At 43.4% G+C, this 72089-nt stretch overlaps 1 protein-coding gene and 1 non-coding gene across 2 annotated transcripts; one reads left to right on the top strand and one right to left on the bottom strand.

Annotated features, from left to right (window-relative positions):
• Positions 1-20523: 20523 nt before the first annotated feature.
• Positions 20524-61062, top strand: Tnfaip8l3 (TNF alpha induced protein 8 like 3). The gene is made up of 2 exons (XM_032911056.1): positions 20524-20716; positions 59727-61062. Exons 1-2 carry the CDS (start codon positions 20665-20667, stop codon positions 60287-60289), a joined length of 615 nt encoding a protein of 204 aa, XP_032766947.1. The 5' UTR covers positions 20524-20664; the 3' UTR covers positions 60290-61062.
• LOC116908389 lies at positions 46232-46372 on the bottom strand. Its single transcript, XR_004388934.1, has one exon. It is a non-coding gene; the product is annotated as a small nucleolar RNA SNORA48 (small nucleolar RNA).
• Positions 61063-72089: the final 11027 nt, after the last annotated feature.

Genomic DNA, 72089 nt, shown 5'->3' with positions numbered 1-72089 from the left:
GGCACCCAGTCTTTCTGTTGTGCTTTTTGTTTAAAATTTGCACAAATTATTGTTTCCATGATTTTCTCTCAGACTTTTCTCTTGGGTTATCGGCACTGAATTTACTCCCAGCATTTTTCTTCTGCAGTTTCAAAACAAGTCTTCATCAGCCTGTGCCCAGATTTGCCCAATAGCCCTTCCTCCTGTCTCTAGAGCCTGCATCTGTGTTCTGATATTTTCACCAAACCTCCTCACCCCACATTTTCCCCCATCGATTTTCACCAAGATGTTTGCTTTACTTTCTGCAAAGATTTTGCCCTCGCTCTTTTGCCCATGGTTTTACCCATGTTTAGACCTGGATATCCACACAGGCTTTTTACACAGCACTTAATTAACTCAGCATTTTGACTATAGTTTTTCATCAAGTTTTAGAGCCAGGAGTTTTCTTCTAGCCTTTGGTCACTTTTGTGCCTGTGTTTTTTACCTGGGTGTTTGTCCGGGTCCCCACTCAGCCTTTTCTGTCAGTATTTACCAGGGGGTTTCCCCTGCCTTTATGCTGGTCTTCAATGTAGATCAAGCTCCCAGGGATTTATTCATAGTTTTTGCCTGACCTTTTCTCCTAGATCATTGCCCCGCCCATTTTCCCATTTATTTTTACCCACTATTTTCACCAGGATTTTCCACACATACGCTGTGTGCTGTTATTTCTCCTAGGATTTGGGCCTGAAATTGAGGCTTGGATTTTTTTCTCTCTGAATTTTTCTTCTGACATTTTCATATACTTTTTATTCCACATTTCTACCAGGATTGTTCACTGTGTTTTGTTGCCTGACTTTTTGCCGAGATTGTGCTCCCCAGAGTTGGTACTTGTATTATTCTTTTCCCTGAGCTTTTATTCTAGATTGTTGACACACTCTTTTCTACCACACTTTTCACACAGAATTATTATTCTGGGTTTACACCTGTTTTTCTTTTTCTAGACTTTTTTCTAAGACTTTGCATACAGGTATTCTAAAGAGGCAGACAGACTCTGAGACAAGAATTGAAGTACAAGCAATTTCTCTGAGAGGTGACTCCTGGACAGTGTATAGGTATGGGGAGTGAGACAGGGAGAGGAAAGCAGAGACTAAAGGGTTTTCTGTCACGCAGAAGTCACTGGGCATGTGAGTTCAATTCTGCTATGGTGCTCCAAGAGATGGTAGAGCATACATCATAGAGTTGTCCTAACATGGGGGCTACTGATTTGAGGCTGTTGCTAGGAGTGACGACTCCCAGACATTTCCAGACTGTTCTCTGTATGTGATCTGAGGATGTTCTGAGCACCTAGCTGTGGGTGGCAGGTGCTTGCAGAGGGCAGCCTGCTGTTGTTACAGCGAGCACAGAGGAACAGGGTGCTAGCAGCTGTGCCACCCTTGTGAGTGTGTTCCTCTGCCTTTGCAACCCTTTCATTACTGATTCACTGTCCCAGAAATGGGAGGTAAAGCAAGGGCTGAAGCACAGCCATGGGTCCTAGTTATTCCTAGTCCACGTTTTTCACTCCTGTGAAGTAAAAACTCTTGCTTGATTTTATAAACATGGCTTTGTCCAATCCCCAAAGCCCAATGGATAGTGTCTATTTATTGGTCTCTTAACGATTCTAAGATTTTCAGAATATATTAGACCAAAACATCTAACGGAAACTTTGTTATCCCGAATTCCCATATAATCACCAAGCAAAACTTGTAGGCACCAAGGTTCTAAAGCTACTAAGAACTACGAGAATTTAAGAGAGTATGAAACAGAAGTCTGCAAGAGCTACACTTCATGTTCTTGTGCTTGCTTGTCTCTGGGAGGCTCTGGTGAATCAAGGTTCAGAACCTGCCAAGCTATGTTGCAGGATGTTTGATCACACTGTGAACCCTGAGATTGTCTTATTATTGGAAAAACCTGTTTCTATTTGTGGTATGGCTTAGCCCTAGCACATGCCTTTAATCCAAGAGCTTTCTGTGTATTGAAAACAGGATTTCACACAGTCAACCATAGGCCAAGAGGAGGAGCACGTAACCAGTTGACAGGGAGTGAATGAAATAACCATAGAGGGTAAGAGGAAGTCAGGAGGATGGACAGAGAGATACACAGGAAGTAAGAGAGGGACATTCTGTTTGAGGGTTTGTGGGGTGGAGTAGAGAAGGAGACAGCATAGAGAAGGAGAGCTTGCTTTTTGAGGGTGGGGTGGGGACATCAGCTGAGGAGGAAGGACAATTGGATCTTTCTCTGCCTCTCTGAGTTAGCAAGCTTTCACCCTAGCATCTGGCTCCTGGGTCTTTATTGATAATATTGAGTATTTGAGATTTGGTTTAAAAGCAGAATAGCTAGAGTGAAATTGCACAGGGCCCAGCCAGGTTGCAGATACTGTGAGGACTTACAAGTAGCCAGCCCCAATTCTCACCAGATTTCTGCTTTATTTTTATCCTATTGAGAGAATATTCCTATCAGAGCCTCTGTTTCCCTCTATTCTTGTTGAAGAAAATAATTCATCTGTGCTTGTTAAAATGGTAAGGGAGAGTTTATTCAGGGCTGTGATAGGAGATTCAGGGAGGGTTCAACTCTAAACACAGGGACTGGTGGCAATTTATAGCTAAAGAGCTGAGGTGGGGCCTGGTGGACATGGAAAATTACTAAGAGGAAACATCAGTGGTCAGTAGATTCTTGCTAAACCAACTCAACAGGAGTTTTGCTGAAGGTAGGCCTGGGTGATCAGTCATCAAGGATAAAGCAATCTTTCTAGACCGACTAAGCCTCTTTCTAGACTTGGTAAGGATAGACACAGACATGGAAGCCAGAGGCCCACACAATTAAAAGGAGGCTCAGAGGAACTCACGAGCAGTTTGGTCAAGGCGTCCTCGTCCCGTGGCACAATGGTCCAGTCAGCACTGATAAAGCCACACACTTGGCTTTATTACCCTTCCGTCGACAACTTCAGAGTAAGCCCACCGACTTGGGGCTAAGAAGAACTGAAAGAGACACAGATCTCACATGGTCCTTCTCCTAACTAGAACACCCTTCACATGCTTTCAGTCTCTTTGAGGCCTCTAAGAAGACACATTCACGATGGATACGCCAAGATGTGATTTGACAAAAAAAAAAAAAATTAAAAAAGCATTGTGATACAAAGGAAGAAGTGGGAGCGGACTCCTGCACTGGTTTCTATTTCTGTTATGCTCTGCTTTTGTTTAGTAATAAGGGGGAGGAGACCGGACCACAGCACTCGTGTGTAGCAAGAATTTCTAATTCCCAGGAACTAGAAAACAAAACAAGTTTAAATTCTTTTCAATTTTATTTCAGTTTTGCCCATGGACATCTGTGCTTTATGGGCTTGGAAACTACAATACATTGCTTGTTCTTTCCAATAATTTTCTTTTGAGAATTCCTCTGGTGGTGTGGAGGAAAGGGTCCGAAGCATGGTTTAAATCTCATATGATAACGCTTGCCCGAATCTGTGCGGCAAACGGCTACTTCTCTTTTTGTACTAAGATAACAGGAAGGAAAACCGCTCCGATCTATCAGAAGGAAAGGCAGCTGCCAAAGCTTTAAAGGGGCGTAGGTTGCCCTGGTTCTGCTACCGACTGACCAACTGTGCAACAGAGGCAGTGACTTAACCTCTGAGTTTCTTGTTCCATGTTGCTAAGTACAACGCTTTGGTTTCTTGATCTTCATGGTCCTTTTATTTATTTTTTATTGGATATTTTCTTTACTTACATTTCAAATGTTATCCCCTTCCCAATTTCTCCTCTGGAGTCCCCTATCCCTTCCCCCTCCCCCTGCATCTCTGAGAGTGTTCCCACCCACCCATCCGCTCCCTCTCATCTCCCCGCCTTGGCTTTCCCCTACATGGGGGCATTGAGCCTTCACAGGGCCAAGAGCCTCTCCTCTCATTAATGCCCGCTAAGGCCATCCTCTGCTACATAGGCAGCTGGAGCCATGGGTCCCTCCATGTGTACTCTTTAGTTTGGTGGTTTAGTCCCTGGGAGCTCTGGGGAATCTGGTTGGTTGATATTGTTGTTCTTCCTATGGGGTTGCAAACCCCTTCAGCTCCTTCAGTTCTTTCTCTAACTCCTTGATTAGGGACCCCGTTCTCAGTTCAGTGGTTGGCTGCGAGCACCTGCCTCTGTATTTGTCACTGGCAGAGCATGGTCCTTTTAAACCTTGAGTTTCCGGATCTGTCACAAAGTGGAGTCAGATGACTCTCATTATGTTAGCGCGCGCGCACACACACACACACACACACACACACACACACACACACACACACAGGCCCATCCATCCATCCATCCATCCATCCATCCATCCATCCATCCATCCATCCATCCATCCATTTATTAGATAAACTTCAGCAGCTTCATGGCAACCCCTCACGAATTTTTCTTCCAACACATTCCTTCTTTTGCCTTCTACATTTTCTTCACTACCTGAACTATGAAAAGAAAATAAACTCTTGGCTTTCCTCTGCCTGGCACTTCCGTTGCTCTGCACTGCTCCCTACCCTGTCTGTTGGGTTCCTCTTGGGACAGGGCCTCCTTCTTCCATTCCCAGGCCTCTTCCCCTGCTACTTTGTTTCCCTCCAACCAGACCCTTGACCTTCTCCTGAGTGCTCAAAACTCTATGTCCTTCCCAGTCCCTCCAGCTAAAACTCCCAGAGCAATGTCTGTCTTGCTGCCGCCACAGGCCCACTAAACCTTGAGATGCTCTGCCCCACATTATGTAGTATGGTGATTCTTAATCTTCCTAACCCTTTATTTCCCCATGTGACCCCACAACTATAAAATTATTTTCCTTGCAACCTTCTGACTGTAATCTTGCTACTGTTACGAGTCATAATGTGCTTTCTGACAGTCTTGGATGACCCCCGTGAAAGAGTTGTTTAAACCCCCTAAAGGGATCGGGACGCACAGGCTGAGAACTGCTGTTAGAGTATGTCCAACCATAGCTTTCTCTTTAGACTCCCTGAAGGCTCACCCTGAGTTTGCCATCTGCTGTGCTCACACCCTGTGCCCCGTCTACCGGGTCAGGCACCGATCTGGACTCCCCCATTCTCCTCTTTTCCAAACCCTCCCACTCCCAGGTAGCTGTGCTCTGGAATCCACTCTACGCTTCACTTCCTGTTCTCCTTTTTCAAGTTCGTCCCTAGATGATCTCACCTATCAGACTCCGCAGCTTCCTCCAAACCTCTAGGCTTCCTCTTTCAGCATGTCGGCCAACCTCTCCTGTCACACTTTCACTTCCCTGCACATTTGTAATCCTGAGCCTGAATTCCTCGGTTCTCTGTTTTGTGTTTCGCAATCCTAGGTATTAAACCCATGACCTCGCACATGTCAGCAAAGTGTTCTGCTACTGATTCCCCACCCCCCTTAAGTTCCCCACTATTTGGTCTTGCTATACGGAGATAACGAAGTAATAAATGAAAAAGTGCACGTTTGCTGAATTGCCTTTGCCCAGTCCAGGTCTTCACTCGCTTAGAGGGCCAGCGAGATCTTCCTTCTTGGTTGAATTGTTCAGCTTTTCAAAGCAGCCCTCAGACTGACACCAGAGTTTTCTCTTCCTGAAATGTAATTTGACAGTGTCACCTTCTGTCCCAAACCAACACCCACATTTCCCACAGGATGCTTCCTCCATTGGATTTTAATAGCTAATAGGGAAAAAAATAAAATTGAAAATTGATTTATCAAACACTGTGTTAAACAAAGTTCAGTGGGTTTCTTTACTGCAGATACCCAAGACAGGTTACCGACGTTTGAATGTCCACGGCATGTGAAGGTAGATTAGTTGCGATTCCATTAGAGCATTCGCACATTAGGAAAGATGCCAGACTGCCAGAGCTACCAACAGGAGCCCAGGTCCCCAAATCACATGCAGAAGGGCTCTCCAGTATATATGATGCTCCAGTAGAAACACACGGACCATTAGACATGTGAGAATAAATTGTTGTGTTCAGACTGTAAGACTCAAAGTTATTGGTTATATTATTTAGCCTATCTGTACAACCCAGAACGCATTCAGGTCAAGTTATGTGCCAAGAAATAAAAGATCATTTTCAGCCCAGCTCAGGGGTTTTAAGGATCATGATAGGTCACATGGATGGCTGTAGTGAGAATTCTGGAACTTTGTTTTGTTTAAGAACACAGAAATGAATTTGCTTTCATTTAAATCCCAGGTGAGAGGTATGGAGTGTTTCACATGATGATGATTTGCCTCGTCCTCAAGCAGGGGTGTGGTTTTGCCAGCTGCAGATAGTTTCTTCAGTTGTTTGATGTCTAGAATTCTGGAGACTTTTTAGAGGGCATATAAATCCTAGGACCCCAAGGCAGTGTGGGTTGTTGGTGGGTTATTTGTTGGTTGTTGTTAATCGTTGTCAGTTGTGGTTTGTTAAGTAGTTGTGTGCAAAAAAGAAACAAGGAGAAGAGGAAGGAGGAGGAGGAGGAGAAGGAGGAGGAAGAGGAGGAGGAAGAGAAGGAGGAAGAGGGGGAAGAGAAGGAGGAAGAGGAGGAGGAGAAGGAGAAGGAGAAGAGAAGGAGAAGGAGAAGAGGAGGAGAAGGAGGAGGAGGAGGAGGAGGAGGAGGAGGAGGAGCAGGAGGAGGAGAAGAAGAAGAAGAAGAAGAAGAAGAAGAAGAAGAAGAAGAAGAAGAAGAAGAAGAAGAAGAAGAAGAAGAAGAAGAAGAAGAAGAAGAAGAAGAATTAGATATCTGACAGCAAAGATCAAACTTGCCGCCAAGGAACGTGACAATGACACTCCTAATCAGCAGGAAGTAGTCTTAATAATTACTTTGCCCAATTTCTGACCCTTGACCTTATTCAGGGATCTTTCCCCCTTCCCCTCTATTCTTTCTTCTCTCCTATCTAGTGTTCGTGGATTGAAAGAGTGAGAGAAAGTGGGTGGAGAGGGGTAGAAGAAAGAAGAATGCACAAAGTACCTCTGTGATAAGCAGATGCTGTCTGATTTCATTCTCATGGCAAGTAGGGTGTTACCACCGTCCCATTTCACATGCAGAGAGAGTAAATCTTAGGAAGGCAAATAAGATACAGACAAGAGACTCAGAATTTGAATACAGGTCATTGGACTTCTGGGTCCTTGATATTAATCACATGAAGTTTCTATCTCCTACATCCAGGTAATATCATCAGAAAGGATGGGTTTCTGATACATGACTGGTTATTATGTTAATAACATCTAGACAATTTACTTCCAGTGTTTTTATTTTGATAATTTTGGTTGTCAAAACTGGGAGGTAACTCTGGAATCTAGTAGTTGGCGACCAAATAGCCTATAGAACACTGGGTAACACCACAAGAAATAGCTATCTGTTCACGATGCTATCATGCTGAGGTTGAAATGCTTTGACTAAACATTTCATATATTTATGAGCTCCAATTATTAGTTAAAAAAAACCACACTCTTGTTTAGAATAATAAGCATGCTTACTCATTTTATACTTTTTTAAATTTTAGTGCTTTATTTATACCTTTTACCCTGCTTTATACCTTAGTACCACCACCCCCACCCCCACCACCAAACAGGACAAAAAACGCTAACCAGTGGCTTTGGTGATCAGAAGTGTCAAACCTTGGCCACTTCGGGAGGGAAACCAGCTCACAAGCATGGGCCACGGACAAAGAGCTTGGTTTGGCAGGACTTCAGAAACAGTATATGGTAGCAAAATAAATTCCCTTTAAATGCATGCCAGGGCTTTCTGGTTTCCTAGTAACATGATTTCCCTGAGATTTCTCCCATATTTGAATATTTAGCATCCTGACACGTATTTGACAGCAAAGCAACAAAAGAAATTTTTGGAAAAGACGTTAGAAGAGTTCTGTGGGGGGAGGAAAAGAAACCTAGAGAACATCTGATCTGACATCTGCCCAGCCCTTCTGGTGTAGGACGCCCATATTCCAACATCATATGATGCAGAGATCCCACCCTCTCGAGAGTCCAGAACATTTCCCAAAATACCATTCTGTTCATCTCGTATTGACCTAGGACTCCTGGGCACGGAGGCTGCTCTGAAATGTGGTTAACATACCTAGTGAGGCTTCATTGGAGAAAATTAATTTTTCTTTGCCAACAAGTGTCATCTACAAAGATCTTGGTTATTGGTGGGGCTTCCTCTTCTCAGTGCTGGGAAGCTTCGGGCCTTGCCCATGCTGGCACAGTCTCTCATGTGCACATGTGCATTGGTTCTGCTGTGTCTGAAAGACGGTTTCCTTCGAGTCATCATCCACCACCTCTGGCTCTTAAATCTTCCCACCTCCTCTTCCACACGGAGCCCTGAGCCCTGAGGGTGGGTAGGATAAATATATCCCGTTTAGGATAGGCCGCTCCAAAGTCTCTCACTCTGCCCACTGTGGCTCTCTGCTTGAGTTCTCATCCATTGCAAGACAAACTTTGACGCTGGTTGAGTGTGGCACTGACCTGTGGGTATGGCAGGATGTCATTAGGAATCATTTCATTGCTGTGTTTCTTTAGTAAAACAATACCACTTAGTTTTCTGTGAGGCCCATGGCTTGACCAACCTACCAGTGTAGGGCATGGGTTCCATCTCATGGAGTGGACCTTAAATCTAATAAGAGAGTGACTTGTTACTCTTGGGCACATTGGTGCCACTTATTGCAATAGCAATCTCTCAGACAGGTCACAGTTGTAGGTCAGTAGGGACAAAGGCTGTAGTTAGGCACCAGCTCAACTTCTCCGTGTTCTGTCTTCAGCACTTTACCACCAGTTCACGGAGAATAACCGATAGTTTTAGCAGTAGCCTGAGATGTTTGAGTGTTTCTGTGGAACTGCCTTGGTCAACAATTCAACAAGATATAATCCCTTCCTGTTAATGGAGGTTAAGCTTGGTGGGGTAAGATGTGCAGATGGAACATTGTCTCCCATTACCTTGTAATTCCATTTAGATTCTTCCTATATGTATATATGTGAGGAGTCTTCTACAGTAGCAGGCTTCCATATGTCCCCTGAATAGCTCTTGATGTTAGTTATCTATCTTCATATTCTCTTCCTCTATCTCCTTCCCCATTTAGTCCTCTTCTCCAGTTTTCTGCTCTCACCTCTTCATAAAAATATATTCTGTTTTCCCTTGACGGACCCTCTCCTACCCTTTAGTCCCTGGCTAGGTACCTAACTTCTATTGTTATAAGGATTGTAGCGTGCACATTGAAGGCTTAAAAACTGGCATGTACCTATAAAAGAAAACGTGCAATATTTGTCTTTTGAGGTCTGGATTATCTTATTCGACTTGACATTTTTTTGTTCTAGCGCCATCCATTTTCCTGTGAATTTCATAGTTCCATTCTTCTGAACACAGCTCAATAATATTCCACTGTGTAAATGTACTGTATTTTCATTATCCAGTTATATGTTGATAGACTTCTAGGCTGTTTCCAATTTCTGACTATTATGAGTAGTGCAACAATAAACATGGATGAACAAATGTCTCTGTAGCACAGAGTCTTTTGGGTTTGTGCCCAAGAGTGGTATAGCTTTGATCTGGGGGTAGATCTATTCCCAGTTTCCTGAGGAACTGACAGAATGATTTCCATACTGACTTTACAACTTTGCACTCCCACCGGCAATGGGTGTCCCTTTTCCCCACATCCTCACCAGCATGTGCTGTCAATTGTTTTATTGATCACCAGCCTGACAGGTGTAAAATGAAATTTTAAAATAGTTCTGCTCAGTTATTTTCTTATGGATGACCTGTGGGATATTGAAGCCACCAACAATCACTCTGTAAGGGTCAATAGGTGATTTTAACTCTAGTAATGTTTATTTTATGAACTTGGGTGCCCTTGTGTTTGATACACAGATATTAAGAACTGCAATATTCTCTTGGTAGATTCCCTCCTGCTTTGGTAAATATGCAGTGTCCTTCCCTATCTCTTCTGATTAGTTTTGATTTGAAGTCTATTTTGTCAGGTATTAAAATGGCGTCGCCTGCTTGTTTCTTGGGTCCATTTATTTGGGGTATCTTTCTCCATTTTTTTTTATCTTTAGGTGAGGGTTATCCTTGGTGGTAAGGTGTGTTTCCTGAGGAGTAGTGGAAGGTTAGATACTGTTTTCTAAAGTTCAATGGGTAGCAGAGAAGAATGGAAATAGTCTAGGAGAAAAGGCTGGTTCTTGGCTATAGTTCAATTTTTTTTTGCAAGGAAACTAATAGTCTAATAATATTGAGAGTCACTCCAAAAGGGCCATATCAAAATAGCACAGACTAAGTGTCATAAACACCAAAACTTATTTTCTGGATGCCAGATTTCAAAATTAGAGAGCCAGAAGTCAGTTTGCTATTCAAGCACTCCTTCTTTTAGAATGGGTGTGGAAGGGGAGGCAGATATTGTTTGTCTCATTTATAAGTGCATTAATCCAGTCACAAGAGGTCCATTCTCACCAGGTATCATGGTGGGAATCAGCCACATGGGAAGTCAAGGTAGGAGAGTCACTTGAGTCTGGGAGTTTAGACCAACCTGGGCCACATAGAAAGATATTCCTTCACGAACACTGCTCCCAAAATTAACAAATGAAAACAATACCAGAATAAACTATTCTATTACACAGGAGCTAGAACTTCACATATACCTTGTTAGGGGAATATATAAATAATTAACCATAACACTGTGGCCATAGAGATGTCAGCCTTCAGTGGGAAATGGTGTCAATCCCCAATGTTTCCAAAATATCTGGAGTCTTTAATCAAATAGACAAATCACCCATACATGTGATTTTCTCACTTTCTTTCCATCTTAATCTCGCGGCTAAAATTCTAGGCAGAGATTATGAAGTAGATATAAATAGACTGAGAGCATCATTATATGTAATTTGGAAAGTGTTTTGCTGGCACACATCTGCAAGCACTCCAGGAACACTTTCAAGCTGTGTTTACATGATATTAAACATCTGGATGAAAATTGAAAAAAATAATCAATTTGGATTGAAAACAAAACAGAAGTACAGATTTCAGTGTCCTGGCCCCTCGGATTGTGCATGCAGAGCAGATCTTCAAAGCCCAGTACTGAGATAATGGTGCCTAAGAAGGGCCACTGAAGTGGCCAAGGGGCAAAGGGGGCTTCCGAGGGGAAGCAGACTTTAAAAAGAGAACTCTATTGTGCAGGCAAAGAAGGGATACAAGTGAAAGCTAATATGACGAACATGAGTCATAAAAATCCAAACTTCTGTTTAAATCTTGAAGACAGTGACTTCAATTGAACTGAAAATCCAGTAAATCCACAGTTTATTTTCACCCTTGCACGTAGAAAGCTTTTCTTAAAAAAAAAAAGATTTATTATATAAAAGTACACTATAGCTGTCCTCAGACACATCAGAAGAGGGCCTCAGATCTCATTACAGATGGTTGTGAGCCACCATGTGGTTCCCTGGGATTTGAACTCAGGACCTCTGGAAGAGCAGTCAGTTCTCTTAATAACTGAGCCATCTCTCCAGCCCCTAGAAAGCTTTTCAAAACATGGAACTTTCTTTAAGTCCTCTTCTCTGGAGTAAATTTTACCTGGGTTGCTACTTTAGTTCAGTATGTCTCATACACTTGAGACTCAGTCGGCCCCTCCAATGAACTCAGACTATTAATACACTTCTGTTACTACCTCTACTTGTCAAGGGCTCTCTTTTCCCTTTCTCCCATTCCTGGCTTTGTTCTTGTAACTTGTATTAGGATAGGCTCTGTTAGAAATAGGCAGTGAAATAAAGACCTGATAAGATGTTTCCTTCAGAGTTAATCCCAGTAGGTCCCAGTATGTTCTAGTATATTCCAGTATGCTCCAGTATGTCCCAGTACATTCCAGAATGCCCCAGTATGTCCCAGTACATCAGAGTATGCCCCAGTGTACCCAGTATGTCAGAGTGTGACCCAGTATGTCCCAATACATTCCAGTGCAGGCTGCCATGGGCCAGGAAAGGGGAGGGCAGTAACCTTTCATGCACTAACAGAAGCCTTGTACTTTGAGGACATCTAGAGCTTGTTGCCCTAGACTTTTATAAGACTCTGTAGAGTTGGACCTCACTGAGAGAGGACTCAAGTTTATTCCCCATCTTGTCCACTGTTCTTTAAGAGGTCTTTCACTTCTACTTCCAGAGGCTGAGGCTCCCTTCAGTAAGAAGAAAACCACCAAGGTTGCAGGAAGATGAGTGATAGGCCATGTAGGTGTGGGAAGGATTATTATACCCAGCTCTGGTACCCATCTACTCCCTTCTGTTCTCATGCCTAACAGTTTGGGAATAACGAAAGAAAACTAGACAATAAATGTGAGCTTAAGAGACTTACCAATGACATTTTTAAGGAGCTTAGGACCTTTTCTTCCTGATTTTCCTCTGGTTCTTGGCTATAGTTGCAATACATTTTGCAAGGAAACCATTAGTCCAAAAATATTGGGAGCCCCTCCAAAAAAGCCAATCAAAATAATTTTTTAAACAAAGTAAAAGGACACAAAATGGTACCTCATGTTAGGCAAGTTGTCCAGAAATTTGTATTGACTCCTTTCCGTTATTTCAGGTCATTGGAAATGGCCAAATACTCAAAGTATCAGAGTATAGGTAGGTCTAAGTTTCCAAGAAAGACACACAAATGAAAGTGGCAAAACTGACTCATTGTCTTATGCTGGGACATGGCTCTCTGCTTGCAGAGCCAAACCGTGATCAGAGGATATATAAGGACCCAGGGTACAAAACACTCTGGGTTACAAACAAGATTATATCCTCCCTCAATGTCTAGTGGAAGGGCATTTGATCAGAACTGACCCAGGATCATGTAGAGAATGTGGTCCTTAGAACTTTCATCTGAAGAAGTCTTGGACAGATAGGCAGCCTTTGAATTACATCCAATTCATGAAAAGTTAGAAGAAGCCTAGGCTTTAGTTGGATGTCATGGGCTGGAATGAGACTGGTGGCAGTGATATTGGTGAAAAGAGGGATATTACAACTTGGCAATGTTTGTGCCTGTGGTCCCTGTCACTCAGAGGCCAAGATGTGAGAACCATTTGAATCCAGTTAGGGTATCATGCAAGAATCCATCTTTTTAAAGTCAGGGTCAAGAGCTGTGAGGGGTTAGATAGAGGAAAGAAAAAGTAAACTTTAGAGACTCATGAAAGACTTAAAGTTAGAATTCGATAGATTGATATTAACAGCCAAAGGAGCAAATATAGGAATAATACAAACATAAGTGAACAAAACTTATGGCCACACGTGTGGGAACTCAGAGCCTTCGGTCTCAATGAGGATTTTAAAAAGGCAGATTGCTCAGACTGCAAGCCTGCAGCCTGCATCACACTGACCCTGCCCTCCACACGAGGGAAAAGGAAGACAACCGATTGTGCTCTTGGGTTTCCAGAACTATCCTTTTTCTCTGCCTGTAATCCCCTTTCTTGGTAACTCTTGCTGACACACCACTGTATGAAGGGAGAAAGTGGGTGTCCTGTACACTTGTTTTCTGAGCAGACCCTTAATATTTGATCACTATATTAAATCAAATTTATCAAGAGGAATTGAAGTATGAATTACAGGAATGTGGAAGATGAACTGAGTTCCCAACTTCTCAACAATTATGTGCCTGAGACAAAATCCACACTAAGGAAAAGAACACAATTTGGAAGGCAAGAAGAACACGAGCCAACTGGAACTGTGGTGTCAAGCTTTGCTCTGGGGGAGGGCTAGTGCACTTGAACACGGTCACGGTGACTCAGATGTTATATTATACAATGCTATCCTGAAAAAGCCTTAATAAATCCAACCACTCATAAGTGTCTACATAACACAAATTTGGCAATGATCTAAAACCCAGCTAAGATTGATACTAACAGCCAAAGAAGCAAATTGCAGAAGCACCAAAAACCTGTATTCCATGGTTGATACATATTTTGAAAAAGCCTTTTCTCTCTCTCTCTCTCTGTGTGTGTGTGTGTGTGTGTGTGTGTGTGTGTGTGAGAGAGAGAGAGAGAGAGAGAGAGAGAGAGAGAGAGAGGCTGTAGGTGCCTGTACAGGACAGAGAAAGGCATTGGTTCCCTTTGGTTCCCTTGGAGCTGAAGTTACAGGAGGTTGTGAGTCACCAGATAATGAATGCTGGGAACCAAATTCAGACGTTCTGCAGTACATGCACTTAACTCCTAACTCATCTCTCCAGTCCCAGATAGTGTTCTGTAATGAAAATAAATGTGATATTCTTGGCTAAAGAAGGATTTTCCACGTTTGCTGTAGTGTTTGAGGCATGAAGATGTTCACATCGGCACCCAAGAAGCCAGGCAGTGTAGGGAGATTCTCAAGGGTCCTGCTCAAAGGTTATGATGTTAGCACGTGCCCTTTCTCAGAGTGATCAAAGGTTTATGGCAACCAGACATCGGACCCAGGTCTTAGACGATTCCTCCAGTAGGAGTATTCATGGGTTCGACCAGACACTTTGGCTTTGAATCAAAAGGGAGGGATCAAGGAAAGGATAATGGCAAAGGGAGACTTGGAAGGAAAGTGAAGACAAGAATCGACAGTTCAAAAACCTGGGAAAAAGAGAGGAGGGAGGCAAGGAAGAGACAGGAGATTGAAAAGAGGTTTTGGCTAACTCCTGCTTTTGGTGACAGGCTAACAGCTGAGGTGAACCGAGGGTAAAGATCAGTATTAGAGAAAGAGTTTGTGACATCAGCTGAAAGTTCATAGTAATGCAAACAGGTAGAAGGACCACTAAGAAGAATATTATGGTGTGCCTTAAACCAGGTCAGGGACCTGGGTTCTAGTACCACCTGCCCCTAACTCTGGGCAAGGTCCTCTATACTTTCAGACATGATGGGGTTGGACTGAGTGGCCTCGAGCACCCTCTTTTCCTTTCTCCACCCCTATATCCAGCATAGACATTATGAAATGGGAGACTTACATAAATGAAGCCTTCCAGATTGGAACACGTATTTAGCTTTCCTAAGGATAAAATTTTTTCTTTTTGAAGAGAAGAATAAAAGGTTCCACTCAACACTTGGCAAGCAACATTTGTTCTGTATAATAATTAGCAAGTAAGCATTATTTGTCATATAATTATAATAAAATTAAAAGGGAAATTTAGGGCACTCAGTTTTCCTTTCCATAGATCAGAGGGATGATTAACATAAACCACGGAGAACGGGTGCTGAAGGCGGATCCAGGGAGGGGATGCCAATTTCAGAAGAAGAGTTCTGCTCTAGAAAGCCTCAGGAATCCTGAGTTCCGATCTCACCTGCCCCTCCAAGCACTTAGACATCCCGTTTCTCCTCTGCTTCAACTGGTATGAGTGCAGGGGACCAAATTCAGATCCCTTGTCAGAGCAATACATGTTTCCGGCCCCAGATGATGTGTCTTCATGAAAATAAACGCGACATTCTTGGCTAGAAGAGGATGTTTCCACTTCTGTATTAGTGTTTGAAGTATGAATCCTACAGTAATTGCAGAAGAATCCTAAAGGTCTGGAACTGCCTCCCACAGTATCCCTGCCTGTGACTATCCAGGAACCATTATTCTTATGCCTAGGTCCTAGTGAAGCCAAACCAGGAAACAATTTTATCTTCTTTAAAAGAAGGTAAAGGAATTCACAGAGCTGGTTACACAGGTAACGGAAGAGCGGAGAGGTCGTACAGAATTAGTGGGGCAACCTGAATGCTAGTTGCAGCAAGCAGTCGTTGCCACGCCGAGCTGGAAGGACATAAAACAGGGGATGCTCTGACAGCAGCCTAGGTGCTGAGGTCACTCAATAGAGATGGGGGTTGGGGGGCTCACAGACAAGACATGGCTGCCATCAGTAAGCTGAGACTCAGGGATAGAGGGCTGGGAAGAGTGCCCTTGATACTCACTGCCCTGCCCCCACTCACCCCAAGTCTTCAACCAGCTAAAGCAAAACAAAACAAACAAAAATGAGAACCCACGAAAGCAGAATTCTGTATGGACAACAAAGGGAAAATTTTAAAAGACACGCCTTCTAGTTTGCTTTTGGTTACTGTGAGAAACACCACAGTTGAAAGCAGCGTGGGAGGAAAGGGTTACCTCATCTTATAGTCATGGCAGGAACTTCGGCAGGGCAGACACCTGAGGCAGAAACCATGGAAGAATCTGTGATTTCTGTCAGGCTCAAATCCAGCTACCAATCATGCACAGCCCTTGTCCCCTTACCCACCTGCCCAGCGATGGTACAACCCAGAGTGGACAAGTTAGCAGTCAAGAACATCCTCCACAGACATGCCCACAGGCCGATCTGTTGGAGGCAAATCTTCAATGGAAGCTTCTTTTTCTCATCTGCATAAAGATACCAGCTAAGATCAGCATCACAGTGAACCAACTAGTAGACTTATTGATGGGTTTTTAAATCTTCCTCCTTTGTACTTATATTTTCCCATTTTTCTATCATCAGAGTGCACCTCGTTTGAAAAAAAAAGAGGTAGGAACCATAAAATCTTATTTTTTTGCTAGAAAGAAAGAAATGTGAAAAGCCCCTCCCTTCTTTCAAGGCCGTTTCCCAGCCCCTTGTCCTGGTCGTTCAACGCTGAGCTACCTTTAAGCAGCCGCTCCTCTGGAGTCATGATGGTTCTGAATGTCAGAAGCTGCCTTTCTGCCTACCTTGAAGTAAGTTATTAGTAATGAGGCTGTCGTGAACAGCCCCTCGTCTTCTGGGTCAAAGCCACCTCAGCCCAGAGGAGAGCACACTTGAATCTGCAGTCAGAGCATTGCACACCACCTTCCTCAAAGCCTGCCTCCCTTCTGCTGTCAAGAGGTTTGCAGACACTCCCTTTCCACCCCACAAGAGGAGACAGGCAAATGAATCATAGCTCTGGCTCAGACCAAAGGAGTATTATTTCCTTAGCAGAAATGAATCAATTTTATTTTCTGTTTCTTGACGCCTCACAGATAGATATACTTTGCCCAACAGATACACAATTTCTATAAAAACTTAAGAATGTTGTTTGTTGAAGTTAAAAAAAAAAAGGCCAATGGAAGTTAGACATTCTCCTGTCCTAAGAGCCGCCAGCCTCCAGCGATGTAGTGGAAACAGTGAGAAGGTGGTTTGTGAAGTTCTGACTCTAGACTCAAGTCTGCAGAGTAATGCTATTCTTCTCGAAATACACAAAGGCTCTGCTGGAACCCATTTTTCCTTTCAGTTCCCAAACATTTTTTTAAAAAGAAAAAAAAGTGCCAGGATGGATTTGTAAAGAGAGGACTCACCTTGGATTTCATTGTCTTCATGGGGTGATGGTCATGAGATATTGTTTTAAGGGCTTCCTTCTCTAACACTGGGTTTCCCATCTGGAGGCACAGATAATGTGTATTCTATTAACATTTCTCTTTAGACGCCTATGCCTGCAATCAGTTCCCTTTGTCTTGTCCCGTGACAACAGATTGCATTCCATAGGAAGCTAGAATGGAGAGGTTATTTAGTTTGGATCTCTCTCTTCCATTGTTTAACTGCACATACACTATTTCACTCTACATCTGTCTCATTATGCAGAAACAGGAGCCTGGGAACAGCTAACTGAATGGAGATTGCTACTTAAAGCAATCTTGGGGACTTTTCAAGAAACTTTGATCGGTTCTTCCTTCTCTGCCCCCATGAACACTTACCTCTGAGCTCAAATAAGTGGTATTCAGAAGAGGTCTGGTGATAGATGGACATGTGTGTGTTTGGAATATGTGTCCTCAGGACTGTTGATCTCAGCACAAGAAGGTTCCTGGTTAATTTTGTTGCTGTTAGACATTGATTGTATCAGCATAACGCTCATAAAGCACCAGTCCTTGAAACTTAGACAAACAGAAACAAAAACACCAAGTACAAGAAAACAAAGTCTAAGGCACAGAAAACAACGTACATTCCTGTTGTTGAATTTAGATTAGGTATTTAGAGATGCAAGGGTTGTGTGTGAGAGGGGGTGGGGTGGGGGAAGAGAATGAGACAAAGGGGGAGGGGAGCTCTGTGATGCTAGAGACTGACAGCATCTTAAACATGCTGGGCAGACAGTCTATTACTAAGCCACATGCTCCCCATCCTCAACGCCTTCCAGCCTAATGCACTCTGTCATGTGACATCATCATTGCCATTTTCCTCTGTGATGTGGTTATAGTATAGCAAACTTTAAGAAATTATTTTCCTTTTTTTTTTTTTTTTTTTTTTTTTTTTTGAGGCAGGATCTCACCTTGCAGCAGTCTGACCTGGAACTCACTATGCAGCCCAGGCTGACCTTGAACTTGTGGCCAGCAGACCTGTCTCAGCCTCCCCATGCTGGACTTGTGGGCATGAGCTTTCAGCTCTAACGCAGCAAACATTTTAAATGACACGGTTGTTTCTTTCCTGAACATTAACTTGCACCCAATTTTGCATTCTCTTTTCCTTTTTATTTTTTTAAATAGGGTTTTATTTTTATCCATTTGTTTCTAGATGAGATCTACTAGACCAAATGATTCATGTTTTTTTTCTTTTTCTTTTAAAGATTTATTTATTTTATTTATATGAATACACTGTAGCTGTCTTCAGACACTCCAGAAGAGGGCATCAGATCCTATTACAGATGGTTGTGAACCGCCATGTAGTTGGGTTGTTGGGATTTGAACTCAGGACCTCTGGAAGAGCAGTCAGTGCTCTTACCACTGAGCCATCTCTCCAGTCCTTTTTGAAAAAAAAAATCAAACATTAACAATGTGCCTACATTGGGCACATTGCTTCCACACTCACTACTTTTATTCTTTCACAGGGGACTGTGAGGGAGATGCTAACACAGGAGGAGAGAGAGGTTGGGCCATTTGCCCAAGAACACACATTTTATATAGGGTTTTGTTGTTGTTGTTGTTGTTGTTGTTTGTTTTTTGTTTGCTTGCTTTTTAGCATTTCTTCAAATAAAACTTTTATCGCCAAAGCCAATGAGTTTGGTCTTCCAGAAAGCTTTCTCCTAGAATATAAAGAAAAGCTTTAATAATGTTCTGTGAGGTCTACATCTCACGGAACAAGGTAGCCACGAGCCAGATGAGGAGCCACAGCACATCTGTAACACTGGACTAGAGCAGTTGTCCACTCTAGGCAGCCTCGATGTCTGTCCTCCCTCATGAACTTACTGACCTGAGCTCCAGATTCTGGCCTTGTGCAATGGGGTTAACCTTAGGCTGAATCTATACAGTAGCCACAGCTCAGCTATGTTTCCAACCTTCAAGACGCAGTTTCAAATGGTTCAACCTAATTCATCTCTGGGTCTTAGTTCAGACAAAATGAGTGCTCAGAGGATACACTGGGAATCTCACACCTTTAAGTGGGCGTTCTCTTCCTGATTTATTTTCTCTCAAGTCAATAGTTTGCGATTGCTGTGGGAAGTTTATAGTCATGAGAAGCAGGCTTGCGGCTACATGAATTTTAAAGCTTCTAATAGAGGAATACAGTGAAAGTCCATGCATACTCAGAAATCAACAGCGACCGCTTTCCCGCTGGGTGCTTCTCCTTCCTGGATTGGCCCCTTGATTAGTTAATAAATTACTTTTGTAAAAAAGAAAATGAAAGGGGATGTTGAGAACCTTTAGTGCTTTGCATTTAGTCTCATCAGCAAAAAACGGTTCCTCTCCAGCTCCCAGGCCAGAGGAGGACATCAGATGTCCAGCATCCCTTACTCCCTTCTGATAGGACCTCTCATTGAACCTGGAGCTAGGCTGACAGCCAGCAGGTCCCAGAAATCCTCCTGTGGCTGCTCTGCACGGGGTTTGCAGGCACCTGTGGGGACCATGCAGGGCTTTTTAATTCAATTCCCCCATGCTGGAACACCAAGCGTTCTTACCCACTAAGCCATCTCCCCAGAAAAGAAAACGTTTTCAGAATCAATTCTTGCCTCTCGAGCTGGAGGCAAAACTTGGCTCGGCAGCTTGATTGGCAGGGCGGGTCCAGCCTTCCAGTCCAAATCAGGCTGGGCGCTCACCCAGCTCTCAGAACCAGCTCCACAAGCCACGCCCACACGGAGAAGAGTCGGAACTGCGGGAGTTAACACTACCTGACTAGTTGTTTACTTCCTCACCAGGCGACAGGCCTGGTGCTTGTTCCCTCACAAGCGAACCGGCGTTATACTTCCCACAAAATTCCTGCAAGACTATTCGCTCCCCTCCCTACGCGAGGCAACAGACACAGATTTCTCTCAAGGCATCTAAGTGGTGAAGTTGAACTAAAACTTGTACAGCCTCACAACCTTAAACCTAACAGTACACCTTGTTTGTCTTTTCCCAGTGGGCAGAGAGGTGCACTTTCACTTAGGCAATCCTGCAAACTTTGCCACACCCAAAAAAGGGGCGTCCTGGCTTCCAAGACCCGCACCACCACACCAGGCTCCCCAGTCCAGGGCTCTGGGTATAGAGGAACCCAGGCTACTTATCCCCAGCCAGGAGCACTGGACACTCCTCCTCTCCCTCCCTCACACCCTACCCGCCACCAGCCCCAGCCCCCCCTCCGCTCCCCCCCCACCCGGGCTCTACCCTCGCGTGCAAGCACTGGCGGGCGGCGGGCGGGCCACTGGAGCGGGCTTGGCCTCTTCGGAGCCGCCCCCTGGCCCTAGTGTCTGGCCACACACTGCCCACTCTGCACCGCCCGGGCTCCAGACTCTTTGCAGCCCATACCGTGTGTGCCGCGTCCACCCGAGTCGGGAGCGCCCGGCAGGCGGGCGGTGGTGGATGCGCGGGCGGCAGCCCACAGTATGGATTCAGATTCTGGAGAGCAGAGCGAGGGCGAGCCCGGGACTGCTGCAGGTAGCGAGGGGGTAACCCTGCCGGGAGGGCTGGGGTTGGAGGGGAGGGGAGGCCAGCGCAGAGTATTTCTCAGAGCTGTGGGGCAGAAGGCCGGTCCCCAGATGCCCGAACCCTTCCACACCGAGACTGGGGACTGGTTTGGGGACGTCCTCCCACACCACTGCACTTAGGTGCGTCGGAGAGACAGGAGGGACATGGATCGCACAGTGGCAGGGTCTCCAGCGGAGGCCTTGGGACGCACTGCAAGGTGGGGGTAGGGGAGAGGAGAGCTTGAGAGATCTGCGTCTTGTAATTTTCAGTGGAAAACGAACTGAAGTAACTTCCCATGTGTTGCCTAGTCTGCCATCCTGACAAACGCTTCAGAGTCGGTGGGAAGAAGACTCGTGGGTAGATCAGGGCTCCTGACTGGGCTCATGTCTGTGGTTCCCGGAAAGTGCTCGGCAAGGCAAGCCTGAGCAGAAGTGCTAACCCATCCCTGTGGTGTGGCTAGCGGAGGAGGGGTCCCAAAGTGACACGCAGAACTGGCCTTCCCCTTTAAGAGGTGCTACCGGCTTTCCATAATCAATAGTAATGGAAGCGATAGGATAAGAGGATGCTTATTTAGAGAAATGAATGTCCTTCTCTGCCTCTCCCCGTACTGAGCAACAGGAGGAAGCTGCCACAACCACAACCCTAGGTCTACTTTCCTTCATGCTCAGCCCACCTCCACCAGCGCGCTTCGCCCCTCAGGCCCCTCCCTGTGATCCAGGTTCCAGGACCACTCACTTTCTATCTGCAATCATAGTTCTGTGCACCCAGCACAGCCCTCAAAGTTTGCTTGCTATACAGACCGTGACTGTCTGCTAGGAGTCTCCTATCACAAACCGGTACACAGTCAGGTCTTCACATTTCCGAAGGGCACACCCGAGTGCCAACAGTGGGGACCAATTGATGATGGAAGATCTATTAGACTAGGTGCTGGTGTAGGGAACTCATGTTCAAGAATCGGGGGAGGATATCATCTACCCAAATGGGTTTTGTTGCTGTTTGTTTTTACTTTACTTAAAAAAAAATCTCCATTTTGCAGAGGTCCAGACTCCCTGGGACTTAGCTCTCCCAGCTGCAGGTGGCTGTGGTCCTCACTTTGAGTGGGTAGGCTTCCTGGGGTAAGGTAGGCAGCAAGGGAGGTCCCTGTATGTGAGGACCTGTATGCGTGGCTCCTGCTTGGTGTACTGTGTGGGTGCAGATGCTCTTCATAAGCACGGTCCTTTTGCATGCCTATGTGTTTCTGTGACTGAAAGGCACCAAGATTTCACTTCATGGGTGGCTTTCGGATCTTCTTTAACCGTGTAATCCAATAGACGTCTCCAGTAGGTATCGGCGTGTATCCAAGTCTATCTCCAGAGCTTGGGGTAGATGGACACCAGACACATTGTCACTGACACTTTAGAAATCTCAGTTACATTGCCACGGACTCACGGGCTTATTCTGTAGGTGAAGTCGAGGAAATTGAGGGGAAAGGGGAGGAAGGTAATGAGACTCCCTAAAGGGAGGTGGGAGCAGGAGAAATTCCGGGGTCCTCAGTACTTAGAGGCAAGAGGACAGAAGGAATATGTATACATATATCCAAGTGTGCCCCCCCCAGCCTGCTTCAGCTCTGAATGTCACTGCCTGTCCAAGTGACTGACAGTCCGTGTGAGCCGCACAGCTCACAGCACACATTGTCACTCAGGTCAGGTGCGCCTGGAAGAGCAGGGCAGCCAGCGCTCACAAGCTGTCGCGTTTGTTTGCACCTTACTGTTGTCTGCAGTCATCCCTTCTTTCCTGTGTGCTCAAGTCTCACGACTTGAACATTTATTTTAATGTCATGAGCCATTATGCTAAGTGGCATTTAGTCTCACTCATTATTTTCAGTCTGAAAGTGTTCCCCTTAGTGACGGAGCTTCAGAATTAGCGCCTGTCTCTCCATCTTGCTCGACTTGCATCCTGTCAAACGGAAGCTGTTGTTGCGGATGCAGAGACAATTTAAAAGGCAGACGGTTATCCATAGAGGCTGTCCTTTGTCCTTACAAGGAACTCTCATTCTTCTGCAGACCTGTACCTCCTCCAGGTGAGCGAGTCTGCCACAGAGAAAGGCAGCGGGGTAAACACTCTGGGGCAGGCACACTTGCTTGCTCTGTAAGGCCTGTACGTAGGATGGGCCTTCATAAGGCTAGGAAAATAAACTCTAGGATGAGGAAGACCTTCGTGTCTCATTCAGGGGCAGGTAACTTCACTTTCCAACCATAGCACTACCAAGACCAAGTAGATAACACCTGGAACGTGTTCTCGGTCATCTCGGTAAATGGAAGCTGTTACTCACCACCTGAAATCTCTAGAAATATAACCTGGGTTTTCTTTAGGAATCCTAGGAAATAATGGGTCCTAGTGCTTTGTAGAGTAAAAATTGCAAGGCATAAGGTGTTAGAAGTCAATATATATGTCATGATTACACTGAGTAGCAGGTGATGTCATGATTACACTGATTAGCTGGTGAGATTTTTCAATTGTCTCCCTTTCTGCTTACCTGGGAATGCCCGGAGTGAGTCTTAGTGTACATCGCTTCTCAACTTTGTTGACCTTTGACCTCATCAAGATGGGGGCATCACAGCCTCCTGCTTCCTCCATCCTCTCCAAGGCTCTAGGGGAATTATGAAAGACACTGGACCCCTCAGCCAGTCCTCCTGCCAGTGTGGTAATGGGAGCTCCCATGTGGAGTGCTACTCCAAGTGGAAAAGAAGTGGCAGTCTCCTCCCAGTGCTGCTCCCAATCCTAAACTTCTTCCCACCATCCAGGAGGTGGGAGATGCTCCTGTCCCTTTTGTACTTGCCCATCACGGTCACCTGTTGGCAAGGAGTGGGGCAGTTCCCATGATTTTTCCTGTTTTGTGAGACTCTGCCAATGGTCTTCCATTTTATCTGGATCTCTCATTGAGCAACGAGCACCCTGGGCAGGGGAGGGCTGTGGAGGAGAGGCTTGGGATGATATTTGTAGAAATCTTCTTGCTTTTCCTCCCGGGAGGCATGAGCTGATGCTTCTCTGTCATTCTGCTATCAGTATCTCACCTCCCTTTCTGTCATTTTATGGCTCCTTCTGTGGTTAGGAAGGCAGCAGAGTTTATGGAACACTGGATTCACTCCAGAGACCCAACTTGGCAGACTTCCACTTGGCAAATCTATCGTCCACCTCTTGGAAATCCTGGGGCTTGATATATTAATTCTAAAGTGAATGAGAAACGTTCCTAAGAAGCAACAGGGGATTAGCATTAGTTAGATCACTTTTTTTTTCCTTTCTGGCTTGCAAGACCAAAAGAGTCTGTCTACTCAGCTGAAGGCAAAAGATCTCCTTGAACCAACAGCTCTCTGGTCCAGGAAAGACAGGCTGATTGTAGCTGTGGAGGTGCTGCAGAAAAGCTCTTCTGGGTGATGGAGTCTGTGCATGAGGGAGTTGCTTCTAGAGAAAAGAAATGGTAGCCCTGACTGCCATTCCTGTTTCCTTGTATCCTAAGCTTGGTCCATCAAATAACTGATACCAGGAGGAGACAGACATTCCAGAAGCTAGAGAGTTTGAGCAGAGGGACAGGTAAACTGGGGTGGGGGGCAAGCTGGAAGGCTGAGAGTTCTCAGGAAATAAAAAGAGTCAATGTGGGGCAGGCTAACTATAAGAAGGTCTTGAAGACTTGGGAAAGGGGTATCCCATGATTGTTGGACAGCAACGGAAAACCATCACCAGAAACCACATCCTGCAGAGACAAAGAAATGCAGAGATCACTGAGACTCAGAGCCCCTGCTTTCAGGGTGTGACCACAGCACTGAGGAGGCGGTGCACGAGTGCAGAGGAAGGGTGCACATGGCATTTCAGAGACAGAGGCAGAAGCTAGTCACAGATCGCGCCAAAGCCATGGAAGAAGAAGGAAGGAAGACAGCAGAGAGTGTGGGGCCAGAACGCGAGCAGCACAGCTGAGTGGAGCTGTCCAGGAGGCAGGGATGTGCTGGGGACTGATCCCGGACCACACTCACGGTCTCAGAACTGTGTCCCTTCAGGCGCCTGGCAGTGATGTTTTCTTTAATTATCTTTTCTTCTCTGGCTCTGACGGAAACATTTAGACTTCGCAGGTTTGTTTTGTGAGTTTTCGGGGTCTGCTGAGTCCCGTCGTTAGGTTAATAGCGGAGGCCATTAAATCCTCCTTGCTGATGGATTGATGATGCTGACCTGGCTGACTGAGGGTAGGAGTGGTCCGGGCAAGCCATACCATTTGGCTATTAGTCAGGTTCCTTTCCTTCTTCCTGTTTTGAAGCTTGAACTGGCTACTGTCCTGCCCACGCCATGAGCTGTAGCTGTTTGAGGATCAGGAACTTGTCTTCTGGTTCTTCATCTTCTCGGACTCCGTGGATGTAGCTTTAAATATAGACGTCCGAGCATCTGGAGGATCTCCCTGGGAACTTGACACTGATGGCCAGGTCAGGGGCCGAAGCCCACCTATAAAGCAGAACTGGCAGGTGTGCTGTCTTCTGCTCTGTTTGCCATGTCTGACAATTTCTGCGCTGTCCTGGACTCGGTTAGAGATTATGAGGAGTTGTGAAGAGAGATAACAGAGCCTGTTCTGTCCTCTAGGATTTGGCATTACACAGGGGACAGGTGAGAGACAGTGCTAGCTATGGTGCACCAGGATGCGAGACCTCCCTTCTTGGGATGACATCCCTGTCTCTTTTGTATTCTTCCTTAGCACTGGACACGATAGTCCGTATTTCATGATGGTTCTTATCCTGGGCTATTGCATTTGTGAGCTTCCTAAAGCTCATGTATATCGTCCACCCCCACACCACCTATGTGCCTTACGCCCAGTGGCAGGTTGCTGGATGAGTGGGTAGGTGGAGGTGTGTATGTAGGGTAGGTGGAGGTGTGTATGTAGGGTAGGTGGAGGTGTGTATGTAGGGTAGATGGAGGTGTGTATGTAGGGTAGGTGGAGGTGTGTACATAGGGTAGATGGAGGTGTGTATGTAGGGTAGATGGAGGTGTGTATGTAGGGTAGGTGGAGGTGTGTATGTAGGGTAGGTGGAGGTGTGTATGCGTGCATGGGCGGATAGGATGGTTCTCCAGGAAGCAGACTCTGAGGTAGAACTTGGCAGGAGGAGGATCTCTCTGCTTTTGTTTTTGTGTTTGAACTTCTCTCAGGATCAATATCTGTAGAAGAAGAGGCACGGGGAAGGGCAGGAAGCAGCTGTTTGCAGTCATGTCAGGTAGAGGAAACACTTGCTGCAAACTGAATCTGAAACTGGGCAACCTCAGCAGTATGTAGTGTGGGATTTGGAACGTGGGACAACACTGTTGGCTCTCGTGGGAAGGTTCTGAAACAGTGTCTATGACCATGCACATATAACATTTCCTGCATTATTGTTCTCTTTAAGAAAATATAGTACTTGGGCTGGAGAGATGGGTCAGTGGTTAAGAGCACTGACTGCTCTTCCAGAGGACCTGAGTTCAATTCCCAGCAACCACATGGTGGCTTATAACCATCTGTAATGGGATCCAATGCCCTCTTCTGGTGTGTCTGAAGACAGCGACAGTGTACTTATATATAATAAATAAATAAATCTAAAACAAAAATTATTAAAGAAAAAGAAAATATAGTACCTGGTTTTATCATTTACCAGTCAAATGTAATTATTGTCACTTTCTCCATTAGTGCTGTCTCTAATGGGTTCATTCTCTGACACACAGCTACCACTAACTTCCACTTTAATCCACATTTAAATACCTCTCTCTCTCTCTCTCTCTCTCTGTCTGTCTGTGTGTGTGTGTGTGTGTGTGTGTGTGTGTGTGTGTTTGGAGACAGGGTTTCTTTGTGTGTCCTTGGCTGTTTAGATCTCTAGAAAGATACTCTATAAATAATTTTGTTTAGTTTTTCAGTTACTTGGCCTCTAATTTATATAAAATGTCTGTGTAGGTGGGTGTTTGCAGTGTATTCTGTGTAAGTATATAGAAAAAATATAGGGTTGAGGGTGTATCGCGGTGGTAGAGTACTTTCCTAGCATGGATAAATACCTGAGTTTGATTCCCAACAGCATAAAGAAGAAAGAAGAGAAAGGGAGGTAGAGAAGGAAAAGAAAAAGGAGAGAATTTAAAGAATAAACTTCACATAACAACCCCTCCCTGGACAAAAAAAAAATATAAGATGAACCCTTCCCCTCCCATTTATGTTGAGGCATAAAAATATGCTACTTTCATTTTACATCAGAAATGTTCTTTTTGGTTAAATGCTTACTGGGTTTCTTAGACATCATTGCTTGGAAATAAATTTGAGCGTGTTCATGGAAAATCTACCCATGTGCAGACTGTAAAACTGGAAGGTTTGGCAGCACAGAGAGTGCTGGACACACCCTAATAGAAACCAGGACTTTGTAATTCAGTTCTCTGGGAAGAAAAAGAGACACTTTGGTGGTGTCCAATATTGCTTAAACTAGAGAAACCACAGAGGCAGCCACTGGCTGCTAGATTCTGTTTCAACAGTAAAATACGTTTTCTGTGAACCATTCTAGCCCTCAAAGAAGAATTTTAGTAATGATACACAGCTTTGGGGAGACCTCCAGCTTATTTTTTTTCATGTGATAGAGACATCCGCTTTATGTGTGAGACAGAAAGTGCTTTTCATGGCGGGTTCATGCGCGTGTTCTGTGCTCCCTAACTTGGGGCCTACAGTTCAACTGGAAATAGGGCGTAGAGGAAGGGAAGGTGGTGACGGACTGTTTCTGCACCAGTTCTTTGCTGATATCTTTGGATCTTGCTTCCTTGGTTTCTAGTGGATAAAATTAAGAAAGGCAGTGAGTAAAGACTGGGATTAGAGACTCTATGTTAAGAGAAACAAGGGCCTTAAGTGGTAAAGCAAAAGGGGAGATGGTTAGAAGGTTGTTTTGGTCACCCAAAGTTCAGTCCTAAGAATGGTACTTCATTTTTAAAATTTTACATTAAGTCCTTATAATGTCTCAACGTTAGTTATTCCCATGGCATTGAATGTTTTATTAACCATGCTTCTGGGTTAAATGCTGAAAATAGCCTAATTTTCTAGGCAAGGAAATAGAGACACAGAATGTAAGTAACTTCCTCAAGATAGTGCATCTTGTGAGTGGGCGGAAATGGAGTCAGCCTAAGTCTAAAACCTGTTCTCTTGTACAGGTAAACCATGCGTTAGGTTGATGGGTGTCACTAGGCTGCTTTGCATATCCCACTCGATTCCCTTGGTTCTCAGAACCCTGACAACTAGACTTCCCCTGTCAGTTAGGGCACCGTTTGTGTGTGCTTGTAATCTCCAGACGATTTCACCTTAACGGCGTTGCTGTCAGATTAGTGACAGATCGTTTTTAAGCCTAGCTAACCGGCACTGATTGTCACAGTAAAGCAAAGGTTCCACTTCAGTGGTGCTGGCCTCCTGTTAGTCACATCTGATTCTTCAGTCTCCGCTGACAAGAAACCACAGATTTTCAATTCACAGTTATCCTAGGAACAGCCCTGGTAGTCTTTGCTTTCCTCTCAGACATCACAGCCCAGGCCTCCATTGTCCGCTGCTCTGCTCTCTGCATTCTCCTCCAAGTTCCCACAGCAAGTCACCAAGCTCTGAGAATTCCCAGCCCAAAGTTCCAAGTACTTAAAGAGCATCTTAGTCAGGTCTTTCATGACAATACCCTACACTCCGGATAGCAACACCTACTCTAGTTTGCTCTCTGACCCTGTGATCAACACCATAATTAAGAGAAACTTATGGAAGAGAGGTTTGGTTGTAGCTTATAGGTTAGTGTCCGTCCTTGAGGGAAGCCAAGACAGGAGCTGGAGGCAGGAGCTTGAAGAGAAACCACCGAGGAATGCTGCTTACTGGTTTGCTTCCAAGCTCATTTTGGTTACCTTTCTTATACTCTGGCCCATGCCCACATGCCCAGAGATAGTACCACTCAGTAGGAAGGGCCCTCCCACATCAATTAGCAATCAAGAAAATTCTCCATAGTCTTGCCTGCAGGCCGGTCTGATGAGAATTCTTCAAGGGTGATTCTTGAAAAACTAACCCCGCCCCTTCCCTTTCCTCTATTGGGTTTTCTATTCCAGGCATATCTGCAGAAGACTGACAGCCCTAGCCCACACCTACACTCTGTTGAGCATCTTCCTCCTCTGAGTCAGGCTCATTCCCCCTTCTCACTTAGGGGCACCCTACATGTAACCCTTGGATTATTACGTTTTTATTTCTTGAGGAGTATTATCATCCAGTGACATGGTTGTCACAAAGGTTAATTAGCTTTGAGCTTTAATAGCTGTCAGCTTCAAGAGAAAACAATTTAGCATCCCCTAGTTCTCCAGTTATGTCTTCCCTTTCTTGAGATTGATTTTTTTTTAAAGAATTAAATTTGTTGTAAGGAAACTGGGAAATGAGTTCTCTTATGTTAGAGGTCTCTATCTTTAGGATTTAGCTTCATAATTTACTGAATCAAGCCCATCAAGAAGGTAGGGAGAGTTACTTTACTTTATACAAGGCCAACTTTTAGAGAGCCCAGAGTGGTATGTGGTAGAAATTAAACCTCAAGCGCCTTAGGTCTCTGACTAAATCTTCTGTGATCCAGATCCTCCTGCACCCTTCCTTAATTGTTAGCATTGTTTTCCTTTTGATACCCCTTTCCTGCCCATGTCCCCCAGGGCACAGCTGTTGCTTCACTCTTCTGACAAAACCCTTCCCTTTAGGAAGTCCCACTCAGTCATATAGCTACAACTGTGTTGTTTACAGTCAACAGACGCTATCAGGATGGTTACAGTATCCAGAGCACAAATTGTGCAGCATAATCAGATGACCCCAAAGAAAGAACATGGGAGTCAAAACTCAAATAGCCAACCAAAACAAACAACTTCAACATTCAGTCCAACGATTACTGAATTTTTGAGTACACGGTGAGTACACAGGAACCACACAACAGCTACACATCAAACACTTGATGATTACACATGGTGCAACACTATTCAGCTCTCTTTTTCCTGACAGCTTAATTCTTTTTTATTAATTAGCTTATTCATACATTATTCAGCTCTCAAGAAAAATTAGTCTGAAGAATATTTAATGATATAGAGAAGAATCTACATTATTGTACTTCTCGAAGAAAGTTGAATAATCTACGACCTCAGTTTTGCTGTGTTCATAGCACGTGTGAACATACAGGCATAGGCACACATCTATAGACGTAGCCATTCGTGAGATGAGTGAGATACAGAGCATCCCACTCACATACACTTAAACAGCTTTTTAAACACAAAAACAAACAAACCATTATATGCCATTACATTTATCATAAATCTTTCTTTTAGGTACACTTCCTGTGGATTTTCCCTCGCTAAATCCATGTAACTTTCCACAGGAGTTGTTCTTGAAAAGCAACAACTGGGAGCTGGTGGTGACGAAGCTCAGAACAGCACTTCTGCTTAGCGTGTGTAAGGCCCTGGGTTTGCTCTCAGGGACCATAACTTAAGGGCAAAATCCAAATGTGACCCACCATCCCCTTACGTGGCTCTTCCTTCTCACTTTCCCTCAATCTTGTACTGTTCTCTCCTGCTTCTTCCCTGGACTCTGACGTCTTCCTGTTTCTTCCCTCTCAGTATTTCTCGGTGATCACTGGTTGGAGTGAACCCACCCCTGCCCTCAGTCCTCTTCCTCCCACAGTTTCCCAGCTTGGCTCTGGACCTTGATAGGACCTGCTGGGACCACACTCACTTGGCTTTCTTGAAGCACAACCTTGCAGTATTTTGCTGGCCAGCAGTGTAGACATCTGGCATCTCTGACTCCCATCCCCCCCTTACTCTTTCTGTATATTTGACTTCTATCCTAATTATGATTGACTTTTATCTTTAATCTTTCGGTTTACATGTTTTGCTTTTGTATTTTATTACTTTTAAAAGGAGGGGAGAAAAAAGAACGCTTAAAATTCAGTATTGCAAGATCACATTAGCTTCTCGGCTTGTCACCCCCACCATTCATCTATCGTTCTAATAACAAATTCAGCATGGAGGTGTTGGGTGGCAGTGAGTATAGAAATAGTATCTGTTTCTGAAGCAGTTAGATGGAAATCTGATTGAGGGGTTTCTTGTGCCTCTTGAAGCTTGAGAAGAAGAGGCCTCATGGTAGGCCCGCATTCTTTATTCCTTCTGTCTCCTCACCTGACTGCAGCCTACCAAACCTATCAGGCAGCTGATAGGAAAAAGCAATACTCACACTTCCCAGCATCGTTAAAACAGCTTCAAATTTCTCTCAATCCCTGTTAAGGATTAGTATTCATTATTTGCCAAGATCTTTGGCTATACTTCATTTGTTGGTTTATGTTACAAAAATGGCTTATTCTGTACATATTCAAGTACAAAATTATAATGGACTGCATAGAGAACTGTCTTCTCCACACAGAGAAACTCATTTAGTTTGCAAGTGGAAAGCCAAGACATTCCATTACTTAGTTCCCTGCTTAATAAGAAGCTGACTTGGGACTGGGATGTAGCCCATGAATAAGAATACTTGCTTAGTATTGATTGGTTAGCCCTGGGTAGAATCCCCAGCTGTTATTTGAGAAGATGTTTCCTGAGGAGACTCAACACACATTCCTACTAACCCCAAATAGGGAGCCATGATTGATAATACCAAAGTTCAACTTGGTAAACCTATGATCTTTATTGGGGTTACTTACAGGATATGGATGAGGGGTAACTTGCAGGGGCAGAAATGACTTAAAGACAGCTGCTTTAAGTCACCAGAGCCCACCCCAGCACAGGTGACAGGTCATAAAAGCTGGGACCTTGGAGCACACTGCACAGCCTGAAGGCAGCTCAGCAGATTGGAGACTGTCCTTTCCAGGTGCATCAGTTGGTCTGAGCTTCTTCTAGGCACTTTAGCTGATCTTTTTCAGAATGCTTGCCTAGTCTCAGAAGCTTTGCACTGTGAATTGCCTGAGAGTGACTTACAACAGCTATTTTATTCCCGGAAGGGAGGGGGCCTAGTGAGCCTAGTCAGTTTTAGGGACTTCCTGAGCTATTTTGAGTTGTTTAATTTCTGGCTTAAGGAGCTTCCCTTCAGGTTGAAATGTTTGGATCCTGAAGGAAACTGCTTCACAACCCCAGTGTCTGCATACATACAACAACATCAGTAATAACAATAACAATAACAATAATAATCAGGAGTAATTATTTTGCTATTTGTAAGTGACTATAACCAACATGACTTTTTAAAGCAAGAGATCAGAAAATATAAGGGAAAGAATGACTGAGATGAATGAACTCCTACAGAAGAAGTTGTCATGCTGAGAATAACACACAGCTCCTCCTGAGAGCAGCAGCATGTAAATTCACAGCTGTTCCTGAACACTTCCACTTCAGGCTTTCTTCTCTTTCCCCAGTTGCAGGATAGGCTAAGGTTCGCAGGTGGGCATAGAGATTTGTGTCCAATCATTCTTGGTGTTTTGTTTTGCTATTAAGAAGAAACTCTCTGGGCTGAGGATAGAGCTTACATGTAGAGAATTACCTACTATCCATGAAGTCCATGATTAAAAAGAAAAACAGAGAGGGGGGGAAGGAGGAGGGAGGGAAGGAAGGATGGAAAACTCTAATAATGATCTCTGGGGATGAGTTTTTAGCTAAACCACTGAAAACAAGCAACTGTGAGTGTTCATCTATGGGTAGGACAGCTATAGCAGCCTCTCCCCAAGATTCAGGGAACACTGAGGAAGAGCAGACAGAGACTGTAAAAGCTAGACGATAGGAGGAGTGCCGGGAACTGCTGTCCCCTGGATATGACAGGGATGATGCACACATGAACTCACAGCAGTGGGCATCTTGTGTTAGAACAAGCGAGGTAAAGATTCCAGCATGGTCAGAGGAAACCTCCTGATGCCCCACCCTTACCTGAAAAGATGCTGACAGTTGATGACTGCTGGGGGTGGAAGAGTCACTTTTCTTTAGGAATATGGCCACTGGCAGGTTCCTATGTCGCAGTGGAGAACTTCATCACTGACTCAGAGAGGTTTTTATTTTTAAAGGACATACTGTTGAGAGGATGTTATGGGGTGTGTGTGCTAGCACTTAGGAGGCTGTAACAGGAGAATATCTTGAGTCCAGGAGTTTAAAATCAACCTGGACAATACAGTAAGAAACTATCTAAATAAGAAGGATTCTTAAGGGATTGAGGATATGGCTGTTAGAAGATTTGCTTAGTGTGTGTAAACCTCCTCTGTCTGTGCCTCTCATATACTCATAGCTGTCAGTTCATCATAATCTGGTGAGAATGGTGGAAATGTGGGTAAAATCAAGGCTGGAAAAAGACTAAGAGTATGTGCTTCTGTAGTTGTGAAGTTGGGGGGTATGTGGTAGCGGATAGAGGGTTCCTACAGAGCTCATTCTCCTTAGGGTCACTTGGCCTACAGCCTGTGTGCTAGTTGCTGACAGTTTCTTAGCTCCTTTCACTTAATGGGTATCTATTTACCAAGTCTAAAACTTGCTGAAAAGTTTCCACTCACTTATATCTCCCTGGTCCCAGTCTTCTGTTTCTGCTCCATCTCATCTCTCTCTCTCTCTCTCTCTCTCTCTCTCTCTCTCTCTCTCTCTTTTTCTGTGTGTGTGTCCCTTCCTCTATTTTCTTCTGCTTCTTTTCCTTCTCTTCCTCCTCCTTCTCCTTCTTCTCTTCCTCCTCCTTTTCCTTCTTCTCTTCTCCCCTCCTACCTTCCTTTCTTTCCTCTCACTTTGTCTTTTTCGCATTTAGTGTGTGTGTATGTGTGTGTGTGTGTGTGTGTGTGTGTGTGTGTGTGTGTGGGTGTGTGTGTGCTTGTACATGCTATGACACACATATGGAAGTCAGAGGACAACTTCACAGAAGTTGGTTCTTTCCTTCCATCATGTGAGTTCCAGTAGTTGAACTCAGGTAATCAGGCTTGACAACAAATGCTGTTACCAAATGAACCATCTGGTCACCCCTCCGCACTTCATCACCTACCCCCCCACCCCCATCCCCCCCTCCCTCTCTCTCTCTCTCTCTCTCTCACACACACACACACACACACACACACACACACACACACACACTTCCTTTTCTCTTTCTTATTTGGACTGCTTCTCCATTTCTCTTCAGAAAAAGGGGGGCTTCCCATGGCTATCAACCAGCCCTGGCATATCAAGTTGCATCAAGACTAGGCACATGCTCTCCTACTGAGGCTAGCCTAGGCAGCCAAGTAGGAGGAAAGGGTCCCAAAGGCAGGCAACAGAGTCAGAGACAGCCCTGGCTCCCACTGTTAGAATTCTCACTTGAAGACCAAGCTGCACATCCATAACACATGTGCAGAGGGCCTAGGTCATGCAGGCTCCCTGGTTGGTGGTTCAGTCTCTATGAGCACCTAAGGGCCCAGGTTAGTTGATTCTATAAGTTTTCTTGTGGTGTTCTTGACTCCTCTGGTTCATACACTCCTTCTACAGGATTTCCCCAAGCTCTGCCTAATGTTTGCTGTGGGTCTCTGCATCTGTTTCCATCAGTTGCTTGGTGAAGCCTCTCTGATGATAATTACAGTAGGCTCCTATCTGCAAGTATAGCAGAATGCCATTAGCATGTGTGGGGTGGGCTCCTTCTCTTGGTATGGGTCTCAAACTGGACCAATTATTTTTGGCCACTCCCTCAGTTTCTGCTCTCTTTCTTTGCCCCTGCACATCTTGTAGGCAGGAGAAATTGCAGGTTGAAGGTTTTGTGTCTAGGTTTTATGGCTGGGTTGATGTCCTTCGTGGTGAAGAGAATCTCGTTATGTCTTCTAGGCTGGCTGGCTTTCAAGTTGTGATCCTTTACACACTTGAGATAGCTGAATTTGATAGAGTTCTGGACCCAGTTAAATCATTCATCCAATGTGAAGAGGGAATAAAGTCATTGTGTGACGTGATAGATCTCAGAAACAAAGGAATTTTCCATGGTAGCTTCATGTGGAGCTACCAGATCTTACGGATCAACCAACTGGGTCCATAGGCCCCTAAAATTTCTACCTCTTTTGTGTTTTTAAACTTAAATGGTTACAGTTTAAATGCTTGTTTAAAAACATGCTCATATTTCATATCCTGCCTTTTGATGCTTTATTCTATGGCATTTGACAGTGTTTGTTAATGTCTATCCTGAACTAAGTGCCTATTGTGCTTTGAAAGCAATACAACTCCCACAGGCTTGTGGACTGAATGTTTGGTCCGGAGCTGGTAGCCCTATTTTGGGGGATTCTGGAGATGTTAGGAGGTGAGACACACCATCAAGGTTGGGTCCTTGGGTTTATCTTGTTTTGTCCCTTTCTTTCCTCTTCATTTCCTCTCTGCACTTAGATGAACAGCCTGTTTCTTTACCCTGTGCACACTTCCTGCTGCCATGATATTCTTCCCACGTTCATGGGGTTAAGCAACTGTGGACTAATCCTCTGAGCATCCTTGGGTTTTCTCTGTGACAGGCGTTTTGTCACAGATGAAAAAAAGTAACAAATGCAGCACTCTACTGGATCAGGAAGTAAATTAAAAAAGAGAAGCCATGAATCCAAGAACTAAGGCACAGAGTCAAAAAGAGGTGAAGGAGGAGGGAGACATCAGGTATGAAGGAAAGTGTGCTCAGAACTTAGCAGTAGAGGGATATTCGAGAGAATAGTAGAAGTGGTCAAGTAGTTGATTTACATAACCTACTGAGAAAGAGTTTGTATCTCTTAGGAACTGGGGGAGTGTTTTAGCTCTAGCTAGATAAGGAATTAAACAAAAATAGACAAGCTATCTTAACTCCTTGGGAAAACAGATGAGTAAGAAAGGAAATGCAGTCATAGAAATCATAGAGCATCCTGAACAAGCTATGAATGTTATCTATCATAATAACACAGCTGCCAAAGTATGATTAACCAAATACTGACAGAGAACCAAACTAGAAGGTAGACAGAAAAACAAATGGGGAAGACAATGGAATTTCCACCCTCTGTACTAGGAGGTTAAAATCAAATAAAACCAAAAACTAAAAGTATAAGCATATGATTTAAATAGTGGAGGCCATTAGTCATGGAAACAGCAGAAACGGCTTGAACTGTTTTGTCTCTAAGGAGCCAGCATCAGATGCGTGAGAAGATATTTCATTTTTGTTATAAGTTTTATAGATAGGTTTGATTTTTGAAATGATGAACTTGCATTACTTTGAAATAAAAAAAAAAAAAACCCTAGCTTATTAGCCTAGGGAGTAGTGTGGCAGCCGCAACCCGAACATTGGATAAGGGGCACAAAGCAGGGACTTTAGACCTCTGGAGGAGGAAGTAGATTTTAGTATCTCAAGTGTATGCTAGCTCCAGGTTATCATTGGCATTCTTAGCATGAATTCTAATACATTTCAGAATTGAGAGACACTCATTCATCTAACGGTAGTTTTCTGTATTTCAAGTCCAGGCTGTGGCTGTTGGGTCTCAAGATTTCTGGTCTCAAGGAGTTTAGATTGGTAGGAGTAAAAGTTGTTCATCCAGATGGCTGATTATTAATGATGATTAATGCCTAAAAGGTACCAAGAGTATGCTTAAAGGCAGAGAATTGGAAGAAAAGGTTTTCTCAGGAGTCTGAAGTCCTTCAAGCAGAGCCCTTGAGGTTGAAGAGGAATAGGTCTGAGAAGGGGGTAAGGTGTCCTAGCACAGGCGACAGATTGAGCAGAGTCATTGAGGGGGCTTTGGTATGAAAGATCATGGTATAGCTGAGACGGGTGTAATGTCAGCCCAAAATAACAAAACATTGGCAAGAATGTGGGAAATTATGAATTCTCATATACTAACGATGGGGACGTAAATTACTATAGACACTACGGAAAAGTTTATGGGCATTCCTTTAAAAATAAAAAAAGAAAGGAGCTGGAGAAATGGCTTATGGGTTAAGAACATTGACTTCTCTTCCAGAAGACCAGGGTGCATTTCTAGCACCCACAGGGTGGCTCAAAACTGTCTATAATTCCAGCTCCAGGGAATCCCAACACTGTATACTTTATGCATAGGCATACACCCAGGCAAGACACCCAAACATAAAAAATAGTCTAAAAACAGATCCATCACCTGATCCAGCTGTCTAACTTCTACATATAGATCCAAAGGAAATGAAGTCAGCAACCCCAAAATACCTGGATGCTCATGGTTTTTACAACAGCGAGATAAGAGTCAGCATAGGTGTCCATCCTTCAACTGCTTAAAGAAGAAAATGCTCTCTCTCTTTCTCTCTGTCTCTCTGTCTCTCTGTCTCTGTCTCTCTGTCTCTGTCTCTCTGTCTCTGTCTCTCTTTCTTTCTCTCTGTCTCTCTGTCTCTCTGTCTCTGTCTCTGTCTCTCTCTCTCACACACACACATGTGTATGAATATGTATGTGTTATATGATGTATATGTAGTAATTTCCAGCCACAAAGAACACTAGAACCCCGTCACAAGCAGCAGAAGAGATGAAGCTGGAGCACATCATGTTAAGTGAAATAAGCTACAAAAGGCGAGGCCACCTGCTGTGTCTCACACGTGGATATCGGTTCTGCCCGAATGTAGAATGTTGATTGCTAGAAGCTGTGAGGCAGAGTGTGGATGAAACAAGTTTGAATTTGATCAGCACATGCTGTACACATGTACTAAACCACCACCCTGACTACCATCAAATGCACAATTAATAAAAAAAAAAAAAAAGAAAAGAAAAACAGAAAACTGGCTATAGCAATTGCACTGTATTTGACAATTTTATTTTTAAAAGGCCATTAGTAGCACTGGTTAGAGCAATTACTATTGAATTTGGATTGAAAGTGAGGAAATACAAGACCACTCCTCTGTGGGTGTCTTCCTGTGCTGGTCCAGCCACTATGTAATTTTTGAGGTTTAAGTTTATTAAATGTTTTCCCTGTGTCAAGGATACCCCTCTTGAAACTGCCCAGGAACAAACAAAGGCCAGTGGGAATTCTCTGACTAGGCCTTGTGCAGAGTAATTTGTTCAGGGGAGTGTGCAAGAGGGCACTCTGGGGAGTGTGCAAGAGGGTACCCGGACTTGGGCAGACCTGTGAGGAGATGCACAGTGTGGTTGTGATGAGTCTGGAGAAAACAGGAATTTACATTTAGGGAAGATAGGTAGCATCATCTGATGGGGCAGCAGGAGGAACTGGAGCTGGAGTTTCTACAGAGCCCTGTGGACAGCCTGGCACAGTGGCAGTCTGTGGATGAGGCTGCGGGGACTGAGGCTGACACAGGAAGGGGCTTTCGGGCAGATCCTGCCAACTTCTTCTTCTTCTTCTTCTTCTGTGGTTGGCATACACAGAGGTCTGCTGGGGAAGTCAAGAGCCTCAGAAAATAAACAGAAGAAGGCCTTCTGTAGGGACGCCAGAGAAGAGACACGGCTCTCAGAGAAGGAGGCTCTGAGAAAAATCTCCCGGGGTTTTTTAAGGAGGGGCCACATCCCATTTCTAAAGACAGCAGGAAAAGGGAGAATCTGGACAGCGTTGAGTGGGGATGACTGTGACCCACTCCACAGGTGACACTCATCCTTAGTGTGTGTCCACTGGTGGGTTTTGTGGATGACATTTTCAATTTCTGCTTCTAAAGGGGATCTCTATTAAACTGAGAACACCAATCACAACTCTGCTCCCTTGTTTAACCGACTAAGAAACCATGGAGGTGAGGAGATTGTCACCCAGGAGAATTCGGGGGACTTGACAGAAGGACAGGAAGCCAGCTCTCCTTTCTTTCCTGATACTGCTCCTGAGTTAGATCAAGTCTCTGTTTTCCCCATGTTTGAGGAGTGACACTCCCGGCATTGTGACCCACAGGACAGTTGATCTGTGTCCTGGAAAGATGACCTCGTAATTCAGTTTGCATTCCTTCCAGTGGTCCAACTTTGTGTTTCTTTAAAGTATGCATATTATATTCTGGACCATTTACCGTCCTAGATACAAATGGAGGGAGGGTTTGGATTAGAGAGGCAGCCTCAAAGGAGGGATACTTCTGATGAACTTCCAGGAAGACAGGCCTCTACCAGCACAGAAGTATGAGTGGGCGAGCCCTTGTTCAAGTATACAAAGCCCAGATCATAGCCTCGGACCCCGCAGTGTCCACTGTGAACTGTGCTCCCCACGCCCCTGTGCTGTTAATCCACAAGCCCGATGTCGACTGTGGTGATCCTGAATATTCCAATGTGGCTTGACTCCCGGTTCCAATTTTATTACATCATATTCATGAGGGTCTCATAAGCAATATGTCACCAGTGTCCCTTTCCTACTCCATAGTCAGTTTTTGGTGGAAACGAAATTCTTAAAAAACAAGCAAACAAACAAAAACAAAACAAAACAAAACTAGATAGAACATTAAGAAAGATGCATTGCTCTCTGCCAAATGGTCTCCCTTCTGGCTTTTCCTTCGGGTGCCTCAACTTCTCTAGCTCATTTTACAGGTGTGTGTGTGTGTGTGTGTGTGTGTGTGTGTGTGTGTGTGTGTGTGTGTAACTGTGGTTTTACATGTTGCTGAATTAATCAGATTACAGCGCCTTTCAGGATCTTCAATTCTATAAACCTAAATTCCCACCACTTCAGGCTATAGCTTACTTTCTCTGGAGTTTGTTCCAGAAAAATGTCAAATACTAAGTTACTAACAAAATTCGTAAGCATATTGTGAATTTACTGGTAATACTCATAAGCATGAGAGCGGGTAAGGCTTCTCATGGGAATGCAAATATATTTATGTTTAAAACTGCTGTGATTGTTGTGTGTATTATGAGACCAACAGACACGCAGAAAGTGCTTGCTGAAAGTGGGTGCGCAATTTTACTTAAAAAGCACAAAACCTTGGAAATAAGGAGCAGAATGAAGATTCTTTTTCCTGGTGTTGTCTATCAGACACCCAACGAGGGGAACATGGAATTGGGGAGTAACCCAGAGCCATCTATGGTCACTCAAAATGACTCCAGAATAAACTCAAGTTCCCTTTAAAACAAGAGCTGTGTTCTGTGTGTCAATGATGTGGTGGCACACACGGGACTTGAGAATCACCCACTTTTCCCTGGAGGAACCAACTGAATGGAAGATGGGTGTCTGCATGGACCCGTTCACTCCAGACCACCCAGTGTCATTTCCTCAAGTGGACTGGTGATGAACTCCTTCCCGGGCTTAGAGAGTTCTTGGTTTGGGTGAAGTCCCATCGGTTTATTCCGAGCTGATTATCAAGGACTCTACTTTAACAAGTACCTTCTTGGTCTGTTTCTAACATATTTGGTTTATGAAATCTGATTTGTTTGCTTTTAAAGCATTTGGTATAGGCATTTGGTTTGGTTTGGTTTGATTGCTTGCTTTAAAAGCATTTTTATCTCTAAAAGCATTTTTATCAGTATTTTATTTGCTTTTGGAACTTTGAAGGCATTTTGATGTTTGCGTTGTTTGTCTTGGTTTTCATTGTCTTTCAAAAGTTTTGATGTATTATCCTTTAACCTTGTCTCCCTACATTCCTAATTCTGCTTTTTTTTTTTTTTTTTTTTTTTTGCTTCTCTTCTGACTTTGCTGAGCTTTTAGCCCAGGAGTTTTATGACACCTGATAATAAAGTCTCAAAAGAGAAGAGGCTCCTGTTCCTTCTACCCAAAGTGTTCCAATATCAGGGGTAGCACCCCATGATACACCACAGATTCCTAGGGAAACCCAACAAACATACCACATTCCTGAGTTTGAAGGAACTTTATAGCTTGCCCGGGAAGATACCTATGTCACCATTGTCTTGAACCTCTCATGTTTGTGTACCCAGAAGGACATTGGAACAGGAAGCCCGTTTCTTCTGAGGTGTTCACACAAGTGGCGATTCCTCAGTAGGAAATGGAGAAACAAGGGCCTTTTAGATCGTCACAGTCTTTGTCCAAATTATTAAATATGGTCTAAGCAACAATTGTTGTCTTGTGGAAAACCCTTGTATGCAAATCAGTCCTAAAAGGCCCTTCAGGCTTAAAGCCAAAAACCAGTTTGTTGTGCACTGAGGTCCCTACGGTTTAGGGAACTCCTCAGGCTGTTAAAGATAATGAAATGAATCTCTGTCTGTGTCACCTCAACAGTATTCATGGAGTTTTATCCTCAGTCCTACCTTTGGTGTGTTTCCCTCTGCTCATTGACTGGTGGGTCCTGCTACATGTGAGTTCTGTATCCCCTTGCTTCTGCTGTTCTACAAGAAAACCGCTTAACATCTGAGAGACACTGACACCACAGTTAGGTAAATCCTAGACCCCTCCATACTCTGCTCTTGGGTCATACATAGTAACCCGTGCTTTTTCTGAGGAGCAGCTTCATAAAGCCTGATTTCCACTCAGTCCACTTTTATAAGGAGCCCAAAGAGACCATTGTGTCTGCCAAACTATCAGACTGTTAAAAGAATGGGCCCTAAAGATTGGCGTGTTTCTCCAGAACTGCATTCTGGGAACAGGAAAGAGCGCAGCCAGAGGGATGACGTGTCTTTCTGAAGAAGATTCCAAACCATTCTAACATTCTAAGTTAGGAAGCTTAGTATTTGGTGGAAACAAAATTCTTAAAAAAAAAATAACAACAAACAAACAAAAAGCGAAACGAAACAAAACTAGGTAGAACATTAATGGCTCTCTGCCAAGTGGTGTCCTCCTGGCTTTTCCTTTGGGTGCCTCAACTTCTCCAGCTCATTTTACAGGTGTGTGTGTGTGTGTGTGTGTGTGTGTGTGTGTGTGTGTGTGTGTGTGTAACTGTGGTTTTACATGTTGCTGAATTAATCAGATTACAGTGCCTTTCAGGACCTTCAGTTCTATGAGCTTAAATTCCTGCCACCTAAGGCTATACCTTACTTGTTACAAGCCAAGCGGCTTGTTAGACCACCTCACTGGTGAGACTAAAATCCAGATATCGATGAGTCAATGATGGGTATAAATGTTTCTTGACAAGGAATGCTCGAACGGGCATATCCTCCGACCTCTGTTTAAACTTTTTCTTACTTCAGGGCCTTAAGGGTAGACTTGAGAAAGGTTTGCTGGATCGTTGTGACTCTTTCTCAATGTGATCATATTGAGTAAATCTTTTTCTCCTGCTACTATTAATTTTGCTCTTTTAATTGGCATTTAGTGGAAAAGTGGCCAGATCTGCTTGGCACAAGTTGTGATCTCCAAATTATCTGCTAGAAATCTGTTTATGGCACAATTAAAATAAAAAACTACTCCCCCTCCTAAGCTAGAGAAGGAGTTTACCTTAAGGCTATAGACAAACTTCACCTTTCAGTCTCCTCTGTTACTAAGCCCTTCTCACATCTTAAAAAAAAATAATAAGATAAACTTTCTGTTTCTTTTTCTAAAATGGGTGTATCTGATTCATGTAATTTTGTCATGTGTCTGTGATAATTGTTTTAGTATATTTTGGATTGTTTTAATATATTGTTTGCATCAAACAATTTTTCATTGAATATTTTTCTATTTACATTTCAAATGTTATTCCCTTTCCTGGTTTCCCATCCATAAACCCCTTATCCCATTCCCCCTCTCCCTTCTTCTCTGAGGGTGTTCCTCAACCCATCCATCCACCCCTTCCTGCCTCCCCACCCTGACATTCCCCTACACTGAGGGATCAAGCCTTGGTAGGACCAAGGGCTTCTCCTCCCACTGGTGCTCAACAAGGCCATCCTCTGCTACATATGCAGCTGGAGCCATGAGTCTGTCCATTGTATTCTTTGGATGGTGGTTTAGTCCCTAAGCGCTCTGGTTGGTTGATATTGTTGTTCTTATGGGGTTTCAAACCCCTTCAGATCCTTCATTTCTTTCTCTAACTCCTGATCCCATTCTCAGTTCAATAGTTGGCTGCGAGCATCCACCTCTGTATTTGTCATGCTCTGGCAGAGCCTCTCAGGAGACAGCTCTATCAGGCTCCTGTCATCAGCAATATCATCTGGGTTTGGTAGCTGTATATGGGCTGGATCCCCAGGTCATCTCTGAATGGCCTTTCCTTCAGTCTCTGCTCCAAACTTTGTCTCTGTGTTTCCTTCTATGAATATTTTTGTTCCCCTTTCTAAAAAGGACTGAAGCATTCACACTTTGGTCATCCTTCTTCTTGAGCTTCATATGGTCTATGGATTGTATCTCGGGTAATCTGAGCTTTTGGGCTAATATCCACTTATCAGTGAGTGCATACCACGTGTGTGGGGTTTTTTTTTTGTTTTTTTTTTTGAGATTGAGTTACCTCACTCAGGATGATATTTTCTAGTTTCATCCATTTGCCTATTAATTTCATGAAGTCATTCATTGTTTTTAATAGTTGAGTAGTACTCCATTGTGTAAATGTACCACATTTTCTGTATCCATTCCTCTGTTGAAGGACATCTGGGTTCTTTCCAGCTTCTGGCCATTATAAATAAGGCTGCTATGAACATAGTGGAGCATGTGTCCTTGTTATATGTTGGAGCAACTTTTGGGTATATACCCAGGAGTGGTATAGCTGGGTCTTCAGGTAGTTCAATGTCCAATTTTCTGAGGAACCTCCAGACTGATTTCCAGAGTGGTTGTACCAGCTGGCAATCCCACCAACAATAGAGGAGTGTTCCTCTTTCTCCACATCCTTGCCAGCACCTGTTGTCACCTGAGTTTTTGATCTTAGCCATTCCGACTGGTGTGAGGTGGAATCTCAGGGTTGTTTTGATTTGCATTTCCCTGATGACTAAGAATGTTGAACATTTCTTTAGGTGCTTCTCAGCCATTCAATAATCCTCAGCTGAGAACTCTTTGTTTAGCTGTGTACCCCATTTTTAAATAGGATTATTTGACTCTCTGGAATCTAACTTCTTGAGTTCTTTGTATATATTGGATATTAGCCCTCTATCAGATGTAGGATTGGTAAAGATCTTTTCCCAATCTGTTGGTTGCTGTTTTGTCCTAACAACAGTGTCCTTTGCCTTACAGAAGCTTTGCAATTCTATGAGGTCCCATTTGTCGATTCTTGACTTAGAGCATAAGTCATTGATGTTCTGTTCAGGAAATTTTTCCCAGTGCTCATGTGTTTGAGGCTTTTCCCCACTTTTTCTTCTATTAGTTTGAGTGTATCTGGTTTGATGTGGAGGTCCTTAATCCCCTTGGACTTGAGTTTTGTACAGGGCGATAAGAATGGATCAATCTGCATTCTTCTATATGCTGACCCCAGTTGAACCAGCAATTTGTAAATTCATTTGGAATAACAAAAAACCCAAGATAGGGAAAACTATCCTCAACAATAAAAGAACTTCTGGGGGAATCGCCATCCCTGACCTCAAGCAGTATTACAGAGCAATAGTGATAAACAATGTATGGTATTGGTACAGAGACAGGCAGGTAGATCAGTGGAATAGAATTGAATACCCAGAAATATATATATGGAGTTCCTTCCAAAACAGATCTTCCCTTTGTTTCTATAATGGTTACATAAATTCATATAGTTTTTAAATTTAGTTTTAAACTTTTTATAGATTCCTTGTGAGTTTTGCATCGTGTACCCCAGTCCTGTTCATCTCCCTATCCCCTCATATCCACCTTTTGCCCTTGCAATCTAGCCCTCCAAATAAAACACCCAGAAATAAACAAATGACAAACAAAATTCAAGCATAAAAATAAATCTCATGGTGGAAGTTGTAGCGTGTCACGGTGTGTCCCACAGCCTATCCCTCTGTCCACACATCTTCACTTGCAAATGTTCATGGCCGTGAGGCATCAGTGTGGCCCCAGATCTCTGACTTTGTGACACCATCAATATTGTATCTTCACGGGACTCCTCTAGGTCATCTCATTGCTGCCCTGTGTCAGAGAGAGCCTGCAGATCGGCAGGACTGGCCCCTTCGTGCATTCCAACTATTCGCAGATGATACAGATGTTGGAGGAGGCCATCTTAGAGCCCTGGGCCCGGGGCTGGGTGGCAGCTGTGCAGAATTTCCAGCGTGGCCCCAGGTGGGCACCCAATGCCACCGTCTGCAGGAGGCACAGTCAGCTCTTTTGCTTTCATGACCTTGGAGCCTGCTTGCCTGCACCCATGCCTCCAGAGCCCGCTCCACTGTGCTGCCCAATCAAGGTGCGAGGGGCTGGGCAGGTCTCCGGCTCTTACATTCCAAGGGCTGGCTGGCTCACCACTAGGCCAGCTCCACTGAGCTGACCAGGCGAGGCGCAGGACCTATTTTCCATTGTGCTACAACCAGTGAAGGGCAGGACCAGCTCTCCAGGTTTTATGACCCTCGGGCCAACTCTCCAGGCTACTGCAGGTGGTGAGGAGGGGAAGAGGGAGAACAACACTCCCCACCTCACCCAACAAGTGGTGGGGCCAGCTCTCTAGTGCCCTCCGAACCCATGCCACCTCACCCAACAAGTGGTGGGGCCAGCTCTCTAGTGCCCTCACCCTGGAGGCCGATTCACTCACTTGTGACCACTCCACCAGGCCCAGCCTTACTGCGCTGCCCAGACAAAGTACAGGGCCCACTCTCGTAAGTCCTGCAACTGGCTGTGGACAGAATATGCTCACCCATTCTCATGACCCAGGGCCAGTTCTCTCGACTGCTTCAGGTGGTGGTGGGTGGGAGGAGAGCATTCTCCCCACATCCACACCACCTCACAGCAGAGGAGGGACAGGGCTAGCTCTCCCACGTTCTTTCCCTTGGGGTTGGCTCACTTGTGCCTCCACCATCAAGGTCAGTTCTGGTGTGCTGTCCAGTCGAGATGCAGGGCCCACTCTCCCAAGTGCTGGAGCTGGTGAGGGGCAAGGCTAGCTCTCCTGAGCTCCTGACAGAAGTGGGGGCATCACCTCTGTGCCTGTGCCACCCCACAGCAGATGACTGGTGGAGCAACTCTCCCATGTTCAGGCCACCAGGCTGGATCACCCATTCCCCTGGCACCAGGGTCAGCTCTTCTGTGCTGCCTGGGCCAGGCACAGGGCAGACTCTCCTGAGTGCTGCCAGCAGTGAGAGATGGGGCCAGCTCTCCAGGGTGCCACATTCAGACTGATGGAGTGAGCAAGGGGTGAGCTAGGCATAGCCCCTGGATATCCCCATGGTTCCCAGCGGCCGACTAGATCAGGGCATGTCCACATTCTCTAGAGGTTACTATAAGCCACAGATATCAACACTGATCCCGGCACTGACCCAGACACAGCCTTCATCCGGGGCTGGGACAGGTTGGCCACTCACAAGGGTGACTTTCTACCCTCGAGTCTCCAGTTCCAACTTTCTTCATAAAGCTGAAGGTTTTCCACTTCTCTTTCTCTCCCATCTGACCACCGTATACTTGTACATTGTGGTGGCTCCTGCTGCATGCAGGCTGGGTACAAAGTTGGTGGGTCCCTGGGTGACATTCTCCATCCGTGCTGTATGGCTTGGCAGCACATGGGTGCCTATGGCCCGCCTGTGTGCCGTGTGCTAGAGGGCAGGTCTGTGAGTGGCACTGCGGTTGGCAGCCTCTGTCTTCCTCCTCTTACACTACGCTGCCTGTATTTGATTTGATTTGATTTGATTTGGTTGATTTCATTTTCTGAGTCCTAGACATAAGACAGCTTTGGCCACCAAGCCAGGCATCAGGCTAGGATGAACAAAGGATGCTATCCGCTCTGCCGTCCCCTGACTGATAGAACAACAACACCAAGGTGTCTCTTTGCCCATTGCCAGGGGTAAAAGAATTCTTAACATACAACTTAAACGTAAGGTTTTCATTATTGTTGAACTATATATAAATTAGTAGAGATACATGTTTACTGAAGATCTCTGTGCTTTATCCTTTTTACAAGGAACATCAGAAAAATTCTAGCACAATTATGATAAAATATTGGCTTATTAAAACACATCTTATGCAATATATACTGTCTCCATTTGGTTGTTTTCTTTTTACATAATGTATATATTGCCAAATTGGCTTATAAGTAAGTGCTTATGTAAGCTAACTTGGTTCAGCTTCAGTTTGGCTTACAGTAAACTAAAATTAAAAAAAATAATATAATAATGAGACAAGACAAACATATATTTAATCAATGTGACATATAGGTAAAACAAATAAAGATGGATGGTCCTCAGTCAACTAGCTTTTAATGGCAAGATGTACACAATCTTACAATTCTGGTCAAGATTTCCTTCCCCTTGACCTTTATCTACAACAATGGTCCCTATTGACTGAGGGTATAAATTAACCTTAAGAGGTGATTAATCCTACTACGCGATATGTTTTTCCTATTAGACAATTGCCCTCCCTTGAGATACTAAAGTCTTTATTACAAAGATTAAGAAATGTAGCTTATGTCTGCACACACACACACACACACACACACACACACACACACACACACACGTACGCACGTTTTAGGAACTTTAAGGATCTTTTTTCAGGGACTGGTATTATTATCAAAGTCATATTCGATGTCAACAAGCTGTCCAACTACAAAAAAAAATGCGCACATTGCAATCTCAATGCAAACAGTCAAATGGAACCCCAATCATTAAAACATTAATTCAAATTACCTCAAAAAGCAACTGAATTTTAAAAACATCTTTATATAGCCAGCCAACAAATTAAAATAGTTAACAAGAAAAAAATACAAATTAGAAGTCTGGTATTGATGTTTAAAAAAGGCAACTGTGTAAGCGTTTCTCTCATTCGAACATCAGTCTCTAATCCCCTGAGCTTCTTGCCATTCATCACCCCGCAGGCTCTCTCAGCCATCCCTGGAGACTCAAGCTTGAGCACACCGCACCCCTTGGACACGTGGCCACATTAATTGAATTAGTCCTTCAGCATCTACCATGTAAAAATCAAATGGGAGATTTCTCATAAATATCTGGCAGGCCGTCCTGGCTACACCAGGTGCACGTCCTCTAGCTCTGGCCAAAGGAACCTGCGAAGCTTCCTCCAAAGGTGTGAGTTCCATTTCAATGGCTCCGTCAAAACCAGCACCGCCAGCATCCATGGCCAGGCGCATTCGCTCAATGCTGGGCCCACGGCAGGGCTCAGATATTCCAGGCTGTTGGCGCCCATTCGTTCCAGGACTATGTGCTCCAGACTGTTGGCTCCCATGCACTCAAGACCCATGCGCTCCAGGTTGTTGGTGCCCACACGCTCCAGGCCGGTGGCAGTCAGTGCTCTTAACCGCTAAGCCATCTCTCCAGCCCCAAGCTTTTATAACTTACATCTTTAACAAGTAACTAATTTAAATTTGTTTAAGAAAACAAGAACTATTAATGTGCTTTATCTGTGTTTATAATTAGTATATAGCTAAGATGTCATACTTTTCATGTTTCAGATATAGCCTCCTGACCTTTCATTTAAGATTACCTCATTAAAATTGTTTTCTAAATTTTGTAATAATAATGTTAAGGTTAAAGTATGCTGTAATCAGTTGTGTGAAAATAAAGATTGTTATAACTAAGCTAAAAATAATGTAAAGACTAAAATTTCTGAAGGTTAATTCAATACTCTGAGATAAAATTAATGCTTGCTTTTTTATGATAGTCTTTTTTAAGTAACAAATTGTTCCTAGTCTCTTTTTACTAAATGAACATTTAAGAGTTGTTATTAAGTGTGTTTTCTTAATGAACAAAGCTGTTGCTTCTTAGTCAACCATTGATGTGTGTGTGTGTATAGACATATATTCATTGTATATGTATGCAGATATATATACATTTGTAAAATCCATTTGTAAGATTTTGTCTATTAAATAAGTCAATAACACATAGTGTTTGTTATAAAGGACTTTAACTATGATAACTAGTGTTTAAATTAGTTGCAGAGACTTATTCCAAATATTAAAACCAGGTGATTTAATCAACTATAAGAAAAGGACATCACATCAAAGACTCCTTTCTGATGTAAGGATGAGGACTGTGCCCCACAGACTAACCCACCCCTGCAGGCTGTAAACTTCGCTCTATCACCTCAGAGCACACTCTGTGCACTTGGGAAATGCTGGCTGCGCTCAGCTCCGGCACCGCCAACAGCCGAGGACTAAACAATGCCTCACCATTTCTGTTTCTGAAATAGTTTTGTAATTAGATTTTTAAAAGTTGTTCATGACATCCACTATTCCACCTGGTTTATTTCTAATTGATAAAATGCTAGTCCTGGCTTTAGTGATGCTACAAATGCAAATGTCATGTCCTTTCATCAAAGCTTTTCTCCATGGCTGTTTGCTCACCCTAAACCTCACTATGCTATACGAAACGAATGTTTGAAAGATTCGAGGTTTTTCACTGTCTTTATATTTCGATATAACTTGGGTAAAACAAAGAGTCTAGCTATTAAGTTAAACTTCCATTTACTCCAGCTAGAGATACCCAAAGAGTTCGGTTAATTTCTGTTCAATATTATTAGACTAACATCAATGTCTAGCCTAATAATATTCACGATGCTTTATCCTTACATACTGATGTTTCTTGATTTTAATTAGTATCTAGTATGTTCTATAATATAATTTTCCTGGCTCAAAAATTAATTAAATATTTTTAATTTAAGTAATAAAAGACAATACTAAGTGACCTTTTCAAAAGTTCTCATTTCTAGCCCTCTAGATAGAAGTAAGATAGTTCATAGATTACAAGTAACTGTAAATATAAGGCGATGTACTAGTCAATCTCATTGCAAATATACACATTTTGGGATTTTTTTAGATGTTTGGTTTATCTGTGGACTTCATCCCATTGTGCTAAACTGTGTTCTTGACTGCTTAGACTTAGGTATGGTAATCTGTCACATATAAGTGTTATGTCAGATACAGAGGATATGAAAATAATTCATCTCTAAATCCTCATGATCCAAGGGTTTCTTTCTTAATGGCGTTTACCAGCTATGCTCTCCCCTGAAGGCTGCTGTCCTGCCCACGACTCAGCCTCACCAACTTCGCATTCTAGGGATGAGCTTCCAGCTATGAGGCTTATAATACCAAATAAATAAAATGTAGTGCACAAAGGGCACTGTCCAACAAGGGGAACTATGAACAAATTCTCCTAAAAAGGAGCTGTGTCTGCAGAGAATGGCTGAGTAGAACGTCAGTTCTGTGGAGAGACCGGAATGTTGTAGATCCAAAGACTAGTTAGCTTAGCTTGGGTTCATTTTAACCCTCCAGAACAGCCATTCCTGACCCACCTCTGGGTTAGAACTGAATTTGTGATTAATAGATTAAGACCTTTTATAAAAGGTCTACTCGCTTCCATAAATCCAAAAGTTAAGGATGCCATCGGACAGCATCTTGGGCCCATAGGAAAGGTTTCCTCATCTTGCTAGACACCAGTCTGTCTGATGTGCCCACCAATGTATTTCAAACTTGTCTTGATTTATGACTTATTTTGCTCCAAAAGGCTATAAAAACTCTTACAAAAACCACAGCAAGCATCATAGTTGGTGGAAAAGGTTTAGAGGTAATCCTTTTGAAGTTAAGAGTGAGACAGAAATGCCAAATAATTATTTCCCAAGATTGCACTGGGTAGTCCCACCATTGTAAAAACACAAAAACAATAAAACAACAAACAAACAAGGAAACGTGGGGTAGGGGACGACAAATGTGCATAGGCAAATCAGGAGATGCCACAGAAAATCGACTCGAGCTGTCAGCAGAGCCCAGCAAGCCTAGTAACTGGGAGGAGTGGGGTGGCCTCGTGCCTTTGATGTGGAAACCTCATATCCGTTATTTTCTCACCATTTGGCCAGATTTTCTCTGTCGTCTGATCATGCTTATAAAACATTTGCACATTTTTTTTCTCACAAAACACCCTTTGATACAACTTACAGTTCACTTCTTGACTCTTCTGTGTGAGTCGGTGCACGTGTGCAGAGGCAGAGAACAACTTCCTAGTTCTCACCCCCCACGTGACTTCTGGAGGACTAAACTCCGCCCATTAGCGTGCACAGCTCATTGACCCTTCCTTGCAGTTACTAAATGGCTGTTGATGACTGGGCTTTTCTGCACTTATCACCTCTGTAATTAGCTCTAATAGATTCTATGCATTTGAGCAAGTGATTTGAAAGTTCGTACTGGAGAGGAAAAGAATAGCCAAGAGAGTTTCTAAGCAGAATAAAATAGAATAATTACCCACGGTATTAGCGATTGAGATGTGGTATTGTTATTGAAATGGACGAACAGACTAAAGGGTAAATTAAAAAAAATTCAGAAGTATATCCATTAAATGTGCAAGTTTGATATGGAAACAAAAAGAGAGACCTGAGAGGTCAGTAACAGAAAGGATGTGCTATTTAACCAATAAATAAATAAATAAACAAATAAATAAATAAACTGTGTGGAGGAAAGTTATCCAAACCTCATATAATATGCACATATATTTTCCAGATGGGTTGAAGACCTAAATGTGAAAAGCAACGTTCTCAAAAATATGAGACTTTTGTTACACCATGGGAGGGAAGAATTTTTTCAATTCAGATTTAAAAAGCTCAAGGAAATTACTGGCCAATGTATGTTAAAGTTTAAACCTTCTGTATACCGCAATGAGAGAACGGTAAAGCTGTCCGCTGAGAGCAATGCGTGTTGAAACAAAACACCATTGTTTTTTACCATTCAGATGGACAAGAAAATTAAATGTGGGCTATTGATGAGGAAGCTTAACCCCAGGAACTCACTACTGCTGGGAGTGAAAATTGGTGCAGTCTCCTTGGAGACCAGTTGGCAGCGCTTCCCCTGGGCCTTGGCGGGCATGTTCTAGATGTCGAATCTGGCAGGCTGCTGTGTGTCCACAGGAAGCGTGATGAATTTCAATGTCCGGCGCTAGGAATGATGTAGACATGTTCATACTGGGCAAATCTTGAAAGCATAGTGTTGAATGAAATGCGTCTGACAGGTTTATGTGACACCTTTTGTGAAACGTTTAAAATCACTCATCTATAAAAACCAGAGATCAGATAAACACATCAGCATCTGAAGTCAATTAGATTAGAGAAGAGAGAAGCAGGAGGAAGTTGAACAATGAGAATGTCACCTCCCTCTGTCTCGGAGGGCAAAACATTAAGAACTGCTCCCGAGCTGGTCGCGCTTGCCTCACAACCTGATGACCGGAGTACAGTCCCCAGAACTCATGAAACAGAGCGACAGAGGACAAACTACACAGAGTTGTCCTCTGACTTCCACATGTAGGCTTTGGCACATGTACATACCCACACCTACACATCATATGCACAATAACAATACATTTAAAAAAATTAAAAAAAATTTTTTCTGGGTATTGGCCATATAGGTGTGATATTTTCTTCTACTTTATCTAATGCTTGAAATGCTTTATTGGGTTTTTTGGTGTGTGTGTGTGTGTGTATGTGTGTGTGCGCGCTCGTGTGAGTGTGTACATGTGTACATGCCTGTAGGAGCGTATACATGTGCCCCTGGAGGCCAGGAAAGGGTGTCTGTCTAGCCCATTGGAACTGGAGTTACAGGCAGTTCTGAGCACCTGAGTGGGGATCTGAACTCTGGCCCTCGTGATAGAGCAGTAAGTGCTCTTAGCCAGGGAACCATCTCTCCAGCACATCTGTAAAAAGGTAATTCTTCTGAGGGAGAGGAAAACAATCTTCATTTTAAAATTGGCAGTAATTAAAGAAAACATTTAAACTAATCGGTTTGTCATTCAAGTTTAGTATGTATTGAAATAGTGTATACTTAGTTTGGGGCAAAGCACAGGATGATGGGGTGGACTGCAGAATCTAACGCTGTTACTTCCTGCATGGTGGATTTAGAGAAGTAATATCTCTCTCTCTCTCTCTCTCTCTCTCTCTCTCTCTCTCTCTCTCTCTCTCTCTCTCTCTCTGTCTCTCTCTGCAGCAGTATGATCAGTTATATGTATCAAGTACTTCAATGATCAAGACTACCCCATAAGGAAACTCTTTTGTTATTTTTACCTGATGAGAACCTACATTTAAAGAGATACCAGTTACTAGAGGCAAGGATGGGGATTGACTAGGCTTTGTTTAAAGTATTTAAATAGATGTTGACTTTCCTGATGGATGCTCTTCTGTGGTATGAAAGTCTCTCTCAGATCATCAGAATTAACCTGTCAAGTTGGAGGTGACTCACTCTCTAGTAATTTCACAAATTTCTGCTTCAGATAGTTCTGGTAAAGAAAAGTGATCAAATACTGATTTACTTTTCACTGTTAGCTATAAAATTAATAAGAAAAAATCTACATAACTTTAAAATGGACATAATTCTGCTTCAAAACAAAAACTGTACCCATTATCTATTCTCATCTTCTGGTAAATGTGGCATTATTCAATCATAATGCTGTCGTTATTTTTTTTTTTTTTTGGTGTTAAATGACAAATGTTAACTTTCCTAGCTTTGTGGGGATTTAAATTGAAGTCCCTTTTATGTTTCACTTAAGTAAGAAGTACGAATCATTAAGGAGCATTTTAAGTTATTGTTCTATTTCTGTGAAGAGACACTATGACCGAAGCAACCTATAAAAGCCTTTTAATTGAAGACTTGCTAACAGTTTCAGAGGTGAGTCTGTGACAGGTAACATGCTGATACAGCACTCCTTGTTCTGTGAATGTAGCCTCATAATTTAGTCTTTTCTTATGTTGCCCTTCACGACACCCTGAGTCACTCAGATCTGCCTTTCCTCCCTTGCATAGTCAAAAAAATACCCATTCCCTTGGTGGGTGATTAGGGGGGTTAGGTGCTAATCCAAGATGGATCCAGCATGGCTCCAGGGGAAATAAGACAATCTTGTTTAGCAGGACAAACATCTGCATTTCGAAGAAGGAGCCAGCTTATCCTTCAGGATGGTTAACTGTTTCAGGCAGTCCATGTTCTCATTCTTGTTAGAAAAGAACAGGAACATACGGGAAATATAGGGAGTTTAGGGTCAGATACGTAAGATTTGGGGTGCTCTGTTACTTAACTTTATCTCCACCTTCATGCCAATACCCACAAGCACCCGGGACTCAGGGCTGAGAAAGGGGGTGGGGTAGGAGGACATGACTAGGAAAGCCAGTGTAGGGAGAATACAAGACACAGTGTCACTTTTAACTTCTCTCTCCCTGCAAAGCAACTGATATGGCTGCCTCTCTCTCTCTCTCTCTCTCTCTCTCTCTCTCTCTCTCTCTCTCTCTCTCTAAAGGACAAGACCAAAACCAAAATCTATGTGACTCTCTACCCAGTTACCACGGTTTGCCATTGCCTTTTGGAAATAACTCAAAGCAAGTGACAATGCTGAAATACGATCTGTATTTTGTATATAATTTTATTAAGTTTTGAAATTTTTATGGGCAATTTTCATTGTGAAGATATGCTAGTATCTTAGTATCTATGTAGTTCAGTCTTACCTCAAGCTCACATCGATCCTACTGCCTCAGCCTACCAGCGCTAAAGTTACTGGTGTGTGCCGTCACGCCTGGCTTTGCGGCTAATCTCTTATCAGATGGCGCTAGATCGTTGCTTTTACCTTAAAAATATGTCTGTGGAAGAGGTCTTGCCAAGAGGAGGACAGTCACTGACTCTGCCATCTCCTCTCTGCTCATATGTGCTTGACGCAGAGAACGTAGTCTCCAGTCTTTGGTTTTGTGTCTCGCCAACCGGCGCTCTTTGAACTCACGGTGGAAGGAAGTTAGAGTTTGTGAGCCTGTCCTGCTCAGAAAGCCTTGAAGTTCTCTCTGTTCCTTGGACTGAGTCATAAGCGACTGGGAGCCACAACCACGAGGTCTCAGCTCCTTGGCCTGAGCTTTTCTTTCTCTGTGGCCTTGACTTTGCCACTTTCCTTGTACACGTGATTCCTGGCCTGGACAGATGGCCTCATAAACAACATCCATTGCTTCCGTCTGGGCACCGGCCCACTTGTAACGTCTACGTAACATGTTGCAGATAATCCTCTTTCCTGCTGCCATCTTGAACTGCCACTAGAAACGAAGCGGTGCTGTTTGCTTGCTGTTGTGAACCATTCTCTGCTGCAAAGTTGAAATGTGTCTCTCTGTCCTTAATGATGCAAGGTTTCCATGCTCCTTTTAGGGAGGTGACAAAGGTAGAGAGGCAGAGTCCTGTGAGGAGGAAGGCGGAAGAGTTGTGCTCTGGCCCTTGCACCTCCACATCCTGGCGATGCTCGGGTGCACTCTCCCGGGCTCGGTGACAGCTCGTGTCTGATGCCTTTCATGGCCATCGGTTACTTGTCTCTACCGAAGGTTATTACCTTATTCCCACTGGGCTCCCCTGCCTCTTCCCTGCCCACTCACCAAGCTTGGTAAGACGTCCCTGCTGCTCGTCACTGTAAGCATGACATTTCGCCATCTGGCAGAGCTTTGTGTTTTCTGGAAATAAGGAAGCATAACTTCTGTGCTAGCTGAACACTCATTTTTAAAGCAGCCACTCAGTGCGGTCCCAGGCCTCCTTTTCCATGCACTGAGGTATGCACTTAGAGCAATTCTGGTTCTCTCTCTCTCTCTCTCTCTCTCTCTCTCTCTCTCTCTCTCTCCCTCCCTCCCTCCCTCCCTCTCTCTCTCTCTCTCTCTCTCTCTCTCTCTCTCTCTCTGAACTTTTGTTCAGAAATAAAGAAATATCCCCAACAAAAAGCACTTTCTGAGGCTTGTATATAGGAATAAAAACTAAAGTTTCAACACCTAGTCCGGATATTTTGGTGTTTCCCACTAGTCACAGTGAAGGTTATTTTTCAAATCACCTTACCCTTGTCCTTGGTTCCTGTGATGGTTTGTATGTGCTTGGCCCAGGGAGTGACACTATTTGGAGGTGTGGACTTGTTGGAATAGGTGTGTCACTATGGGTATGGGCTTTAATATCCTTGTCATAGCTGCCTGGAAGTCAGTATTCTATTTGCCTTCAGATGAAGATATAGAACTCTCAGCTCCTCCTGCTCCATGCCTGTCCAGACAATGCCATGTTCCCACCTTGATGATAATGGACTAAACCTCTGAACCTGTAAGCCAGCCCCAATTAAATGCTGTTCTTTATAAGCATTGCCTTGGTCATAGTTCACAGCAGTAAAGCCTTAACTAAGACAGTTCCCAAACTTAAGTCACGTTCTTCCTTCAAGCCTACAGTTTTTTCCTGGTATGTTATCAACATGGTTCCTCTTTAGACTGCTAATACAGAAAAGTATGAATAGAAATATCCCAGAATTTTCATGTGCAAAATTATCTCTGAATAGGACCATACTCTCAGGGTGCACACTCTCTTAAATCATTCCTAATATTGTGTATTCCCTCCTCTGTAGATCTCTGTAAAAATGTGCTATCAATCAGGTTGTCTTGATTTTACTTCTATTAATCCTTTCCACTGTTTCCAATAATGCATACCACAGGATGTGTCTTACAAATGTATATGTATATGCATTTGTGTGTGTGTGTGTGTGTGTGTGTGTGTGTGTGTGTGTGTGTGTGTGTACCTAGTAAGTTTGTGGCTGGGTGACTAAACAAAACCACGGGGTCATGTGCGCTGCAGGACTTCTGAAAGCCTTGAGAACACCTGATGTGGGAGACCATCAAGAGCCTTCTTTCCCAGGGCATCCAATAGGATGGATTGTATGTGGCATTTGCGTCGGGATACACTCATAATCACTTAGAATGCCAAGATCTGTGGTCATGTGGGAATCTACTTGGCGATGTGGGGGGAGGGGTTGTTTTGTTTTGTTTTTTCCTTAAAGGCTTCCTGGTAGTTTTAGTGGTCTATAGGCTCAGCTTCTTCTGCTCAAGACAGCGTTTAAGTCTTTGTAGAGGTTCATACTCCAACCCTCTCGAGTTCTGAGACTAGAAGTCTGTAAATCCTGCTTATTTGCAGATAAGTAATTTTATTCCAGAGAGATGGTCAGAAGAATTAGGGAAACCACCTAGGAGCTTGGTATTATAGTAAAAGATGCAAGATCTCATCCTACCCACCTCAGTTAACTTACGGTCACCACAACAGTGCAATGTAGAGGCTTAAACTGCTGTTAGTCTGTCTTCACGCTTCTGGAACTCAGAAATCTGAAGGAGGGTCGGGTGGGGTAGGGAAGAACGCTTCATCTTGTGTTCTTAGCCTCCACTGGCCACTCGGAGTCCTCAGCTCGTGTCCTCACCCTTCATCTGCAAAGCTAGCAGACATGTCACCCCTGCCTTCCGTTCTCACACTCCTTTTCTCTTGCTCCCTTCTACCCCCACCTTCCCCTTACAACATGTCATTCCATGGACCTGTGGGTAGAACAATATAATCCCTCTCTTCAAGGCCCCTAACCACATCTGCTTTGTCATGTGAGATAGCATTGGTGACAAGCACTGGTGCAAGGATATCAGGGTGGGATCAGGTGGGTTTTTTCTACCAATCATCTCCTCCTTCTCTTGGAATTGATAGAGCACCTTAATGTATTTAGGAAGCCTCACAGAAAATAATCTATTTCATTTTGTATAACAGCCAGTGTTCTTCATATGTATTTAATTAAGGGACTCTTTTTTTTTCTTCACAGGGTACACATTTTGTCTAAAACAAAAAGCAGGTTTATTTTATTTTAGATTATCTGTCTGTCTGTCCATCTGTCTATCTGCATGTGTAGATATGCACATGAGTGCAGGTGCCCACAAGGGCCAGAGGAGACCATCCTCTGGAGATAGAGTTCCAGGTATGTGAGCTGCCTGGGATGGGTCCTGGGAACCGAGCTCAGGCCCTCTGCAGGAGCAGTCATCCCGTGCTGGTAACTGCTGAGCCACGTCCAAGCCCGACTTCCTGTCTTGGTTTGAAGCTTCTCAATGCTGAGCTCAAACTCAGCTTCTTCTCAGCACAAACATGCACCACCTACCCAGCTCCAGAGAGTTTTGAAGGAACCGCCTTCCAGATACAAATGCTCTTTCTGATTTCTACCCATCCTCTCTCTGCAGACTTTATACAAATTCTTTTACCTAGGGAGATACGTGAAGCCAAAGCACGGTGATCTTTCTTCTTTCCGCTGTTCAATCACGGTGTTTCCTCCCAGGGAGAACTTTACAGGGCTGTGTAGCTCTGGGATGGAGAACCTTTCCAGACAAAATGCCCGTCTAAATTCACATTGATGACATGTCTTTTAATCAAAGTACTTTAACCCACTACTCCACATGCCATTTAGAAATGTGTTTCTAATAAAACTTTTATTTTTTAAAGATTAATAAATATCCAACCCAGGCTAGTCTTGGTATGAGCACTATGTCTGCTAAAAAGAAAATTATCAATCCTTAGGGGTTTAGTGCCACAAGAATTGTCCTTAAGTCTCAATTAACCTGCACACTTTAGTTGTAGATAATTAATGTGTGTTAATCAAGTATCTTAAAGCATTAAGAACCTACATGAAATTAAAATTCTGCAGGTGAGCCCAGTATTATGACCCATTCCTATAATTCCAATACCAAAGAGGTAGGCATATGAGTATTGAAAGATCAAAGCCAACCTGGGCTACACAGACAATTCGTAGACTTTGTAGAATACTTCAACAAATTCAGGATAGGCTTATATAGACATGGTGTTGTGGGATTAAAAAACAAAAAACACATGTGCTCTCCTTTAGTCACAATGTGGATAGGAACAAAACAAGTTGGCCGTGGTTTTTCTAAGTTTCATCAGTGTGCTAGTCATACAAGGCGTGTTCAATCTGTCATTTGTTGACCTTCCTACGATCCACACAGTTTACCCCCTCAAGAACTGTAGTGACCTGGGCATAGTGATACATACCTGTAACCCAACTCTTGAGAGGCAGAGGCAGGAGGATCTTAAGTTCAAGTCTAGCTTATACCACGTAAGACGTTCCAGACCAGCCTGTGCTACATAGCAAGACCCTGTGTCTTTGTGATTTTGTGTGTGTGTGTGTATGTGTGTGTGTGTGTGTGTGTGTTTCAAGATGGACCATGCCCAGAGCCTTGTGCTTTCTAAGGAAGTGCTCTCCCACTAAGCTAAGTCCCCACCCCCCGTGAGACTCCCATCTCAAAAATAAAAATAGACAAATAAGTAAATAAATAACAAACAAGTAAGCATTTGTTAGTAACATTTCTTTTTTTTTTTTTTTATTCTTTTTTTCGGAACTGGGGACCGAACCCAGGGCCTTGCGCTTGCTAGGCAAGCTCTCTACCGCTGAGCTAAATCCCCAACCCCTGTTAGTAACATTTCTTAACAGAGTTCTTTTGACTGTCTCTCCAATTTCTGATATCTATGGTGTAAGTTGTACATACGGGTAATGACAACCACAACACAACAGCCGCCTGGCATCTTTAACATACCACAATTTCCAATATCTTGAAAGTGAAAATAATATATCTTAGACTCAATAAAGCGGATCCTGAGACTGGGTTTAAGAAAGTAGTTTCATGATCAACTGTCCCTATGTCTCTGGAAAGGAGATTAACTACATTCTGGTCACTACGTAATAATTCTCTGGTGTAAGTTGCAAAACTGAATAGTTCCCATGGTACCAGAAGCTACGGGGAAATCTTTGGTAAGTAATCAAGTCGGAGAGGCCGTATGCCTGGAGGAGGTCTAAGAGGGCACGATTTGGTCTGGATGAGAGGAAGACACTGCCACTGAGGGGTGAGCATGGGTGCCATTTAAAGTTCTCAGGATGGACAGGCATATGTGAAGAGGACAAAGCAGATGGTGGTTTGGCGTTGTTGGTGTCTGTTTCCCCAGTTTTTCCTTACGCTGTCAAGAACAGTGGTGAGAGCTATCGAGAGTGATTCAGTTATTATGACGAACTGAGTTTAATCCTTAAAACCCACATGGTGGAAGGAGAGAGCCGAATCCCACAAACACACATGTGACCGTAACATCCATGCCTACACCATTGCACAGAATGAATGAATGAATGAATGAATGAATGAATAAATAAATAAATAAATAAATAAATAATGTAATCTAAAGTTAACAAAAACATTGGTGACTAGGGTATGGTGACATTTGGGAAGATCTGGGGAACAGTTTAGTTAGGGTAGTTGTGGATGTAGGCATGAGGTTTGCTCTAAGGATAGAAGTTCAACTTAATGTGTGTTATTTGCAAACAAACAAACACCAAAGTAACAGTTCTCACATTCCTGCATGTATCTCTTTACCATAGGTCCTCATGTGTTTAGTTCCAAGAGTCTCGCCCTTCAAGCCCAGAAGAAGATCCTGAGCAAGATAGCCAGCAAAACTGTGGCCAACATGCTGATCGATGACACCAGCAGCGAGATCTTTGATGAGCTGTACAAAGTCACCGAGGAACACACCCACAACAAGAAGGAGGCCCACAAGATCATGAAGGATGTAATAAAGGTGGCGATCAAAATTGGTATTCTCTACCGGAACAAACAGTTCAGTCAAGAGGAGGTTGTGATTGTGGAGAAACTCCGGAAGAAACTGAACCAGACCGCCATGACCATGGTCAGCTTCTACGAAGTGGAGTATACCTTTGATACGAATGTGCTCTCTAAACTTCTGCATGAGTGCAAGGACCTGGTCCATGAACTGGTACAGCGACACTTGACACCCAGAACCCACGGACGCATAAACCATGTCTTCAACCACTTCGCTGATGTGGAATTCCTTTCCACTCTCTACAGTCCACACGGAAACTGCAGGCCCAACCTCAAGAGGATTTGCGAAGGAATCAATAAATTGTTAGATGACAAAATCCTCTGAATAGCTTCTCCTCTTGTGGACTTTGCCGCTTCAAAGTCAGAATATTCAACCTCCTCGCCCAGTGAGAATCAAGCACCAACCCTTGCTCAAGATGTTCTTGTGTCTCCTTTATCACTCTGATGCTGATTCTAACCCAGACTTGGGTGTGTTTACCCCCTGAGCACAGGCATGAGCTCCCAAGTCTAAATGAACTGTGTTTGCAAAGAACAGACGACTGGTCTGAGCACGAAGGCTGCTTTGCTCCATTCATCTCGTAGTGGAAGGCGCCCTGAGTTAGGATACAGAAGACATGGGTGTGGAGAGCAGTCCTGCCGCTGTTTGGGAAATCTGTGTTCCGGATCTTGATGCCTCCTGACTACCTCACAGGGCTGTGGTGAGGACTGAACAGGAAACCTCGCACTCAGTTTTGTGAAACAGAGACCAGTGACTGTATATAATAAACAGATGCGGCATCATATTTCGTTATTAGTGGGTTTGTTTGTGGCCAGTTGTCAGAGCATGTTTAGTGATCACAGTACCAGAGAGGCTGAGCTAGAAGAATTATGACCAGGGGTGGGGGTAGTGTGGACTGCAGACTGAGGCTCAGACAAACCTGGCCTCTACAGAAAACTCTCAGGAAAGAAATAGAAGAAAAGGAAGAACGAGTTCCTCGCCTCCTTTAAGAGAAACAAGAGTCAAGGTGACGCTGCTCCCTTTACTCTGCATGTGACTTGAAGACACCCGTTCAAGGCTGCAGCGATGACTCTCAGTTTAGGTAGAGCAATGCTCTCGTCGTCGTCGTCTGGTTCTCTCTGGTTTCTCAGACTCTCCAGTGTCATCTGCTCATCAGCCACCCTACGTCACGGCCTGCGTTGACTCGCTCTCTTTGTCTCCTCCATTCCTTTCTTCTTCCACAGACGTGTTCTGTTTGGATGAATAGATTTTAATTTCCTTAATGAGATGGTAAATTCTGTCTTGTAGGGGGTGGGGGTGCTGCCCTTAAATTTTATTTATAACTGATCTGTAATCATTTTAAGTATTTGTCGCGGTATAAAGCTTCAGTAGATGTATATATTGCATTATCAAATCAGTGTAATTAGCAAATCTATCACAAATATTTATTTTTTCTGGCAGGAATATTCAGAATCCCTCCCTCTAGCTATTTAGTAATACGTAGCACATTGTTGTCAGCTATGACTGCACTGTTATGAAACAGAATAGCATAATTCTCCTATGTTAATGTGACTGTCCACCCCTCCCGGTCTCTTTCCCTCTCCACTTCTCAACTAACTGATGTTCGGCTCTTTATTTCTTAGATAGCAACTTTTGAATTATTTCCTGTTTGTGAATTGCCCGGTGTTTGTTCAATGTCTGTCTCATTTCACTTAACATAAAGTTTTGTAATTTTATCCACTGGCTGCAAATGTCAGAATTTTTTTTTTACAATAAAAAAAAACCATCCCATTCTGTTCAAATGTCACTTTCTCTTCTGATGCTCATCTGTTGATGGGTGTGTCGAGCCCGTGTATTAGCTATTCAAATATTGCTACAGTAAACATGGGAGTCCCTGTACCTGTCTTCAACACGGTGACTTCATTTACTTGGCATATGGAGCCCGGAATGCCGTTTCTGGGTCAGGGGGTAGTTTTACTCTTTATTTCATAGGAAGCGTCCGTTCTGTTTTCTGCAATGGCTGTTCCGCTGTGTATCTGTAGCAACATCATATAAAGCTTCCGTTTCTTCCACATTCCTATTAATACGTGTCAGCCTTTGTCTCTTTTATATTATCCTTGTATTCTCAGAGAAGTGAAATCTCACTGTGATTTCAATGTGTGTTTTCCTAATAATTAATGAACTTAATAATCTTTACAAATATTTTGGCTATCAGTATGCCTCTTTTTGAGAAATTTCTCCTCTCGCCTTTTCCCATTTAAAATTCGGGTTGTGTTTTAATATGCTGTTGAGATCTTTGGTTATGTAATAGCAATGTATTATCAGAATTAGTGACTAGGGCTATGTATTCTGTACATGGCTGAGCCCGAGAAGTAGAGCTGCCCAGGCCAAGATCTGAGTCAATTCCAGATGTGGGACCTTGAGCTACAGGATTTAATTTCCACTGTTAAACATTGGTTCTGCTTTGATTTATCGCGACTGTCCCTGGTTCTTCCCTCTTGGAATAAGAAATATGTAACTTGTCTGTGATTTTAAAGGAGCCCAATCTTTGGAATTTTAGAGAGACTTTGGGTACTTTAGAGAGGCTGAGCCTTTAAACCCTGTGTGACTTCAAAAGCTATAGTGTGTCTTATATCGTGACATTGATATTAATATGAGATCTTAGGATAAACAAAAAAGGAAAGGTTATGCACTAATAATAATGTTCTATCAATGTTGAGCATGACAAGGGGTCCACTGACTTGGTTGAATGTTTGTCAACTTGACATAAGCTAGAGTTTTCTGGGAAGAAGGATATCTATTGAGAAAACACATACATCTGATTGTAGGCAAAAGTCTAGAGTATTTTCTTGATCAATGACTGACGTGAAAGGGTCTAGCTTGATGGAAATGATACCACCCCTGGGTGGGTGATCCAAGACTATGTAAGGAATCAGGGCTGAGCAAACCAGGGGAACCAGGTCAGGAAGTAGCATGCATCCATGGCCTCTACTTTACTTCCTGCCTTCAGGCTCCTACTATGAGTTCGTGCACTTAATTCCCTTCATAAAAGATGTTAGTCTGTGAGAAGACGTAAATTCTTTCCTTCTCAAGTTGCTTTTGGTCAAGACGTTTTATCACGCCAGTAGAAAGCAAACCAAGGAATACGATAGTCCTTTAAGTAAATCCTGAGTACAACTTGAAGTCTGGGATGGTGGTCCTTCCAGCCCTCTTTTCACTGCTTAGGGGTTTGATTGTTGTCTTTTGTGTTTTCTTGTAACATTCAAGGGTTTTCTTCTGTAAAGAATTGCATTTGAATTTTGAGTCAATAGGAACTGCATTAAATCTGTAAATTGTTTTTTGTAAAACGGCTGTTTTTACAGTGTTAATCCCGCCAATCTTTGAGCTCGAGAGCTCCTTCCGTCTCTAGGTAGAATCTTCCATGTCTTTTTTTCAGTGTCTTAAAGTTTTTATTGTACGAGTCTTTTACTTCCTTGGATTTATCCCATGATTTTTAAAGGCCGTTGTAAACTTGATTGTTTCCCTGATTTTTTTTTTCTTGGCAAGCTTGTCATTTGTGTACAGAAAGGCTATGGAGTTTTTCAGTGTTAAATTTGAATCCTGCTGGTTTTCTGAATGTGTTAATCAGGTGTGGACTCTTCAGGGTCTTCTCTGTATAGAAGCATATCATCTACAAACAAGGAGACTTGACTCCTTTGCATCTTCTCCATTGCCTTCACTTGTCCGATTGAGCTAGCTAAGACTTCCAGCACTGTAGTAACCAGGATGCTGAGAAGGTGGGCATACCTGATTTGTCCCTAATTTTAAAGAAAATGCCTTCAGTTTCTCTTTAACCCCCCCCACCCTTTTTTTTAAGAACTAATTAACTTTGACTGAATTCGTTTTTCAGCTTAGCCGTAACTTCTGTAGAAAGTTGGGAACAGCAAGTTCACCTATTGCAAGTTAATTTAAATAAGCCTCAAAACACCACAAACTTTCAAGTATCACCAGGTAGCAACCGCAAAACCAGAGATCCAAGGTTAGAACTATTTTCCAAAAAAAAAAATACACAAGAAGAGGTCCCAAGGATATGAGTGCTGACCTCTTAGAAAGAGACTTCTCTTTTATCTACTGCTGAGGTCTGAGTTTCCCAGAAGAGACTCTGTGGGACCAAGGGTAGATCTGTTAGCAGAGGGATCGATGCCAACTGCCTGGTGCCGGAGACACTTAGAGGCTATGATAAAGCTGGTCCATAAATATTAGAACAAGTATAAACTAGATTCAGCTGTTGCTGCTGAAGTAGAGAGGTGTTGCTATGGTGATACTGGAGCAAATAACACAAGCAGAACGTCTCCTCCCCCACTTCAGCCCAGCAAACTCCAGAACTGCAGCGTCCAGCAGGAATCCTGACAACGCAGAAATGTGGTCTGGAGGTCTAGTTCCAGTATCACACAACAAATATTGAACAGTGGCCTTTGAACTCAAAACTAAGGAACAGAATGACATAGATACCTAGGTATATAAAGTCACTTTGAGTAATTAATAAATGGAAGACAACTGTGGATCACTAACTAATATAAATGAAGTTAAAAGTTGAGTCCCAGGTATTGTGTTCTGAGTTTCTCTGTGTATTATTTATGATTCCAGAGGATCAAGAAATTTCCCCCTTTTGATCTCGGTTTTTAGCTTATATATTAATAGATTAGTTTGCACATTTTTATCTATGATAATAACACTTTTGCAAAAATCATCAACATAATTTTGCTTCTTAGAAGCAAATAAATAAGAGTGAAAGTAAATAAGAATTTTGCTGAATGAAAGTAGATAGATTATCAATGTTAAAAGAGTTGCCATGTTGTAAGTCTCCAATATAGTCACAAAACTACCTCAAGACTCAGTAGGGGGAAAAGGCTCATGAGATTCAAAATTTCCAAATTTATGAAGATAATTTAGATTTTTTTTTCCTTTAAAATATCTGGGAAAAAAAGTATTACAGGAAGGCGGAAAAACGGAACTGAAGGAAGGGGGGAATCCAGGTATATTTCCCACCATACATATCACTGATCAGATGGAAAAGAACAATAAATGAAGCATTTAATTCACTGCTACAGACATCAAATGACACACACATATGTGTATGCATGCACACGCACACATAAGCACCACAGACACACATACACACATATAACACAGACATCCACTAACACACACATGCATACACATGTAGCACAGATGCATACACATATAATACGCAATCAACAGACGCACACACACACACACACACACAAACACATAACACAGACACACACATATAAAACACAGATATCCACTAACACACACATATACCCGCATAACATATACAAAGAGGTCCACACACACAGAGATACATAACACAGATGCACAAAAACACATGCATATAATACGTACACACACAAACATATGCACATAGAAACACACAGACACATATACACAGAGACACACCCACACTTGAACGAACAAATACTTTGTAGAGAGAAAATAACTGTTTGTATCTAACTTAGATGTCCTTTGTGGTAATTTCATTAGTACATTTACCATTAAGAAATAAAAAGGCTGTCAAAAAATAAAAAAGCCGTTATGACTTACTCATGCTTACAAAGTATACTGCTTCAGAAATATTAAAAGTTCAAGAACCGGCCTATGTCGGATTGAAGGGGGTAAAACCCAAGGCATTACTTTCACCTAGTAATGAGTAACAGTAAGAAGTTAGAGTGAGTTACAGAATTATGTCAGGACCAGGATCAACATAATCTAGCCTATGGAGTTGTTATAACCAAAGGCATGCTTCTGAGGAAAGGACCTTACAAAGGGTCCATCCAGGATTTACATTATACTTTGCAAGCCTGAGACCATGGAAAGAATTTTTGTCAATAATTGAGGTTCACCAGGGTCCAGAAGAATTGTACCCAGACCTTGTGGCCCAACTCTTACAAGGGCACCTTACACATGGTCCTGAGACAGAAAAGGTGCTCATAAAACAAATGGTTTATAAAAATGCTCACAATACAGGTAAAGAGTCACTTGGGGGTTTGTATGAGCTCTTACATTTATAAGAGACGATGAGATAATGTACACACATAGGTCCTAGACACCGTCAAGGTGTTGCTCTCGAAGCAGCCCTTAAGGAAGTTACATGCTTTGTGGGGGAAGGGGCACCTGTTACACACGCGGAAAACCTTATTTTGCCTGTGACTATTACCACAAGGATTTACAATTTAAAAGCAAGCAGGCCCCAGTGCCATCTGGACAATCATCATGGCCCCTGTTTGTGCCCACAATGTCAGAGAAGAATCTACTAGGTCAGGGATTCCCATTGGCAGACAGATATACAGGACAATCTCTGGCAGGGCTCAGAAATGGAAAACGAAGCCTGCCCCATCAAACTACAAGGGCTATCTATCACCTTGTGAGTTCCCTAAGCCAAGAGGGCTGACAAATGACCCTCAGCCACACAAGTACAGCACCAATCAGCTCTGTCAGGTAACCTCAGGCGGTGGAGGATTGGACCTCATTTCTACCACACGTCTTACACTAACCTCTACATGGGACTCCAAGCCATCCCTACTGGCACAGTAGGACTTATTTTAGGAAAAAGCAATCAGATTCTGTGGTTACTACAGATTTTCCTAGGCATAATAGATGAAGATTATACAGGGGAAATAATAAAGTTCTGACTCAGTTTCCCCAAATTAATTTGATATTATATAGGAATTAAAAATAGTTCAACTAGTGATATCCTCCAACATTAAAAGAGGAGATGTGCCTATGGTTCATTCCCATCTGCCTGCTCATTGCTTCCAATAGAAAGTTCTTCTCCAGGCTATGAAATACAGTCCTACAATGCACCAGGAGTCTGTTGAGACCATCAAGCCTGTGTATAACAACAACCCTAAGCTTGTATCATTACTGTATAGATGGTATTCTAATCCACCATCTTGACTCCTAAATTGGCAGCTGTCTTTGTCCACCTCAAAAACAACTTTTAGGTCCATAGGCTTCAAATTACTCCAGAAACAAACAAGCAAAGAGGTTCTCTAAACATCTGTAGTCCAACATCTAAGTATAGTTATAGAAGAATATACTCTCTGCCTTCAAAATCTAGAAATCTGTAAAGATGATCTCAAAACTCTTAATGATTCTAAAAACCTGCTGGGAGATCATTATTGGCTCAGACTCTTCCTTAAGCTTACGACCCAGAAACTTTCTACACTTTTTTCCAATTTTTAAAAAGGATGTGGATCCCTCTTATTTCTGAGGCCGGGATGGCTTTAGCCAAAGTGGTAATAGGCTGTGACCCTACTGGGCTGTAAGGCACTTTGGAATAGTTGTATTTGGAACGATGTGCCTCCAGGATTCTAAACCTTACTATGGTTGGTGGGAAAAATCAATCTTAAGGGGGTGCAAATGTGCTATGGAAATGCTGGGTAAAAAGACAAACATAACTATCATCCCATATTTAGAAGATCAACGTCAGTTCTGCCAACAGCCCACTACCTGGCAATGCTCTTTGGCTACTCACGCTGCCCAACTGGAGTCTCATTTTCCGCCATTCAGGATGTTACATTTTGTATCTACTCACGGGTTTATTTTTGCCAAGATAGCACAGTCTCAACCCCCTCCCTTGGCTAAACTGTCAAACCTCCGGCAATGACTTGCTGCCCACACTCTTCCTCGAGTTCTGAAGTACGATGCACTCTGCACTTCAGCTCAACAAGCAGAACTCTTGCAGTCAGCATGATTTTAGAGATGTCTGCTTTTCCCATCAATATTTGCAGTGACAGTTCCTATGTAACAGGAGCCAATATTGGTTGAACCGCAGATCGAGAGTTGTACCATCGCCGGGTGTGGTCCCGCATTCTGCCTTGCTGCTGTGGTGTAAGGCTGATGCCTTGAGAAGGTGAAACAGAAGGTGCTAGATTACATTTACCCTATGCTGCCATTGGGTGCTGGGCTTGTGGGGAGAAATGGCACAGGATGAGGCCGAAGCTGGGGTTCCCAAGCTCCTGGGCGTCCAGTAGCCACAGGAAACTGCACGGAGTTGGGAATGAAGAGAGAGAGAGCTGAAGATGATGATGAGCGGGGGCGAGGGTGGTGTTGGGGGTTCCCACACTCCCAGATATCCAAATGCCAATGGAAATCAGGGCAAGTGCAAGAGTGTAGAAGGGCCTTCTGTGGGAGACCTAGTCGTGGAGCTCTGCAGATGAAGGCTTCCTCCATGGTCCCCATGGCGGTTCTTGATGAGAAAGACCATCCATGCTTGTCCATACTGTTTATTGACTGTTCGTCATGAAAAATGGGTGCTTACCACTTTCTCAGAGTGGACCATAGATTAAATACCTTTTGCAGGAAGAATGCCTGGGAGGGGAAGCTTATTGGCTAAGACCTTGGAGCTCGTCTAGATACCTCATTAGCATGAAGAACTCTATTCTCACCAACTGGACCATTGGTTACCTTCCTATGTAGGGAGTGTGCTCACATGTTCCAGGACAGGATTGGTAGGGAGCAGAGGAGTGCCTACCATCCTCAGACGGGTGCCTGGGTGCTGGGTCTCTGAACTCACTCAACCTTACCAAGTTTCCTGGCACAGTTCACTGCCCCACAACTCCTCCTTTCCTTTCTTTCTTTCTTTCTTTCTTTCTTTTTTTTTATAAAGGAAAGGTGTCATTGTCTCTTATGTTATTTATAGTGAAAATTTTGGGTGGGGTTGGGTGTACGAATCAAAATAAAACACAACATAAGCCAGAGGGGGTAATGAAGGGTGGGGGCTAGGAGGACAAGGGGTTAGTGAACCAATTCATTGTCCAGTGGATTGAAATTGAGAGTGAGTCTGTAAAGAGTCTGTGAGGGTATTAACATTGGTTTTAAACAACATTTGATTTATCTACATAGACATATTGTTTTCCTTACTATCATGTAAATTTCCCCAAGTTTGGTAGTCATTAGGCTCTGGTAAGAGAGTTCATCTGTCAATAGACGGTCCAAGGTTGTCATCTATGGGTCTCAGTCTCTGCTTATCTCTGAAGTCTTCAGTCAGATGATGTGTCTGGACGAAGACAACTTCATTGCCCCAGGCAGGTCCCTGGAGAAGTCAGGTAGGTCTCCATCTGGCCTGTGGTGACAGCACTGTCTTTCCCCTTTTGTAGAGATAAGCCTGTAGAGTAATCACAATAGTGGAACAGAACTCCAGCAGGGGGATGTCTGTACAGGGTGGTATAAATGTTAAGCCTGTAACAGTTTGATTAGGAGCACATAAGTGGTCTGTTGCTATGGTCCTAGAAACAGGCAAGGGTGTTTGAGGAAGAAAATATCATATTAATTATCTATCTGGGATAGGCAGTAACAGCTTGTCAGTAAAAGGAAACTGGTTGCTAATTAAGAATTAAGTAATGGTTATCAACTTAGTTGGTTTGGCCTGTGAGAGTAGATTAAATATGATTTTTGAAGTTTAAAAGAAATTTTAAACAAACTGAAAAAAATTAGGGAAATTTTAGGTTAAAAGGCACAAACAATGTTTCAGGTGTTCTTGTTAGGGAGAAAAACAAATAATTTAAATAAAGAAGTTGAAAAATTTAGGGTTAAGAGTTTCAGGTGTGTGTTTTGGTTTGGTTGTTTTATATTTTTATTTTTTTTTAATTCTCAGAAGCAAGGTTACATTTATTGTTTTTGCTTGATAGGCTCTTTTCACCTAGGGGTAGGGGGAGCGACCATCCCCCAGCTGTTGGCTGTTTGCTCTAGCAGGCAAACCCCCACGCCCACCTGCCCCCAACCTTCCTGCATGCCTTTAAACCCAGCCTCTAATGGCAGAGGCAGTTAGAGCTCTGTGAGTTTGAGATCAGCCTGGTCTCCATAGTGAGTTCTAGGACAGCTAGGGCAAAGAAGAAGAGGAAGAAGGAAAAAGAAAGAGAGAAAAGTAGGAAGGAGGGAAGGAAGGAAGGAAGGAAGGAAGGAAGGAAGGAAGGAAGGAAGGAAGGAAGGAAAGGTTATACCATCTTTCCCACAGGGCCCAGGAACTCTGGAGTCGCCACCAGAGTTGGCCTTATTCAGTCACACTCAAGTGTCCCCAGGCCGTTGGCTGAAGGAAATGCTCAAGCTGATGCATGATGCGCTTCTGTGCTGCCCTGCAATCTGTCCTGATAAAAAGCCCATGAGAGTCATGATCCGTAACATCGAAACACTGCCTCTTTCTGAAAGGAATTTGCTGTTTCCCCAGAACAAGCTGGGCAGACAGTTAAGCAATGCACTCGCCATGTCCCTTTCCAGCCTGTCAAGCATGGTGGCATTAACCCCAGACGATTACTTGCCAATGCTCTTTGGCAGGCAGAGGTTACTCATGTCTCCCCTCTGGGAGAGTACAATTTGCACTCACTTCTGTTGATACTTATTCTCATCTAGTTTATGCCTCTGCTTGCATGGAGGAAGCTGTAAAATGTATCGTTGCTCATTACCTCGCTCCATTGACTGTCATGAGCCATCCACAGCACCCCAAGACAGACAATGCCCTTCTTATACATCTGCATTTGAAAATGTTTGTGCCCCACATAAAATAGCTCACAGCGAGGACATTCTTGAGCACATGCACAGAGGGCCTTGAAATACTGTGGTAGATCCAGAGAGACGTCAACCGGAGCTGTTGATTACACCCTTTTCAACAGAGGATCCAAAACACTGTGCTTTTAATAGCCGTACATAAAAATGAAATAGTCCAATCCTCTGTCGTGAGATTCATTCTGAAAGTAAGGGACAATGCTTACAAACGATTTTAGCTCCTCTTGGCTCTGCCATTTCACTGCCACGGAGATCTATACTGTGATGTACCACTAGTGAAACTACAGCTGGAAAGGGAAGGCATTTGTGTTGTAAGAATGTTATTGAGGGCTCCGATGATGTGGATTCCAAGTTAACAAATGGTGCTGAATTGAGGAAGATGGCAATAATGAGATCACCGAATCCATACACAGGGCTTCAGCCTCTTAACTACTGTGCTGGGCTAACATGATAACTGCGCCTGGACACAAATCAATGTAAATGGCTCCCTGAACAAAGCACTTAAGAAAGGCATGCTAAATAGAGCTCACAACAGGCTGTCAAAAATAATCTAACATTGGGGCACAGAGTTGAGGCAGCAGAATTCTAGTTACACATTAAAAATGACTCCTGTAGGGAAGTGAGCTTCTAGCTGATTACAAATGTATTGTTTTAGAATAAAACAATTTCCAGCTGGGCTTGGAAATAAAACACAGTGTCTTGGTTTATAAGAATAATTGCCTACCATTCCTCTTTATTAAATCTTCATGAATCAAACACCCAGATTTATTGCAGTAATAAATTTTAATAGATGAGATTCATAGCCTTCTGAAAGTCTTTCCAGGATAGGAGTCTGTTAGGGAATTAGCTTGGTGGAGCATTAGGGTCTAGGGTACAAATAGTGTTAGAGATCCATTTATGGTTGTGTTTTAGAACAAGTTTTAGTGTATAGGCTAGATGTAGAGTTAGAGTCAGGGTTTTGACTAGGTTCTGGTTAGAGTTATGGTTAGGGTTAGTCCATGGATAGCTTTAGTTTTAGTCCTGGGATTAGGATTAGAGCTTGGATTGGTGGCATTACCAGGGTAAGGATTATGGGGCTTTGGTTAGAGATTGAAACAAGCTTTTAAGAGCTACAGTTAATGTTAGCCTTAGGGTTAAGTTTAGGTTTAAGCCTAGCTTTAGGGTTTGGCTGGAGGTATGGTTACAGTTTGGATTAGGTCCAGGAACGTAATATTTGAACTAGGGTTGATTTTGCTGTGAGAATTAAGGTTTAGATTAATAGTGAAATTAGCTATATGGTTAGAGGTAGTGTTAGGTTTAGGATTAAAGCTATGGTCAGTCTGTGGTTAGAAGTAGGTTAGTAATGGGTTAAGAACTAGGTTTGGTGTTAAGTCCAGGGTTAGAGTCGATGCACAGGTTCAGTGTGTAGTGTCAAATGCCAGCTTCGACATGTCCAAGTCTGAAGGGGAAGCATGGAGTCAGCAGGAAACAGGGACACGGGGTTCTCAGGTTCCCTAAACTTTATTTTCTCCTCACAGTTTATTTCCCCCAGCAAAATCTCTCAAGCAGTATAAAAATTACAACGTGGTTACATTCTGTTTTCCTT

This window comes from Rattus rattus, chromosome 8, assembly GCF_011064425.1.
Source record: "Rattus rattus isolate New Zealand chromosome 8, Rrattus_CSIRO_v1, whole genome shotgun sequence".
NCBI lineage: Eukaryota > Metazoa > Chordata > Mammalia > Rodentia > Muridae > Rattus > Rattus rattus.
The sequence above is the reverse complement of the archived record's forward strand: the minus strand, read 5'-3'. Positions and strand labels throughout refer to the sequence as shown.

Bases quoted from the DNA above. Each gene is read 5' to 3' on its own strand.
- Tnfaip8l3 (XM_032911056.1), top strand. From the start codon at position 20,665: ATGGATTCAGATTCTGGAGAGCAGAGCGAGGGCGAGCCCGGGACTGCT. The intron at 20,717-59,726 runs GTAGCGAGGGGG...TCTTTACCATAG, and splicing joins CGAGCCCGGGACTGCTGCAG to GTCCTCATGTGTTTAGTTCC.